We start from the raw sequence: 72,089 nt of genomic DNA, 5'->3' as shown, positions 1-72,089 counted from the left end.
TGAGTTTTGGACCTCTGCCTGTGGGACTGGCCAGTCATTCCTGTCACCAGCCAGTAGTACTGTTCCCTTGAGCTTTTCATGTCTATGGCTCCAGCTTCTGGTGCTACTGATGCTTTTGAGTGTCTGACAGATTTCTTGGTTTTAGGGCTGTTCTTCAAACTGGAGCACAGAAACGGGAGTTCTGCAGTTCCAGGCTGAAGAACAGACTGGAGCTTTCTCTCTTGAAGGCTTCTCTGCTCTGAGTTTGGTTTGTAGTGGGTTTGGCCAGTGAGGGGTAATTGTTGGGCAGTGAGCTGCTGACTCCTTCCCTCCTGCTTGCTTATTTTTTGAAGTTGTTTTCTGTTATCAGTGCATGCACCCCCATGTTCCAAACAGAAGTAAATGCATTTTGAAAGGTGTGTTCTGAGAAGGACCTTTGTGTTGCTTTCAGGTTCTCAAGGCTTTAACTCGAAAAGTGCATGAAGACATTTCTTCCTCCTTCCCTTTCTTTAGGGCACCTATTGCTGTTGCAGGTGATTGTTAATTTTGGGGGGTTTTTTGTTGTTTTTCCTGTTTATGTGTGACTAGATAATATGATTAATTTCCAACCTTGCTGTATGACTATTTTATTTATACTTTTTTGTAGCATAATTTCCGTTTCTTTTAACAGAACAAGTTGAGTCTTTGTGGAAGGTTCCTGGAAAGATTTCTAAACTGCAGGGTAAAAACAAGCAAGAACAGATACTGAGGACTTCTTGGCTAAATCCATAGGATAGCTGAAAGTTTTAATGAGAAATTTTTGTGCTGTACCTCCAGTAATCATGGTTGCTGATGGTGCAAAATTTCTACTTAAGAAATTGCCATTAGTGTCTTTGACTCAGTGGCTGAAACCTCATCATATTTGTTGTCTCATTGCTTGGTATGGTGCTACAGTAGGAAACAACAACTGCTACCGCTGTTCTGAAAGTGTTAATTGACTCCATAAATATACATTGAATTCAGTTAAGTTTAATTGGCAACATTATTGAGTTTTATGTGGACTTTTTCCAGTGAGAAATTTCAGTGTTTGATATTTTAATTTTTTATTTAGCTTTTGCTGTATTAGCTGTATTGTTTGATTCACAGAATTACAGAGTTGTTACAGTTGAAGGGACCTTTGGAGATCATCCAGTCCAACCCAAAAGTGCTTAAAAGCTCACTGATGAAGCGTATCTGTAAAAGTTATGCTACGCAAAAATTGGTAATGAAGAATCTCAAGCAGACCACGATTGTGAGAATTAAAAGAACACTTAAGACTGAAGGAACATTACTAATAGTCTCTCCATATAGAAGTTTGTTAATGGCAAATAAAATCCTCTTCAGCAGAACTATGGAGATTTTGTTTGCTCCTAGTTTATTAGCATAGGGGGCAGCAGGTTGGTTTGAGACTAAGCAGGGAAGCAGAGTTGGGAACATTACTTGAACTGCTCCTTCCCAGTCCCTGAACAGAAACAAATTTTTCATAAGGGTAGAATATTTTCTTTTGCCAAGTGATATTTGCATCTAATTGCAGAAGATTGAGTAAAGTGTTTCCTTGTTTGTTGCTGCTTTGCTACTTGGCCTGTGACCTCCTAAGCCTCAGAATGGCAGCAAGTAGCAGTTTAAAAATTGTTAATAGCAAGTTTTAAGTCAGTTTCATTTGTGAAGCATTACTGAACTTTTGAATGTGGTTTATGGTCATGTAAAAAGAATTTCAGAATTGTTTCTGCTTGACACTTGGATAATAAATTTGCTTTCTTCTTTGAGTTTCATTGCCTTTGAACATGACATAGCTATGCTGAATTTTTTTGTGAACTGTACTGACTAGAGAGCCACTAGATTCTGTTTAGAGCAGAGGTGAGGTTGACAATGAAGAAAGCATGGATTTGGAAAAAAATGTGACCTTTCTGTTTTGTGAAGTAGCTGTGTCACTGATATGGTTTAGATGATACTGAAAACAAAGAAATGAAAAGAAGGCTTTCCCGTTTTCTGGAGTATACTGGTGTATATTTGCTGTGATAGTGACCACATCTTTCCATGTTAGAGGTGGTAGTGGCTTGTGTGACATCCTGCTGAGCATAAGTCAAAGCTGAATAGAGAAGTACTGGTCTGGCTGATACAAAATCCCATTTTTGTAATCCTCTCTCAGCTCCCTGTGTTGCATAAAGGCTCTATTTTCTGACCAAGCTCTTTTTATTTTTTAGGAGGATAGCCTTGTGTTTAAAATGGAAGTTGACATAAATGGAGAGTCCAGAACTGCCCTGTCCACTCTCCCTGTGCCTCTTGCAGAGGTGGGCTCTGCAGGCAGGACGGAAGCTGAAAAGCCCCGCTGTTCCAGTACCCCCTGCTCGCCCATGCGGCGGACAGTTGCAGGATACCAGATTCTCCACATGAATTCTAACTACCTGGTGGGCTTCACAACTGGAGAGGAGCTGCTGAAATTAGCCCAGAAATGTACAGGAGCTGAAGAGAACAAAGGAGAATCGGAGCCAAACTTGCACTCCAAGCAGCTGGATCCAGGACTTGCACGCTCCTCCCGTTTGTACAAAACGAGAAGTAGGTACTACCAGCCATATGAGATCCCAGCAGTAAATGGGAGGAGGAGGAGGCGGATGCCCAGCTCAGGGGATAAATGCAATAAAACTTTACCATATGAACCTTACAAGGCACTTCATGGTCCCCTGCCTCTCTGCCTTTTGAAAGGTAAAAGGGTTCATTCAAAATCCCTGGACTACCTCAATTTAGACAAAATGAGCACTAAGGAACCTGCTGACACAGAAGTGCTACAATACCAGCTCCAACACCTCACCCTTAGAGGGGACCGTATGTTTGCAAGGAATAGCACATGAGCTGTCATCTTGAACTTAGAAATGATTTCTCATCCTTTCTCTGTTGCTGCAAAAATCCACTGTTGTACTGTGTACATGACTGTCCACATTGTAGGTGGTTGTATCAGCTAAATATTACCAGAAAGTAATTTATTTGAATAGAGTCTTGGCAATGCAATGTGTTACAAATACTTGGAGGGAGAAATCTTTCCTGAGCAAGAAGCTTCTGATGCAAATTTGACTGCAATCAGTGGATATTTCTTTGGACACGTTTAAAAAAAAAAAAAAAAGCTTTTGATTTTTGGGTTTGTTTTTTTTTGTACAGCTAGATCTACTATTTACAGTAATTTAACACTGAAAAATTGGTGATGTCTGCTTGGTTGTTGCTAATTTTGGCTTGACCTTAGAAACTGCTCTTGGATAAGTATTCAAATTTAGGAGGTTCTTTGGTTTTACTTTTTGTTTCTGTATTCTATAGGAAAATGAATGGGTTTTGACAGCATGGAAAGTGACTGAATAAATCACTTTCTATTTAAACAATCTAGTTCAAACATTTTTAGACTGTGCTTGTGCTGGTGATGAGGGTGAGATTTGCTCATAAAGCAAACCTTTGCTACTTGAATCCTCTTCAGTTATTTTTTTTTTAATCTCTGCATGGAAGCAATTGCTTTGCCTTTCCTATAAAACATGTTCAGAATGAGTATTTGGGTTCTTTAAAGCAAATCTTTTGAGGAGTGAAGATTTTTTTGTTATTCTTGATTTTAATTTTTACATTGTCTTGAGAGACAAACTGGAATGTTTGCACTGGTATGTCAGTAATGTTTTTGGTTTTAATTTATGATTTCTCTACCATGTATAGTAGCAGAAGGTGTCAAATAACTTCAGCATAGATTTGGAAATTCTGTTGACTTGAAGCACTGAACACTTGAGATCTGGAGGGCTGATTTTATTTGACAGGGTGCAAGTGAAGTATTTCTGTATCAACATTGAGGAGATAATCCTGGATTATTCAACAGAGTAGATTGAATACACCAGTTTACTTTTGTTACTTAATGAATTTTTATCCAAACATGACATCTAACACAGGTTTTGACAGCTGTATTCCTAGATGTATTTGAAACATTTTAATAACTTATGTTTAAAAACGAAAACTAGTTTTCATACTTTTTTTTTAGATACAGTCTGTGGAGTGTTGCACTCTGAAGGAGTGTGCAACTTGATTTTGGCTGATGACCTCTGCAGAAGTTAAAAGTAATGTCATGCTGGTTTTAAATGTAAATTGTTTGATCAGTTGTTTCTGATAGAATTAAGATTTGTTTTGTTTGTTTGCTTATCACTCAGAATGAATGGAAAGCACTAGTTAGTGCATGTGCTATGGAAAATGAAAAGTTCTAATTCTGTCACTTACTCTACAGTTTTAAATGAAGGCAGCCCAGTAGTGAGCATTTTGTGGTTGGGTTATCTTTTGTTTAGGTTTGTTAGAAACATTACAAAAAAAGTGTATTTTTGAAAGTTAACTACACCTGTGTAAATTTAATGTATCAAACAATGACCTTGAAAGTAAAGTCTTCCTATATAGTCTTTAGTTTGAAAAACAGAGTACGGTCAGATGCCAAAGAGATGGGGGGTTTGTTTAAGGAATAAAGACCATTGTTTATTGAAATACCCAAGGAAAATGTATTTCTGGCTGAAAAATAAAAAAGGTGGTATAAACAGCTATTGTTGTGGAGTTTTTTGCTATGCAGGAGAAAGTGGACGTTTAAAAAAATACAGCTTCAGACGAAGGAATATTTAAAAACAACCTGAAAGGAAGGATCCTGAACTTCTGTGAAATAGATGCTTAGGTTTGTTACTTTGTTTCAGGAAACGTGCCTCGCATTTACTAGTGTTTTGTGCTTGTTTCTGATGTCCAGTGCTGTAGTTGTATGGCTACGCTGAGGGAGAGGTTGATGGCTTTCTAGCTGAGTTCAAACGTAAAAAATGTGTTAGTATTTTATCTGTTTTGGTGATTTGCTAATGAATGTGCTCAGACATGGTTATGTTTGCTTAACTCATATGCACTTGCAGCTCTCATAATGTGGGAAATACTACCGATACAACCTGTAGTAGAGACTAAGTAGAGAATTGTTAGTGGATAGCTTAATTGTTTTTTCTAACGTTCAATGGTACCAAAGAATCAGAAGCAATTATCCAACATAATCAATTTTTAAATGTTTTATAGCGTGGTCTGGGTGGAGTCAGTTAACTTCTCCTTAAGGTGTGCTAAAGCAAAACTAGAAGAAAATAATCTTCAGTGAGAATATAGGCAGTAAAAACTAGAAAAAATGCTTTGAAGATTTATAGTGGAGCTATATAACAGCTACATAACAGCTTGGAAATACAAGTTGTTATAAACTGCTGTAAGAAAAATGCAGATCCAAAACTGAAAAATGTAGATTTATTACAATGCTAATAACTTTAAAGACAATGTCAAGCTTGGCAACCAGCAGTAAAAGAGCACATTTCTTTGCTTGTTGTCTGAGCATTTGGCAAGTACAGTTTTATTGATGTTTCTTTCCGGGGACTGACTTTTTGCATGATAGTTTTCTGTGATTTGATCTGTTAACTAATCTGTTAGTTTCCATGATGTGTGATTACACTGAACACTGTAAGAGTGGCACAAAAGTGTCTGTTAGACAGACCCTCAGAAGAACACAATTATTTTTGGATTATTGATTTTTTTCTTCCTCCCCTCTCCCTCCCCCCCCACCCCACCCCGTGTCGTAGTACAATTTTTTTAGCCAGAGGTTAATGTGAACTTTCCAAGTCCTTGAAAACCTTAAGACAGATTACATGGAGAGGGACTTCCCTAGATATTTTGCTAGTGAAATTCTTTATTACATCACCAAGGCACTCAGGGAAGGTCAAACTATCTTCAGGTCTACAGAATATGGAAAACTTCCCTTCTTGGAACGAACAAGGGGGATCTGTAGTGGTCTGCAGTACTTCTGATCTTGTAAAAGCTGGGTATCATTGTCAAATATATGATTTTTAAACACAGAACTTACATGAACTGTAAGGTGCTTCTTAGGTGTTTTCTTCTGGCTCTTAAGCACATGTGCAACTTGAAAGAGTGTAGGTTGTTACAAGATGCTGGTAACTGACCTACAAAGTATCACAGGCTTGTTAAAAAAAAAGGAAATCAACAAGATAAGAGTCTCTCTCGCATCTCAGGAATCATTATTGAGCAGTTTTTCTGCCTTTTTTCCTTGTATCACATCATGATGAACCATCAACCAACAACCATTTCAGCACAAGAATCATTCATAGTGTCACTGCTCCTGGTTGCTGCATTTGGCTGCTCCTGGATGGCAACAGTTCAAATTCAGTGCTGCTGCTCCTGGGGTGTAAGTGCCAAAGATAATTCTGTGCATTTTTGTGGGATGGCTCAAGGGAGGGAGCATTACCCTACTGCTTGAATACCCAGTCCGTCTTACATCCTCCTTAACTTACTCTTAGCTTTAGTGGTTTGTTGGTAGAGGATGATATTGGGTCAAACCTACAGAGGAACTATCTAGGCCACATTAGAAGAGCTGAGGAAAGAAGGCTTGTTTTTCTGTGGGGAAAAACCCAGAATCAGTTGGATTGCACTGAAAGCAAAAGAGAAAGTGAGGATATTAACTGACTGCATTCCATCCATTTTTAGGAGACAAGTTCTCTCACCCTGCATATTCTTGATCTTGCCTATCAAAGAATTGGTCTGCAGTAAGAAGAGGGAGAGGACAAGGAAGGAGAACTTTGCACTGTGCTTTTTTTTCTGTGAAGCATGGAAGGGCAGAAGGAATTCATAAAATATCAGGGGAAAGTCTGGAGAAATAAATGGAAAACCTCAGAGGGACAGTGCTGCAAGAGTAGGAATAGTGAAATAGTTGTGACTTCAGTGTCAAAATAGGCAAAGACATGGAAGAAAATGATGTACTGGTCTCAGATCTCTCTGGAAAGCAATTGACTGGTTTTGTGCCTGATTAAGTAGGGTGATAGGAGGTTTTAGCAAAATGCAGAGATACCAGCTGGGCTGCAGTGAAGATAGGAAGCCAGAGCTTGAGGATGTGTGTGTACACTTTCATACTAACAAGCTTAAATGAAATTTAGGTGAGAGTTCTGAAGGAATAAAATAATTTTATTCCATTTGAGTATGGTCTAAGTCCAAATCCTGTGATTTTTCTATGATATTGAGCAGCTCTACGCAGTGACTAGAGGTAGATGGTGCAATGTCATAGTCTGAAAAGCTTCCTGAAAAGGAGGAAAACTTTTGTCTGATAAGTTCCTTTATTATTAATTTCAGTTTAAAAAGAAGAAAAACTTTCAAGCCTCTCTATGTATTCTGGTATAAATACCAACTATGATGTCTGGTAGGATTATTGTTCCATTTCATTTTGTGAGACTCTCACCTGCTGGAGCTCCTGGTGACCTATTCTTTCTGTGGTGGTGAAGGAGACGCAAGTGCTAAAATATGCAGGAACTTTGAGAACAGTATTGACAGCTTGAACCTATGAAAAAATGGAGCAAGCCATGATTTGCTGCAGTGCTTTACATTAAACTATTTCTCAGAAACTCAAAAAGCGTTCAAAAAAAGTGTTAGGTAGTGGGATGCCTTTCAAAATCTATTTCAGGCCAGAAATGTTGCAGCCTGTGGTGGGGAAAAAAAAGTGGTTTTCCCCTGGAGTCAAAAAAATGGTAACCCCCGAGGGGGTGGTGTCAGAAGATGTTGACCCAATCAGTGCCTCTGCAAAATTTAAACATATCACACCAGACCGGAAAAGAAGGATGACAATGTAGTTGGAGAAGAAGTGGCCGTGTTCTGAGACCATGAGGGGAGAAGGGGCAGGAGCCCCGCTGGGGGCCACGGCCGCTGGGGTCTAGAAACTCGGAAACAGTGTTAAACTGGACCGGGTCCTGTGACTGAAGAGCTGGGGGAGTCTTTCTCCACTGTGAGTGGGCAGCAGGAGCGGCAGCAGAGGCAGCACTGAGTGGAAGGCTATGACCGAAAGCCAAGAAGATAAAAACCAAGCAGCAAAGACGGCATGCAGCAACACAGAGAGATGTCCTGCAAGGAGGGAGAGAGAGCCGGCAACAGAGCTGAGAAAGCTCAACAGAGACAGTTTTGGGGTAAGAACTGAATCAAAACTCCCCCAAAACCCCTTTGAGACCTCTCCTAGGAGGAGGGGGCGGACTCCTACTTGAGGGGAGTCTTGGAATACAGCAGCACCGGAGAGAGGAGCTGAAAAGCTCGAGACGTCCTGGAAGCCTGGAGTCTTGTGTTGTGTCTGGAAAACCCATCTCACACTGGGGTAAGGTGTGGTGGGGGAGGCTTGGACTCAGGAATTGGATTTTTGGGGGTCTCAAACCACCACACAGCCACAGAGCTCCATGGTATGAACTGTAGTCTGCAAATGGAGAAAAGTAGAAAGGGAGAGATGATGTCGTTGTGCACTGGAATATCAGGTGGCAGAACACCAGCCTTTTAAAATAGGATACAGAGTGGAAAGAAGAATGCATTAAATGCCAATTCATTTGTTTCTGCTTTAGCTCAGGGATTTAAAGTTTTGAATGTTAATTGGGGCAAACATTTTCCAATTTTAATGAAGAAAAATTGAAAGATATCCAGAATAGCTACAACTCCGAGCAACTTCATTTCTGTCTCTTATTCTGTGGCATTCTTATTGATTACTTTAGAATTTCAATCAGAAGGTAAGACATTTTTGGAATGAAGAGATTGTCTCAAGTGGGCAATTTTCAAGGGAAAAAAGTCTGTCTTGGTTTATGTGTTTGAAAAATATTCTCAGTTGAGACTTGCCTATCTCAGGGGAAATAGTTTGGGGGGGGACTATATTTTTATTTTTATTTGACATTGAGTTGAAGAAAGAAGGCAGAAGCATTAGTCTGACAGTGGCCAATGCCTAATTTATAAAGATCCTGAAAGAAAAAAACCCTATACAGTAGTTGTATATGAGGAGAGATGGCAGTGGCTTCAGACAGTGATTGGAACTACCCAAGGTATTTTTTAAAGACAACTTAGGAAAACAAACCCAAAAACATAGGTATCTGCAGTATTCTACTTGCACAAATGAGAAGTTTTCTCATATCTTTGCTCTGGGAAGTCCATATTTAGTCCCAGTGGTAGTAATCCTGACTGACCAATTGACAGAAGCTTGAATTTCCTGCAGAGGGAAGGTCAGCAATGCTGTTTGCTGGGATAATTTCAACACAGCAAGCAATCATTCTGATTAAAGCTCCCTTTGAGACTGAATGTTTTTCCTGACTGGAAAACTAAATCTGTCTTTAATCATCCATATAAGATGATATCATCAGGATGCTATAAACTGTCTGAAAGATTAAATGCCCACTATCAAATGCAAACTTAATCCTGAAGCAGGAAAACTAAAAGGCTGCCTTTTGATCAGCATTGGTTGACGTGAAATGTAACTAAATGCTATAGCTGAAGAAAAAGATCTGTAGTTGAATGTTTGGTAAATATAGTGAGAATCTTTTTCCTTTTTTTTTTTCCCCCTTTTTTTAACTTGGTAGGTAACTGCTTTCTTGAAGAATTATTCTTGGATGATTTATGGACAGATACTTTTCTGCACTTTGTCCCAGGCAACCCTGAAAACTTAACTCAAGATGGGATACTTCTGTAGTAACATTCACAATACAGTTAGTTTTATAACTGTAATAGGAATGAGAAACTCAGGTATATCACAGATACAGAATTTATCCACAGAAATACAGCATGTGTTTTTATTATGTAAAAATGAGGCAGTCCAAAAAGCAAGAAGCCTGCAAAAAAGCCATCCAATAAAACTGTGACTCAGCAGAAGATTTTGTGTGGCTATCACAGGCTGAGGTTAAGAACTTAAAAGCCTACTTAAATGCACAGGACAAGGCAGACAATATATGATGGATGGGTCAATTAAAACAAGAATGTAAAGTGGTTTGAAAATTCACTTTTCTAAGAAAACAAAAAGTGGCAGTGGAAAGTTCTCTAAATGCATGGAAAGCAGAAAGACATCAAGGGAACCAGTGAGGAGATGACAGAAGAAGGTGTTGAAGAGTTGCTTGAATGATGAGACTGTGACAGAGAGACTCAGTGAATTCCTTCTGTAATTTTTTATTGCTGATGGTGTTGGGGAAAGTCTCATGCACACAAGAAATTATTCATACGAGAGGGATTCAGAAAACAGGTTATCAAAACAATGAAGAATGATTTATTTATAATTAATTGAAAATAGAAGGTATTTCAAAGGCTCTTCAATTTAAAAATGGGAGGAAAAAAACTGCATAAAGCTCAGCCCAAGGAAATTGGATTTATTTTATTTTATTAAATCACTAAATTAATCAATTGGTGTCAAAATGAGATTATTAAGGGAGTTGTCCCATTTTCAGATAAGGGTAAAATCCCTTCTGAAAATAATGAGGTCCAGCCACACACAAGTTACTGTGCTCAGAGCAGGGGTACATGGTTTGCTGACCATCAAAGCTGAGGTGATGCCAGGATAGGTTGTCTTGCGTTGTTCCTTTGACTTCTTCATTAGGAACGTATTTAAGAAGTCTGCAGATGGAGGAACAGCTGTTAAAACACATCTGGACGGTGCAGAAATACCTGTCTGCAGCCAACACACTTGAAAGTTAAGTCTGTATTATACACCACGTTCTGACTGTCGCTTGACAAAGTCTTATCCAGCATCCTCCTGCTAAGAGAGGACAAAGGAGCAGAGGAGCCAGCTTGATTTGAAGGGAATGAATGGTGTTGAACCACATGGAAATACAGTACAAATAAGCTGCCTGGTCAGGGTGGCTTTCACCTGAGGGACCTGAACACACAGGTAAGCGTGGACTGTTGGGACTTCAGTATTGTGTGCTTTTTGGATTATCCCCATATGTAATGAATAACTAAAACCTATAAATCTGTTGAATGACACTAAAAAGAGAAGTGAGAAATGACTGAAGTCTTGTATTGCAGTACTCTGAGAAAGTCTGGAATGTACACTTATAAGAACATATTTGCCATTTCCCAGTTCTCAGGCTGAAAGAGTTTAGACTGTGAGACACCATCATAGTGTCCAGCCTGGTCTTAATCTAACATCCAGTATATCTGTGTGAGGTCCATAATTTCTGATTGAACTACATATTCAACTGAACTACATCTTTAGATATTGTGCCATTGTGCCTTCTCTTATTTCATTTTACTGTCACTAGGCATATTAAAACACAGATTTTGAAATGCTTTTTGTTTCCAATTGAAAACTCTGTTTTCACTTAAAACAGGATTTTGCTTTCTATAATAAAGAAATTAAAATTCACAGTTGCCAGGCCTTCCCTCGACATCAGTGCAGAGTATTTAGAGTTCAGATTTTCCTGAGCAAGACATTGGCCTGCATTAAAAGCTTCCTATCTTTTCAAGTCCTAAGCTGCAGCCATAGTCTGAACAGGGGACTGCACATGGTCTGGCTTACTTAAAAAGTTTTCTTTGAGTCATTGTGTTGATGTTTACATAGAGCAGAACATAGCCAAGAGTTTGCTACAGGGTACTGCAGTCTGCATACTAAATGGATGGAAGCAGGTTTTTGTATCCCACACATTCAAATACTCCCTGTTCCTATTATATGAAAAGTACTGCTACAGCATGGAAGACATAGTTCTGGCTAATTCTCATATAATAATTACTTCCAGGGTCACATTTTCCCAGCTATATTTTAAAGAACATTTCTTGTGTGAAATATTGTTTCCTAGGCTCTTCTGTACTAATTCAAATTTGGACTGAATAACTATTGATGAAAACCAGCATTTAATTTGTAATAATTCTAAAAGGTCGTTTTTGTCTAAACATACATCTGCTTTAAAAAAATTAAAAGTTGTTAGAACGTAAAAGTCATGATGTTCTATGCTGCCAAAACCATGAAAATTGAGAGTTTTGCTGTTTATTTTGGCTTAGTATGCCTCCTGAATTAAGATTCTAACTCACTGCCTGTTCCATTATATTCCCACTCCTCGCTTTGTGTCAGCTGTCACAATGCTTCACCCTCTATGAGCTGCTTTATCTTGCTAGAATGACACAAAATAAATAAATTCTTTTGGAACAAGTGGCACACTCATGTACTTGTGCTCTGCAATAACCCTGTTAATATTATTCCCATAGTTTATTTTGAATTCTTACTTTTCTGCTATCCTAATGGTCTCAGTTGGTGCTATTTTTCTCTGTACCAACACAAAGCTAACTTCATCTCAAATTCAGAGTAAAAAAAAACAAATTATGCAATCAGCCCTCAAATGGAATTTCAAAACAAAGTAGTAAAATTAGAAAGCATATGAGGCATTACTCAGAAATATAAATGCATATAAATACAAATATAAATACTTGAGTACTAATCCTCTGGAGTGCAAGTGTGTCTGTGTTGTGTGAACATAAACTATTTCTCAAGATCAAAAGCCAGTAAGTTTCTGTAATACGCAGTAGAGCCTGGGGGCAAACTGAATCCCATGTGATGTGGCAGTTGCTAGGGTAACTACCATTATTTGTGACTGCTGAGTATAAGAACTCTTTATCGGGGGCTTTTTCCTTCCTTCTTCCTCTCTTTATTCTCTCTTTTTCTTGGCTAACAAAGAGATGGTAAGTGGCATCCATTTGGAGCAACACAGGATGGGTTTTTGACCCCCACTTTAACAAACAGAGAGAGGGTTTCACAGATTTAGCCTCATTTCTCTATGCAAGATATGTGGAATTTTAGAAACACATATTTGACTTTTCTAAGCTTTTCTGTGGCAGTAAATTTTGCTCCTGCTGACAGCACAAATGCTTTAAGCAGAATAAAATTAGCTGGGAAATGTTGAGCTCTGTCATCTTGTTTCTTATTGTAATTCAGTCTAATTTCACAGGAATCCAAAGCAAAAATAGGACAATATTTCTAAATACTAAAAGAGAATAAAACATAAACATTTCATAGATTTTTACACTAGCAGCTATGGAAAGAATACAGTGTTTTGCCTATTCATATCAAAAAGTAAGAGAAGACTACAAGCAATGCAATGAGTTTTCTTTTAATTTTTTTCTTCCATTTGACGTCTTGTTCCTATTAATTTTAAAACACATTTGCAAATGTATTCTGCTTAAAAATGGAATATCTATTTCCAGTCATTTTTGTAAAAACTGTGCTCAGTTTTTTTGCAAAAAAACCAAACAACTGTATTTCAACCTGCTTGGTTTCAGAAGATATTGCAATTTGTTCTACTTACATGAAAATTAAATGTCACAACAGTTTCTTTAAATAATTAGAGAAATAACTGTTTTGCTTTCAGTTATTTTCCCTGTATCCTATGAAAAACAAAGCTCTTTAAAATTAAGCTCCAGCGCTTAAAACCTATGTCAATGTAACCATTACTCTTGAATGTGAATGATCTTTTATTAAAGATACGAATGCCCGCTGCTCTTACTGAAGCTAGCATGTTCAAATACAAAACATGGGTGCAAATTAGGGTATTTTAGCTGTTCTTGTCTGAAAACTGTACTTGATTTAAGCTGAAAAACTTTAGACAACTCCAAAACCACTCACTGGAGGTATTCTTTCTTTTGCTTCTAGGCATGATAGCTGATGTTTATTAAAACATAAGAAAAAAATCCAGTCTGAACAAAAGTGGTAATTTCCTTTACCTATTCTCCAAACTATTTGTGAACTCATTCTGAATTTTTCAAACAGTTTTTAATGAATAATAGAATCATAGCATATCCTGAGTTGGAAAGGATCCACTAGTCCCATCAAAGGCCAACTCCTGGCCCTGCACAAGACCATCCCCAAGAATGACACCATGTGACTGACAATGTTGTCCAAACTCTTCTTGAACTCTGTCAGGCTTGGTGCTATGAGCGCTTCCCTGGGGAGCCTGTTCAAGTGCCCAGCTGCCCTCTGGGGGAAGAACCTTTTCCTAATATCCAAAGTAAACCTCCCCTAACACAACTTCAGGCCATTCTCTTGGGTCCTGTCACTGGGTCACCATGAAGACATTGCTGAAAGTGGTCTCTGACAAAAATGAAATTATAAGTACTCTGTTTTCACCTACTAACAAATTCCTAAGGAGTGGCAGGGTTTGCATGCACAGATTATCTTCCAAGATCAGAGCCTGAATGTCAAACTCTTCATGACTGAACTTGATTCTCAGTGTTATATTTAAATGGCACTGGCAATTCTATAAAATAAATTAAAAAGAACTGGTGTCATAACACCCAGCAGAACTAGAGCTTAATTAGTATAAAAAGCACCTTGGGCTCTTTTTCACTGATAGAGTTTATGAGAAGGCACAGAGTTACTATGACATTTCCTATTTTAGATTGTGTATTCAGTTGCACCAATAAATTTGTAATTTGATATTGTAGTGGGGGGAAACAGTTTTCCCCCTGCAGTTATAAAATGGTAAAACCCCAGGGGGTGGTGATCCTGGAAGTTTTGAAGTTTTAACCAATGAGTGCTTCTGTGAAATATAAACATATCACAAGCAAATGGAAGAGAAGCTTGGTTGTAGTTTGGTGGAAGAAGTGGTGGCCATGTTGTGAAAGCCACGAGCAGAAGGGGCAGGAGCCCCCTGGGGGGGGTTCTGGCCCCCCCAGCCCCCAGCTGGGGGCTACAGAGACGTGGAACAATGTTAAGCTGGACTATGTATCTGTAGCTGTGAACTGGGGGATGTTTCTCCACTGTGAACCGCAGCAAGAGATACTGAAAAAGCGGCGGCAGAACTGCACTGACCGAAGAAACGGTGGCAGGGAGCCAGGAGAGATAAGACCGAGCAGCAGAAACAACAGACATGCAGCACACAGAGAGAACTCCTGGAAGGAGAGAGAGAACCAAGAGAGAGAGAGAGAGAGCAGCAGAGAGAGCAAACAGAGTTTTGGGGTAAGAACTGAAACCAAAAGACCCCAAACTCCTTGGAGACCCCTCCTAGGAAAGGAGGAGGAGATGGACTCTTACCTAAAAGAGTCTTGAAGTGCTACAGCACTACAGAGAGAAGCTGAGAAGCTCAAAGTGTCCTGGAAAGCTGGACCGGGACGGAGAAAGAATGCAGAGGGGGTGACCTTGGCCCCCCTTTGCCGGTGCTGCCAAGCTCTCAGCCTGAGACAGAGCACAGGAGCTCTGGTAGAACTCTTGAGGCAAAGGCTTTCAACTGAAAGCTGCCCAAGATGTTCTGACTCAGGGGTGAACCCCCTGAGGAAGGGACTTTCACGAAGATGCCCCTGCACTTCGTGATATGCCTGTGGTGAAGCGAGTTTTGTCCCTGCTACGCAGCCCACGGAGGAAGACCCTCGTTTGAAGACAGGTGACCGAGGGGCTTGGATACCCCACGTGTGTGCTGGCAGAGATCCAGCTGCTGCATGAGAAGAAGAGCGAAACAGATAAACCTGCTGCCTTAGAGACATTGCTGCTCTGAAGAAGGGATCTTTCCTTCTTCCTTCCTGGACTTTTATTTGGAGGGGAGAAGAGATTTGATCCATTGTAAATACTTATGTCATGGTAGAGATAGTTGAGATTGTGTGTATAATGTATTATAATATTTATTTGTACAGTCATTGTAATATATTCCCTTTCCCCCAATTTGAATCTCATGTGGTTGTCTGGAAAACCCATCTCGCATTGGGTTGAGATGTGAGAGGGGGCTTAGACTAGGGAATTAGATTTTTGTGGCTCTCTGAAACCATGACAGATATTAAGAGTAACTAATGCCTAGAGATAGCTACAAAAAACGTAAGCCAATGCAGGCATGATTTTTGTTAATTCGAATTTTGCTGGATAATTTCCCTGCTTTGATAATATGAATCTTGTCTCTCTGACAGATGCTATCATCCCTCCCTGTCATTTGCAATAACACAGGCTAAAACATACCTTGCCGTGAAAGTTCCTTTTGCTGTGTGAAGATACTTGTTAGGCTTATTAAATAAGGCACACAAAACAGTGTTACTTTCAGCTGATGTTTCCATATGTATCCCAAATCAGTGAGAAGGAGCTGAGCAATTTTTAAAATGATACTTAGACAGATTCGCTGTCTGCACAACAAATAGAGGCTCGCAATGAAGAAAGGTATTCATAAGTTTTCTTTGGTACTTCCCCAAAAATGTGGTCTGAGCATGAATGGGACTGTTTGGATTTCTAGAAATAACTAGGAATTATTTTAGGAAGCATACTGCAGAGCTACATTCTTTTTCTACCTCTGACCCTGTCTCCTGTAGTGTTGTAGTTCAGTATTGGAAATCTAGTCCATGCAAGGCTGGGCAGAGCCAATTCACTTGTCATCTACCAGCATAATCCCTGGCTTTGTTACTTTACTTTTTGTTCTTTTTCACTTAAGTTATAACATTTGTTTTGGTTAAAGGGTTTATCTCTTTTGATATCTTTTTGCAGCATCTCTTCTGTTACAGGCTTCTGGGTATTGTGACCCTAATAATAGTATTAAGGTAATAACAGTATTTAGAAACATAAAATGGTATAGGTTGGAAAGGATCTTAAAGATCATGTAGTTCCAACCCCCCCTGTCGTGGGCAGGACACCTCTCACCAGACCAGGTGGCTCAAAGCCCCATCCAACCTGGCCTTGAACACTTCCAGGGATGAGGCAGCCACAGCCTCTCTGGGTAACCTGTTCCAGTGCCTCATCACCCTCACAGTAAAGGATTTCTTCCTAACATCTGATCTAAACCTACTTTCTGTTAGTTTGAAGCCATTCCCCCTTTTCCTGTCATTGGTGGGCAGTGAGAAATTGCATTTTGCATCGCTTGTTTTGTATATTCTAATTCTATTTTTGTTGTTATTATTATTTTCCATCCCATTTCAGTCCTGTTAAACTGTCTTTATCTCAACCCATGAATTTTACTTTTTTTCTCACAGTTCTCTGCCTCATCCCACTGCAGGCTGGGGAAGGAGTGAGCTGCTCTGTGATGTTTAGCTGACACATCAGAATTCTAAGGAAAAAAATATTGTTGAATTGTTGAACTTGTGAAGAAAGATTGTAAGGGCAAGGTATGTTTAGTTTAGCTTAAGAATGACTGAAGAGGAACAGCATATTCCTGATGCATTTCTATGGCTTCAGAGTGCTGTGGTAATATATACAATACTGTATAATAAATGCCTGGTATCAAGCTGTTGCATGTGTTAAAGAACAGCATGTCGTGGCAGTGGTACAAGAACCTGTGACGTAGGGAATCAAGAGATTATAATGCCAACTAAGACCAATATAATAACAGTGAGTATTATGGTTTTCTTTTGTCAGTTCAGTAGAAAGAAATAAACTGATACAAGTTGTCATTTGCCTCATCAAAATAAGCAAGATGGTTTTGTAAGGATGCTACTTGGAAATGAGTCTATGAGGTAGATGAGTTATTCCATGTGGTCCGTGCATTAGCATAAAGTATATGCTGAATATTGTGGATTGATTAGTAAGAGGAGAAAACTGATAAAAGCAAGAGGAAGGGAAGTGATGCAGCGGTATGCATTAATTTTTAATAATCAAATGACTTTTCTGTGGCTGGCCTGTATTTTCACATGTATAGCCAATTAATGTCAAGATTTTAAAATAACTGGAATAAACGGAGCTGGTAAAAGAGGAATATTTCTGTAATCGGTTGGGGTTTTTCTTTGGCTGTGTTTGGGACGAAGCTGAAGTATATTTTTACAGAGTAGAAGCTTTAAGGCCCTCTCAGGAAATGAATTCAAATACTCCAGTCTGACACTTTCCATTTTCACTTTCAGAGTCTAAACACACTCTCTGGCGGTGTTGCACGGTGTGAAGCCAAGCTGTTATTGGTTGAGGTGCACAATTTCTATGTGTGTGCACACAGCCGAGCAGTTCAGTGCCCTGTAACATTTGTGCTGCATTGTAATCCAGTCCAAGGCAGATTGAGTTGGTTACATGTTAAGGTAAAGGTTTGTGCCTATGTTACCCCAGCAGGACACACATGGCAGAATGAAGTTATTCCTTTCTCTTCTTTAGACATTGCTGACAGTTAAGATAAGGCAATTTAAAATCTTATTACTTCTGACTTGAGAATACCTAAAATGCAGGTGTGAAGGGATTGTTAGCCAAGAGCTGGAATGTTTTTCCTGGAGCTGAATAGGGCATATTTAGAGAAGGCTTGACAGCTCCTGATACAAAGGTGTTTCTTTTCTTAAAACTATGGAGGGGTGGGAAACCCAGATGCCATGGGCTGCCTGGGCAGAAGGACAGGACTTTCCTGACATCTCACATATCAGAGATGAATGCTCACCTTACTCTTCCACCTATTAAAAATAAATAAAATAAGTTAAAATAAAAATTAAATAAGTTAAAAATAGCCAAAAGGATTTATTTCAACTTATAATAGATGTCACTCTTTCTCCCACATCAGTCTGAGTTTTTAGGTTATTTCCCTGGTCAATTATTGTTTACTGTTGTGTAATTATTCACTCACAGTGTTATAGTGCCTTTAAAGGTATGTTGCATAAAACAGTATACTCAAACTTACTCCTTCTTTCAGATCTAATCATCTGCAAGACCAGCACTTATTTGTCTGCTTCAAATTAAAATTTGTTCCAACCTAAATATCACCATTATTTTTAGGCCAATTATGTCTCCAAAGCTAGATTTCTCTGTAAAAATTAAAACTTGAATTTCCTGTTAAATTATTAATAATTGCATCTTTCCTGGTGTGGTGGTGGGAAACAGTTTTCCCCCTGCAGTTATAAAATGGTAAAACCCCAGGGGGTGGTGACCCTTGAAGTTTTGAGGTTTTACCCAATGAGCGCTTCTGCAAAATATAAACGTATCACAAGCAGAACAGAAGAGAAAGTAGTTGTTGAGAGAGGTGACCATGTTCTGAGGCCACGAGGAAGGGACTTGGAGCTCCTTGGGGCCTCTGGGCCCCCCCCCAGCTCCTGGCAGGAGGGCTACAGAGACTTAGAACAGTGTTAAACTAGACCAAGTATCTGTAGCTACAAAGCTGGGAGTTTTTCTCCACTGTGAGTGAGCAGCAGAAGCAGCGGCAGAACAACACTGGACGGAGCAGTGGCAGAGAGCCAGAAGAGATAAGACCAAGCAGCAACAACAGGCAGGCAGCAACACAGAGAGAACTCCTGGAAGGAGGGAGAGAAAGAGAAAGAGAGCCAGCAGCAGAGAGAGCAGAGTTAAGCTCTACACAGAGAAAGTTTGGGTAAGAACTGAACCAAAAACCCCAAACTCCTTTTGTGACCTTTCCTAAGTGGAAAGGATGGACTCCTACTGAATGGAAGTCCTAAAACTGCAGCAGCACTCCAGAAAAGAGCTGAAAAGCTCAGGCGTCCTAGAAAGCTGGACCAGGACGATTAAAGGGATGCAGAGGGGGTGACCTTGGCCTCCCCTCACTGCTGCTGCCAAGCTGGCAGCCTGAAACAGAGCACAGGAGCTCTGGTAGAACTCTTAAGGCAAAGGCCTTCAACTGAAAGCCGCCCGAGATGTTCTGACTCAGGGGTGAATCCCCTGAGGAAGGGACCTTCATGGGCGTCTTACACTCCATGATATGACCGTGGTGAAGTGAGTTTTGTCCCTGCTACACAGTCCACGGAAGATAAGACCCTCGCTTGAAGATGACGGGCCAAGGGGCTTGGATACCCCTCGTGAGTACTGGCAGAGATCCAGCCACAGCTGCTGCATGAGAAGAGGATAGATGCCTGCTGCCTTAGAGACATTGCTGCTCTCAAAGTGGAAAGGGATCTTTCCTTCTTCCCTCCTGGACTTTTATTTGGAGGGGAGAAGAGATTTGATCCATTGTAAATACCTATGTCATGGTAGAGATAGTTGTGATCGTGTGTATAATGTGTTATAATATTTATTTGTACAGTCATTGTAATATATTCCCTTTCCCCCCATTTTGAGTCTTGTGTGGTGTCTGGAAACCATCTCACACTGGGTTGAGATGTGGGAGGGGGCTAGGACTAGGGAATTGGATTTTTGGGGCTCTCAAACCATGACACCTGGATAGTAAACACCTCTGGATTAAGTCTGAAAGTTGGGTTTTGTTTTTTTGTTTTTTTGATTGGGATGTAGTTGTTCCTGATAACCAGGAAACAGATCACATTGAAAAATTGGTTTACTGTGCAGGCCCTTGTCATAAAACAAAAGCACCTTATTATTCAGTGGCGATCTTTGAATTACTTCCCTTACGTTTGCATAAAATACTAGCTGCCACATTTTGGTTTGTGGTCAAAGGGTGAAGACCTACAGCACAGTCAGTCTGTCTGTTGGCTGCTTATGAGTTGTGCCAGGTGGCAGCAGACTGGATGACTCTGTTGATTTTGGCAGGAATCAGAAAACAGAGCAGGTGACACCGTGCCTGATAGACATCACATGTGCCCCATTCCCATTTTCCTCTGTGGTGAAGAGTCTTGAGACTGTGCTGAAATGTTGGTGCCATGACAGGCTTTGTTGATTTCAGCCAGGTAGAAAGATAAAATATCAAAAAGGAAGGGGGAAGAGGGAAGGAAGTGTGTTGTCCTGGGATCAGGGAGTCCTCACTCAAGTAGGAGCCAAAATGATGGCAGGAGCAAGAGGGGAGCATAGGGATGGAAGAGGGGAGCAGTTTTGGGATGGAACCAAACATATAGGGCAAGCACATAGAGAACATACATGTGAACAACATATGGGACTATTAGTAAGAGGGTGACAAATACAGTCATGGCAACAGGAGGAGGGCAGAACTAAGTAATGCTTAAAAGAACGAGGAAGCATATATAGAGTCCATGGCATGGGAGTGAGTGTGAGTGGAGGACAGTATTTTCTGGAAGTGGGACAACAGAACAGTTTCAATTCCACCTTTGAACCGTGACAGTGGGTTCATCATTTGGGAACTGCAGCAGATTTCTAAAAAACAGAAAGAAGTGTTCAGAGGATTTATAGGACATGTGAAAGAGAGGAAGGAAACAGAAAAGCAAAGGCCTCTTTGAGATATTCAGTGAACCTGAGTTTGAGGTGGGCACAGATTACCAAGTTCACATCACCACTGAAGAGGTAAGGCATGAAACTGTGGTTCTGCAGACAGAACCAGAGCAAGATAAATAATGAGGAATGCCATCTGTATAGATGGCTCTGACATGTAGTGGCTTCAGGCAGAAAGCCAGGAACTGTTCAAAATCATATCTCCAGAAATTTTAAGTAGTTGTATCAAAAAATCTAGAACATACATTATGATTTGGAGTAAGGAGTTAAATCAAAACAAAACCTCTTACTAGGAGCTCTTCAGTGACTGTAAATTTTTAGGTAGGGATTGTCTGCTTCCATTAGGATTCAAAGAACAGAGGTTTTTCTATCTGATTTAAATCAAAGTCCAGTGGAGCAGTTAATGTGATGAAGAGTTAAATTATAATCTAAAGGGCATATTCTCAGATTTTAATGAACAGAAAGCTGTGAGATTTATAGAATACTGAATGCTCTGGAAATAAATCACTTCCTCTAGCTTTCAATTAGAGGGGTGATCTTTGTTTGCCATTCACAGACCAGACCAAAAAAAAATTTGATTTAATTAAATGTTAGCCTTGGATAATTTTGCTTAATTTTTTAAATAACATTTAAATGTTTTATAAATTAATACCCAATTTCCAAACTGAAAAATTAAAATATAAGGACTTTTTTTTCAAAGTAATTTTTTAATTGAAGCAACTAAAATGCAAATGAATTTTTGAAGTATTTTTTAAAGGGAAGTCCACATATTTTGGAATTTAGAAGTTTGGTTGAAAAATCTTTCAGCAGATCAGCTGCAAAAAATCCTATACAGTAGAATTCTCTTCTCTAATCTGTTAATAAACTGACCTCTGGTCATGCCATACATCTTTCTGTGTTCAGCTTATTGCTGTTTCCTGTGTTCTTTCCGTTATATGCATGAAAAATAGATAAAAAATAATGAAAAGTCCTAATAGTCAACTAAATATGTTTGCTTTTCCTGTTGATGCAGATGTGTACTTAAACCCTCTCAACCATGGTTGAAATGATTGCAGTATATCTATATGAGGAGGCTAGAAAATTGTGGAGCCCACAGATGCTTGTATCCATCTTGTTACTGCTTTTATGCACACACAGCGTGTTTGAAGACTCTCCTCCAACAACAACTACATCATACTTCTTTTCTGGTCTGGTTGTGATATGTTTAAATTTTGCATGAGCACTGATTGCATCAAACCCAAGGGACACCACCCCCTCGGGGTTACCATTTTTTTTAACTCCAGGGGAAAAACACCTTTTTTTCCCCACCACGTTAGGGCTGTTGTCTCATGCCCAGCATTTAGAATCATGGAATAACAGAATTGTTTAGGTTGGGGAAGACCCTTAAGAACATCGAGTCCAACCTCTAAACTAACTCTGCCAAGTCTGCCACTGAAGCGTGTGATTATTATTAGGTAATATTATCAGGAAAAAGACATGAACAGTTAGTATAAAGCATAGCATGGAAAGACCCAAAATAGAGATAAAGATTTAAGTGGCTCTGGGAGAATAAAGCTCTTCTGCATATTGTTGAGGCTTAAACTATATGTAGGAGATCTGCACTACTGAGGCTGTATCTGTTTTGAGACAATATGGAGAAATGTCTGGCTAGTGTCTTCAGTATGTGTAAACATAATCACCATAGAAATAATATATTTAAGGTTAAGAGAGTAAATGTAAAGGATTAAAGTGCTCAAAAGGACAAAATGCTTCAAAGCATCTTATCTGAGAAAGACTAGCATCATGATAAAAAGAGGTGGTTTTCTGTAATTTAAATTCACACAGGAACATCTTATAAAACTGAACAAATACTATATTAATAAATAAAGATACTGTTCATATTTTGCAAGAATGAAGACTTTTGCAAGGATATGTGATAGAAAAGAAATTGTTTGTAAATCATCCTGGGAAACTATTGGTTGTAGGACCACTCGAAAGTGCATCTCCCTCATTATATTGAAATACATAGTTTTGGTTTGATATTAAATTGGTTTAGATAAGGTTTTTAATCAGCATTGAGATAAGAAGTAAGAAATAACTCATGTTGCTCCTAGATTTCTCTGTCAGACAAATAAACTGCTTTACATGTTGCATATATTGATATGAATGTTCATGAAAGTATTTTCTTGATGTAGAAATTTAGTGGTATTGAACTGACAAAACAAATAGGATACATGTAATTTTAAAATGGTGTCTCTATATTTGTAAGACTTGTCTTGATAATGCTTTTAAAATTATTTTTTAAATAATATTTGTCTTTATTTAATTTTCAACTGAAGTAAGACTTAATGAGCCAGTGCCTGGCAGTTGATTTCTGCTTTTTAGCTGAGGTGTGCTACCTTGTTGTTAGCAGTTTGCTAGTTGGTGCTTCTAAGTAATTTTTTATTAATTTCACTATTAGGTGAAAGAGTACAGAGAGTAAGGGGATAAAAAGACATTAGCCCTTCTATATTGTATTTGTATATATAAAAATATTAAATACCATTATAAAATTTCATCAGTGGGTCTGGAATGGTAATCTTCCAGTGTTTATGAATGTCCATATATACCTATTCTGTATGTTGTTTGTGATTTTGCTGGCCAGTATCTCTGCTAATTATAATAAGTAAATGTTTAAAATGTCAGGACAATTGTTTTACTTTTACAAAGTATAAAATGTTGAAATTTACTTGGAGGCAGTGCTCTTCTGATCTCTTTTTCCAGAGCTACTCTATTGGGCATAGCTTGCCACTGTTGCAAACCACAGAACATCTGACTCTAAGGCTGTTGCATTCATTTCACTCTTAGAAAATATGTTACTGATTCAGGTCATGCAGCAGAGTGATTCTTTTGTAATTCTATACTATGAAGAAAAAAATCTGATAGCAGACTGAATTTTTATTACTGGTTATTGTATGGTATTTTTGAGGTTATAAAAAGTTAAAATAAACCTTGCTGAACAAAGTTGTCAAAGAAAAGATGAGTAAGTCTTACTGGGTCCATCTGGACCAGCACTCCATTTCTGGAGATGTTAGGATGTGTTTTAGAGTGAGTGAGTGCAGGCCTGATCACTATCTGCAGTGCATGCACCTTGTGTTTTTCCAACATTCATAGTTACCATATTAAGGATATTAGGACATACATTTCTTTCTCTTCCACTTTAATGGACCTGTGGCCCAAAAACTTGCCTTGTCCCTCTTTGAGCTGCCTGACACTGTCCACCTCCCTGACCATCTGGAAGTTCCAAGTAATCACTACCCTGCTTAAAAAAAAAAAATCTACTTTCTTACCTGTGTTTTAAACTGTTCTTCCGGTTTCACTGGTGTCCCCTATTTGGGGTTTGGGAGATTTGATTACAGTTTTGCACCCACCTTATCTGCTGCCTTTATGATTTTGGAAATGTTGATCATAACCCTCCCCCACTTTCTTGCCTGAGAAAGCAACTGCTCCTGGAGGGAGGATTTGCTTCATTTATTTGACGTCTGTAGTCACCATTCTCAGCACCTTCTATCTGACTCTTCTACAACCTTATTAATTTGCAGAGGACAACTCAAAATGTGACTGTGACAAGTTTTTGGATAGCAGCTAGATGGGTAGAATGAAGTCTCTCTTTGCTCAGTGCTCTTTGTAATGATGGTCAACATTTTCTTGGGTTTCTTTACTACCACTGGTTATAGAGGCAAAGCTTTCAGAGACCCTACAGGGATGACTCCAAGGTCTTGTTCCTGCATTGTAACCAAAACTGAGTCCAGCATTTTGCAGCAAGATCTAGATTATTTTTCCCTATTGACATTATCTTAAATTTGTCTTTGCTGAAGCTCTCCTGTCCCCTTTTTGCTCACTCATCTGTTAAATTTCTTCTGGACCCTGTTGCCATTAGCATGGCATTTTACTAAGAGAATTCAGTATCATCCACAGACTGTATTCCCACAGACTGGGGTCCTCCTGTTGTTCACCTCAGTCTCCAGGAAAACTATTTAAAAGGAAATAATTCTTCAATCAGTTTTCATAATCTATTTTTTTGTTGAAGTGGACTATGTTGCAATCAGGTCACTTTTCCAAGTACCGTCTCAATTTTTGCAACTCTTCAGTTTGTGGTATTTCATCCTAAGAAGTGGAGCAAGGCAAGGATCGAATGCATTGCTTTATTGATGGTCTCAACAGAGCACAATAAAAAGGGAGAAGACTTTGTGTTTCTTACTGTGTACTATCCAACAGTGTACTACCCAAATTTTCTTTTTCTTCTTTTTTTTCTCTCAGTTTTTCACGTGAGAGTGTCTGCAGTTTTTTTCCACTGTGATGGTGGTGTCATTGTCACCCTTCTGGTTTGTCCTAGATTTGGCTCTACTGAAGTTCTCTTTGTGTACACTGGTGGTGGTTTGGTCTTGGCTTGGCACCAGGTGCCCACCAAAGCCACAGTCACTCCCCTCCTGAACTTGACAGGAGAGAGAAAATGTAATGAAAAGGGGTCTACAGGGAACCCAGAGAGGGAATCTTCATCAGGAACTATAGTAACAGGACAAGAAATAATGGGATCAAGTTGAAATAGGAGAAATTCAGGTTACATATTAGGAAGAAATTCTTCACTGTGAGGGTGTGAGACACTGGGAGAGACTGCCTGGGGAGGCTGTGCATGCCTCAACCCTGGCAGTGTTCAAAACTGAGTTGGATAAGGCCTTGAGCAATTTGGTCTAGTGGGAGGTGTCCTTGCCCATGGCAAAGGTCACTGTCTGGGTCTAATACCCAACAGTAGCCTGCCTGGAAAGGACGCTTACAACCTTTCCAGAGTTGAATATTTTCATTAAGTATTTGGGAATTAAATGTGAAAACACTGTGAATGATATATTTTAAATGCGTTCCAAAAATAAGAGCTACAAAGCTGAAGGATATATCTATATGAAACATTGATTTCCTCAGAACATAATCCCTTCACCCCTAGTTCAATTCCTCTCTATTCTGCAAGTGCTCATTGACCCTGCCTACAGCTATTCAAGCAATTAATAAGATAGATTTTATGCAAACATATCCTCTTGCACATATCAGGATTTTTTTCTCCCTTCATCATTACAATAAACAGAAAAAGGAGAAAATAAAAGTTCTGCAGAGAGGAATGGAAGGCTTTATCCAGCCTACAGTACACAACTCTGGTCTCATAGTACCTGACAGATAGGTAAATGTCAGGGCTACTGGGTGTATGGTTGTCTTCGTAACTGAAATCTTTTCCCTGTTGGTCAAAAGTAGAAGTAGTATTAACCACTGAATTTAAAATCTTGTTCCACCTTCCGAATCTTGGCTTCAGGGGTGCTCCTTATTTTTTGCAGAAGCAGCTGATACTCATCTTGTGCAATGAGAAGGTCACATTGTATTTTAATATTTCTGATTCCTCAGTCATGAGTGAGTCAGCACTTGGATGCTTTTGTTCATGACATTTTTACTGATATCTCTCCACACAAAGCAATATTTCACAATTGTAAGTGCTCTGTAAAACAGGATATATTGACTAACAGTAGCACATCTCAAGTCACTATTCAGAATTCAAGCTTACAGGGATAAGCACTGTACTTTGAATAGAGCTAGTTTAGGATCTATGTTTAAGTTCTATCAGTTTCCTATATTTCCTGAGAGTAAATAAAGCTCTGAGTACATAATTATTAAGCTTTTCATGAGGCCTATTTATACTCCAGCAAGGGTTGCTAATGTTTATGGTCCTTTTCCATTATTTTGTGTATGTATTAAATATATATACAAACATACTTTATGCATATATGTTCTCTATATTACCTGCAGCAACTTCAGCTTCTTGGAAAACAAATATGTCATGCCAAAACAGAAAATAACACACAGTACAAAATGTCACTGACAATGTAGGTAGAAATTGTGACCTATTTTAACTTGTTAGGGTACTACTGTGAGAAAATTGCTGAAGTTTATAGGTCTGATTTTAAGAGAGGCTGAGTGCCTTCAGATCCTGTTGATTCCTGTTGGGGTGGATATTCAGCACTCCTGTTAACCTGACTCTTAAGTGTTTGCCACAGACATCTTGAAAAAAGCCATTGCTTATTTGGCAAAAATATGAATATGGTCATCAGCTCAGTAGATTCCAGAAGCAAACAATCTGTTATGTATTTTCCTCCTATCATTCTCCAGGAAATGTTAATGAACAAACATGAGTCCTTCCAAACCTCTGCTCTTATCACTGATGATGCTGTTGCACAAGTGTGTTTTGGTGTGATAAGAGGCTATGTAAACCAAAGATTTTTTTTTAAACAGGAAGTGTTTAATGTCTCCCAGTCTCAATTTTGTTTGTTTCCATACTGCTTGCCTCATGCATTTAAAAAAAAAATAAGGTAAGCTCATTTAAATTATGTGTGCATTGCAAGGAAGGCAAAGTTCAAAAGGAATACTGTCTGAAACTTTTAATCAGGATGTATTAAAAGTATGTCAATGTAAGTATATATTGTATCTGATTTGAAGAACAAAAAATCTATCACATATTTCTGGGTGATGTATACAAAGTATATTGCCTTGAACTAGATTATGTTATCAATAACATAAAGGAAAGGAAATTTTTGATTTTGTATCAGAATATTGACAGGGGAAAACTTCTAGTCTATACTAATGGCTACAAATCCAAATCTATGGTGAGACATTTCAGCTGAGCTAGGCATAACTCATTATATTTGCAGGTAAAGAGGGTGACATTTGAACAGGACATGTACAACAGGCATGATTTCAATACACTGTGGAAGAGGCTCATTGTTTTGCACATTTGGGCTGTGATTACAGAGGGGGTTTCTCCCATGTTTCCTGTCATTCACTTCTGTGACTGCCAAAATGGTAAGTGAAGTCGACACTCAAGCTTTCCTCTGGAAAGTGTACGAGGTCAATTGGATGGATCACAAATCTCAAGAAACTTTCAGTAGCTGGGAAATACTGTGTGCATGTTGAACTGTGCACAGATGATCAGTGGTGTTGGCCTAGTTTTACTTTCACCTCTCCTGACCCTGATGTTTCTCCTGCAGGACACCAACAAAGTCTCTGTGCTTTGACATTTGGGATTTTAGTACTGATTTGTTTTGAAGAAGGTTGACTTAGGACTGTTCCCTCATTCCAATCTAGTTTTAATGTCTGCAAGGTGGAAAGTGACATCTTGCCTATCACCAGAGTGCATAGCATGGCTTTCTTGTCAAAGTCTGCTTGGGTTTTGTCTCCAAGGTGAAGTTCAGATCTGCTGTTTTCTGCTGCCTTTAAGAATAGGTGTCTACCTACACAGATATCTATAAAGCTGTATAGGTAGATGAATAGATACAGCAACTGCATTGGCTCTTCTGTGAAATGCATGTGGTGTAAAATTCTATGTAGAGCAAGAAAAACTTTCTGTTGTTGACGTGACAGATATTGAAACCCTTTTCACACCCCTTTCTCTTTACTTCGTTAAAGGGGATTAATCTTATGTTTAACCCTCAAGGAGAGAGACACACAACAGGAAAACATAATACAAACCGGTGTGAGAGGGACCTCAGGGGAATGAGAAGCATCACAGATAACCTGTAGATCTGAGATATCACAGTGAAGGATTTGCTGATGATCACTGTGGGTGATGAAGGTAAATGTGTTGAGTGTACACAGACATGATTTAAACATATGAATGACTGGGAATAATCTGCTCTGCAGAGCAGGTCATATGATTTTACCAGGCTTGTTGACAACAGCTTGTTGCAACAAATGGTTCCCTCTGTAGTTTATACCCTGCTGTCATCTTCATGTATTCACACTGACACTCCAGGTCATATGGAAGATGAAACAAGAATTCAAACATTTATTGTGTGAGGCACTATTTAAGCAAGCTGACCTATTTAGGCTAAATGGGTTACAATTTTAAAGGCTATCTTTCCAGACTTGCTGTACAGAGGAAGATTTGAAGAGACCGCCTAAGTTACCAGTTTTTTAGGTTTTAGTGGTATCCATTGTTACACAAAGATGACAGTATGTCTCAAGCAAGAAGAGTCTGTCAAAACACAATGTTTCCCTCCCCCATCACTGCCCAAAACATTTAAAGATGTCTTTGCTGTGTATACAGTAGTTATAATGTAAATTTGCTCACTTTGCATTTCTGTCAGCCTTGTTCCCTCAGTCCACGTGAAGTAGCAGCTTTGCTAAAGAACTGAGATACTGCAGCTTAACCTATACCACTACCTTCTTGTATATCTTTACTGGCATTGTACTTCACGAGTACTATGTTTTACTGTACTCCCAAAATACCCTTCTGTTTTGCTTCTCTTCCCTGGTCTGTTTCTGCTCCTGATGCTCATTCCATTTTATCTCTCATCTTTGTATCCTTATAGTCTCTGGCTGGTACTTTTTCTAATGCAATCCTTTTGCCCTGTATCTGCCACATCCTAATCTTCACTGAAACCCTGAAAATTAATTTTCTTCAAGTAGGTGGTCTGGTTTACCTGTAGTCTCACTTCCTTGGTTTGTCTGAGTGTCTGTCCTCCTCCTTTTCTACTTGGTTTTATATGCTGGGGCAACACGAGGTACAGAAAACACATTAATCTGGGTTTGTGAATCATATGCGGTTACTGAAGGCCAGAGCAGTGTTACAGTGCCTTTTCTATCCTTGATCTAACAAGAATACAAAGCTATTAAGGCTCCAGTCCTTATTTCATGCTTTCAGTTTTGACAGTTCCATCAGTGGGACAACACAGTCACATAAATATTTGCAGCACTCCTTTCATTGTCACCAGTGGCTATTTGATTAAAAAGTGCTCAGGGAGGAACATGGTGGTCTAAGCCTGGTTCTAATGAAGTTGTTACATAAAGTCCACCAATGACTGCTTCCTCCTCACTCTTTCTTGCTTGCTCTTTCAGGGCCAGACCGGTTTGTTGGTCCCACACTGAGACATTGAGGAGACGGTGGAGGAAGATGCTGCTGGGGTCAGAAGGCTGAGAATTTGAAGCTGACTTGCTGAAAGAGAGCTTACTGCATCTGAAAGATATCACTGCTTCTTTGCATAACCCCTAGCAAATCCTTTGTGCTCTTTGAAGCTAACAGACCGTTTGCCTTAATGGTGATAAAAGCCTATGTTTAGGTTTCACTCTCAAAGCTGAGTGTGAGATTCTATGCACACAGTATGTGTACAAACAGTACATAATCCCTTTGAGATTCTGGCATCCTAGAAATGTTTCATTTGAGAATACCATCATGCTCTTTGTTTTAACTGAGTTTAGTTGCTTCTGCTGTATGAAGTTATTTGTTCCTGTCTTACAGTCTGAATGCATTTACATTAGTAACACATAAGCATTTCCATGAATGGCTTGCTCCATTTTACATGCTCCACACATAAGCATTTCCATGAATGGCTTGCTCCATTTTACATGCACCACATTTGACTTGAAAGCTTCTTCATCTCTGACGCAAATCCTTTTCCTGAATGCTTAAGGGAAGAATGCTAATTGGCTGCTGCTTAGAACTTCTGGGGGAAAAATCCCATAGAGATTATTATGAATGCTTTTATTTGTATACGAATAAATGAATTTACAGTGTGATTTCGTGCGTAATGCTTTCTAGTTTTCTCTTATAGAAGAAAAAGCAATAGAAAGAAAAGTCATGTGGAGCGGAAAAAATCAGCAAAAGTTGAGGGTCTCTTTGCACAGTTAAAACAAAAAAAACTATCCCAGATAGTAGTGTAGACAGGAAGTGTGAGTTTGGTGAATATCATGGGATCAGATACTGTCTGACCACTATCATGAATATTGACCCTGAGAAAAAATACCCTGTAGGCATGGGATTTTCGTAAGATTGTTTCACAACTGATAAGTAAAATCACACCATGTTCTCCCACTCTACATTTCCTTAGCATGAAAGACTTTTGAAAGCATTAAAATCTTAAATAAATGACTAAATTATTAAAATTCTGTTGATCGGGAATAGCATCAGTAAATCAGTTTAGGAAAGAAACTGCTCCTCCTATTTAGCCTGTAAGTGCAGTTTGAGAGCCCCTTTAAAGTTTTAGGACACCTTTTAAAATTTGGTGAGGTGACCACTAGCATATATGAAAAAGTTGCAGCACCTCCAACAGATCATGATATGAAATGCTTTAAAATTTCTCTTCCTTTGATCTTCGTTAATTACACTACATTACTGAGTACTCCCTCAGTGACCAACCTTGATGCCCCCTTATTTTACCTCCTACAATGTGAGAACTTTACTTTTCATCTCAGTGTCATTTACAAGATGTTGAGGCCAAGCAGTGGATATGTGTGGATGTTTCTGCTGAGTCTTTGTTCTTCAACTGATACAGCAACTAGACTGAAGCTGCAAAGGGACAAGAGAAGAAAAACTTCTCTTCCCTCAATCCAGCACACCTCTCTGAACCAAAATTTCTAGGGTTCACTACTTTCATAAAAATGCTGTTTGGCACTCTAAGCAAATGAATGAGAAGGTAAACTGAAACAAAAAAAAATTCACGCTTTCAATTGAGAGGTCTAGTGTTGTATTATTCTAATTTTTTATCCTCTAAGCAGCTAGTATGGAGATCTTTAAACTCTTCCCTCAAGGGTTTCTTGGTAAAGAGTTTCCATTCTGTCCATTCTTTCTAGGCAGCTATCTCCAGGGATGATTGTGTCTTAGCTACTAGACCGTAAACAACAGTGCAGTCCCATGGGGTCCAGTGTGACCTGAATAAGGTTAAAACTAAAGGTAGTGGCAGCAGTACAATCCTTCCAGAGTGCCTGTGCACATGTGCATGTATAATGTTGACTATGAATATTTTATACAGCCTTGGTCCCATCTCAATCAAAACAACTTACAAGACATTCTGAAATAAAGGATGTTTTTGATAAGAGTTTCTTTTTATCTGCAAATATAGATAAACTGGGGCACAAATACATCAGGCTATGTCTTTATCAGTCCTTCCAAGATTTGAAACCATTTACTCTTTTCACATGTTCCTTCCTTGTCTTTAGATGCTCCATACCATTGTCACAATGAATGTGACAGGATAACTGACTTTATATACAAAGTCTACATTTACTTACACTTACTTCCTGTTGCTCTTACTTCCTCCTGAGAAGCCAAATAATGGGACAGTTATGCCTATACTATATTAACATCTACAGCTCAAGCAAATCTTCTTCTTACTTTTTCTCACTGGTCTTGTGCCAATGTACCTTGACTGCTGAACAAGTTGTTTTTCCTAACAAGTTTTATTTTTATTGTCTGTTGATGCTGCAATGCTCTACAGCAGGTTTACTAATTGTGCTGTGTTTAATTTTTCTTCTGAATTTTTTTTTTTTTAATTTCTAGATGCAGCTTCTCAAACTTGTTTTAAAGGAAACCACTGTTCTTTCTGTCAACAGTAAATATGTTTAGCATCTGTTTATGGTGAGCCATAACCCACTGCACAGGGAAAATACAGTTTGCAAACTTTCATTTTATGTCAACGGTCTTGGATGATCCAGACCATTAAGCCTCAGCAGGCTTGGTACAAAAACCTGCATGTGCAACACAACACCATTGAGATACACCTGAGTGAGCTTGTCACCAGTAGCTCAACCACACCACTGCACAAACCTGGGTATGCTGCCTTGGGTATCTGAGCCAGCTTGTCTGGAGCACCCTCAGGAGTCAGCATGGCAGTGTAGTGTGGAACTACAGGTTCTGTTGCATATTTAGATGGATTTTACCACTTGAACTGAGAAATCACGCACTCTTTGGAGCTGTTACCTGGCTACTCTTCATGGATCACAGTCAGTTTATCTCTTTGGAGGCAACTCTGTGTAGCAATTATAGGCTATTGTACTGCTGGTAAAGAATTTGCATATTGTGGTTAGTAGTATGATATATATAATTGTATATAATGAAAAAAACCCTTTCACAACTCAAGACTATGGCAGATAAAAAAAGAAAAATATTTTATGTCATTGCTATGTGAACCTGAAAATAACATTGTTCTGGAAAATACTCTTTCTCCAATAGAATATGTGCTTCGTTCTACCAACTGAATGGTTCTTGAAAAACAAGAACTGAAGAGAAAGGCTAAAAAAGTGGAAGCATGACTTTTAATTCTATTTTTTATCCTTTACCTTTGATCTGAAGCCTCTGAAGCTGGAGCTGTGCTCCTGGCACATCCCAGTAGCTGATAACAAGGGCTGAAATTTCATGTTCAAACCTGACGTCAAAGTAAGTTTCCTATGAAATTTGCACAGCATCCTATTTACAAAGGATATACAGCCGCTATTCATCTGTACAATGCTGTTACCTGAATGTCTGAATAGGCTTTAAAAAATCTTCCAGAGTAGACTTTTCTTCTCATTGATCCCAGCAACCGGTTATCACCTCAGCAAATCAGCGCTTGGAGCTCTCTGTAAGGTTTCTTCCTGCAGTGACCCCTCTGGTGGTCCTGTATATTTGTTTGTGTTTCTGTGTGAAGAGGAGAGTCTCTTGCTGATTCCTCTCTGTCCACTCGGTGAGGATCCTTGATTCAAATCAAAATCCTTGATCTGACAGATTTTCCTGCTTGACAGAGGGAGAGATGACTGTTCTTACTCTTCTTTTGCATGGAATTTATTCTGTGCGATTACTTTGCTTGCACTGCCATACTGTGGGTGGAACTCCTACAAATCCACCCATTGCCATCAGCTCAAAGCAACAGTGTTTCTTCACTGTCCTGTTACAGCCTACATTTCTTCCCACAGGTGGCCTTTAGAAGGATTTTAAAAACATCTGGCCATATTTCTCCACTCTGTTGTTACTGCCTATTGGTACTGTTTGGATTATGCTGTACTTGTCTTGCAATTCAGATAAAATTGGCAATAACCTATTGATTGAACAGAGTAATTGCAAATGAGCAGCCTTTGCAGCAGTGAATACACCCTGAATGCATGGCACAGGCTGACTGTTGCATACATATGTAAACCTTTGTTTTGCTAGCACAAAATCAATATTACAATCATGAAGGCATAGCAGGCTAGAATTCAGTTTTACAGGGATTATATGTATTTGTTCTGTTTTCCAACCAGTGCTAGCTTGTCTTATGTCTGGTAATATATGAAATTAGGATTAGATTTCCCTGCCCCTGCTGTATCCACTGCGATTCCCAGTGAGAATCCTCCTTTCTCATTGGATGTTTGTGCATCAGTCACTGTGTACACTGCTGCTCTTTATTTAGTTACTGGTGACTACCTATGTTAATTTTTTTCTTCTACCTTTGCACTGCAGCTTTTAACCAGAGTTTTTTCATTCTAGCTTTCATGCTGTCTCCTTGACAGCAGATTATAATGAATGTAGTTTTGGCTGCAGCTGCTTCTTGGGTACTTCCAGGCTGAGCTTGAAAATTTGTCTTCTGGTGTCTCTTACTGCTTCAATCTTTTCCTGCATCAGATTACTTTATTATTTTTCTAGACAGAGGTCTGTTTCATTGCTAAAAATCTAGACTTTTTTCACACTTGCTTGTGAATCATAAGTTGTGGTCTCTCTGTCTTACACAGAAACACAAAGTATGAGGTGGTGTGCTGGGTCTTTCACATGGTGCTGTACGAGGGCACACTGGACCTTGTTCCAGTACTTAAAAAACCTTGCAATGGCTGTGTTGCTACTTTCAGCAGCGAGTCATTGCCAGTTCAGGTGCCTGCTCCCTTGTGTCCTAGAGGCATGCACTTACAGGCATACCCTTTCAGATCCCTACTTTTCGCTTCATGAACATACTACGTCATCTCCAATTAGTGGTTCCCCTTTGTGTTTCAAAACTATTTTTGCAATAACAATGGCAGTTGCTTATTTGGAGAAGCATTTTCCGGACATTTACTCAATTCAGGTTTAGCTGTTTTATGAACTTTTTTTTACCTCAGTTCAGTGGGCCACCAGAAAGTGGTCTTTTCACTCTGAGTGTTTTGACCAACATATGCGTGATGCTGAATTTCCTTACAGAAAAATAATTAGCTGTACTTGCTGGTTGAGGTAAATAAACTTTCAGTGTAAAATGTGGCTGTATAAAAGCACCAAGGACCTGGCTTGGTATGTGTCCTAAACCAAAATGCCCAGAGCCTCAGTGGTTATAATTTGCTCCCACTGAAAGGAATTATTTTGTTTCCCAGCAGTGGATAGTCCAGAGCAAGTTGAGCAAGCTGTTTTCCCTATTATATGGAGTGTTGACTCACCTGACTTTCTAGCCTGGTGAGGAGTTTGAGGAAGACGATGCCAAAAGGTCTGCAGAAAGGGAAATCCTTCTACACTTACAGGGAGGTGGAACCAGGTGGAAGCAGTTGCCTGTGGGATCTTTAATGCCTGCCCTGAGAAATTGTATTTCTTTCCAATAGCTAATTTTCTTGTTTCTCCCCATGTGGAGAAATCATTTTAATTGTAAGAACAACCCCATAGCATGTAAAGTAGTAAAATAAGTGGTTAAGAGTGGGTCTGAATAACATCATCTGTTACCATATTATTTTAGAATACCCACTGCTATGGCAACTGGAGATCAGTGAACAGTTGTGTCTTGTGTCAGGAAAACATACTTTTTTATTTGTGAAAATGAAGATCAAAAGAGTGAATTGAATTTATTAAATCTGCATAGTACACCCTGCTAAAGTCCTGAGGGCAGCTACAAGTTCAGCATTAAAATTACTGTGGAATTACAATGGTTTATCATGTTTTTCACTTTGAAGTTAGCTTTTAAAGAAAGAATATTTAGCTAAAGACTTCATAGTGCTGCTAAAAAAAAGATGCATGTCTTCCTATTTGAGAATGTGGAACAATTTACAGAAAAATCCAAGCCTAAATCCAACGGAAGATTAAAAAAAACAGCAACTGATTGTATATTATTTAAAGGAGATATATATATATTGTATATATATATATCCTTTAGTAATGACTCTATTTTAATAATATTCATGGAAATCAAAAAATATTCACAGAATATTTTCAGTTGAAAGGGACCCACAAGTATCACTGAATCCAGCTCATAAATTTACTTTTCAGTGGTCACATTTCAATTATTTTTTTCATTCCCAGATGGGACAAGAGCAAGTATGTTTGAAATTGCTTGCAGAATGTGTTTTTATCCAAATTTTTTCACTTAGAAATGTAGAAATTAATTTGTATTTAAATATTTTATTATTTCTAAGTGTAAAAACTATTACCATTTATTTTTAAATGAACTATATCTTCTAATTCAGTTTTTCAAATATTCTTCTTAATCACAGTGGCTGCAGTTTGTTGTGATGAAAAAAATGCTTTTCATCTGATGATAAATGACAGCTGCTCTCAGCAATCTAAAGTTAAGAAAGTACTAGTTATAAATTATAAATATAGGTATGATATTCATTGCTACAACTGATATAACATAACGTAACATGACAAACCTAACATAACATATAATATGCAAATGAAAACCCCATCAAATATAATTATCAAAAAACCTTTAGCTGTTCTGGAGTATTAAGAAGCCTCTTTAAGTCTTTTTTTCTTGTGTATTTTCATTAACAGAAGACTTTCTCCTAAAAGATGAAGCCTATAGGTGAAAAGTATAGTTATTTTCCCAGAAAAATGAATGTATTTCCTGTTTCTGTCAGCATGAGTTTTTTTTTTTTTTGTTAATAAGAATCTGGTTTGGTTGGCATAAATTGCTCTTGAGAAGATCATCTTGAATAACGTATGTCAAATTCTGTCTACTGCTGGAATCATTCCCCTTCACTCAGACAAAAATAGCATGTTATCTTATGAATGGTCACAATTCCAATGGAGGGGATGGGATGTGTTTGTGAGTCAGCAAAGTCTGGGTACTAGGCAGTCAGATTTCTGTCCCAGAGTGCTGCAGTGTTTCAGCTTTTGCTAGTGTATATCTCATCATTGTTGCATTTGACAGGTGGATCAACTGTGAAAAAATTTAAAATTATTTTCCACTAAAATGACTTTCAGCTTCTGTTAATCAGATTCCAGGGTCTGGGACAAAGAATGTAAAACACCTAACCCCCAACACCTTTATCCTTCAGAAACCTGCTAAAAAAAAGGGAGTTATGCACTTCACAAAATTTTTTTTGTAGCCTCAAACTCTTTTCAGCCCTTTGAAGAAAATGCCATGGTGACCTTCTGTGGCTTTCCCACTGTAGAACCTTGTACATATTTTCTGCTGATCAAGGCAGAAAACGAGCTCAATTTGGAGGGCAGAAAGCCACCTGAATAAATCATGCTTCAAGTACACGACCCAATTTCTCGGTGCAATGTCATACTCTCCTAATGAAAGTGTTCTGGTTTCAGCACAGTTATCTTTTCCCTGGCAGTGAAAGAAAAACCTTGAAAGCAGATGTATTTAGCAATAATTATAAATTCTTCTTTGCAAACAAATGAGCCATGGTGGGATGCTGATAATACAGTGATTGCGCAGCTCTGCTGAGCCCTTGCTGCCATGAGACAGTAATGACGTAGCTTATCCCAGTTTCACCTTCCATGTTTTCTTTTGAAGGAATTGCAACAAAAGCTAATATTACTTAGATTCCAAAGGGAAACTTTAAGTAAAGTTTTAAATCTAAACTCCCTCAACCTTTGGAGAAATCTGGATTTGGACTGACTATTGGTGGCTAACAACATTCTGTTGAGTACTGTTTCACAGCAAAATATATACCTCTGGTGGGGTTTTAATGTGGATTATTTTTGTTTGGTTTGGATTGGGTTTTTCTGTTGATTTTCTTTTGTTTCTTAAGTTACATTATCTAATGTGTGTCTGATTTCTGGGGGCTTTCTTTTCAAGACCTCAAAGATACTTCAACTCTTGAGTTTCCATTGGAAGCAATGTAAGTATAAAGACAATAGCAATCTGTTAATGCTACTGAAATAACTTGAAGACTGGAAAAAGTAGTGTTCTACTTCATGTTCTTTTAAACAAAAGTGTATTTCTTTTTCAGTCCAATGGGAAGGCCAGGAAAGACTTCTGTTTCTGGGAAGGAGGTAGAGTTTTCACTGTGATCATATTTTTCTCACTGTTCTTCAACATTTTTTCTTTAAAGGTAAAGCTGTCAATAGTCATTTAAATTCTGCCAACTGACTTTACATTAGAGAAAATGAGGAATTATTTCACAGTTCTTATGGCTCATAAAATGTGTAATTTTAGTATATGTCTGTCCCTCAAGTGAGGACAGCAACAAGCACTTGGGAGTAAAAAAAAGCTAAGCAGTTTTTGCCATTTATTCCTGCAACTAGGCAGAGGATGCATAAACAACAAACTATGACATTTAGATGCAAGGCCAGTATGTCCTTGGACATTTTTGTTTAACAAACTTAATATTGATGCTTTTTAAGTTCACAAGTTCACATGTTTTCTGTTTGTGCTCTGGGTATTACCAGAAGTGTTTCAGGTTTTTTGTTGTTGTTGTTGTTGTTTTTTAAACAGCCAAGAACTTTTCTTTATGCTTTTAGTGTTATGGAGATGCTATAAGATTTATTACAGGATAACTGTCATATATATATGAGAAAACTGAGAACTTTGATACTGAAAAATTACTAAATATGAGATTTGCTTAAAATACCTTTTATAAACTACAAACAAAATAATATTAAGAAAATTGTTTCATTAGTTTGCATCCAACCTATTTCTAACCCATTTTTAACCCACAAATTTTTACTTTTTGTTTCAACTCACAATTAATTGTGCTCTAGCCTAGTTTAACAGGAAGGATCTTGCTTTATGGCTCAAAGTCACAAATGTAATCAATGGGATGTACACTGTTGTTGCAGATATGAGTCTTTAAAGTGCTAAGCACCACAGGCATGATCCTAATTTGTAATCATATGTTTAAACAGAGAAAAGAATGAGACGATCTATTTGACTGGTGGGATTGGATTTTGAGTATGCTGCAGACTTCACATCTCAGCCCTCAGACTGTGCGCATTATGTTCTGAAAACTAGAGGAAAAGTAGTCTTTTGGTAAGATGCTGGCATTCCAGTGTGCTTTTTGCTATGGTGCAGTTACCCAGGAAGAGAACAATGTGGTAATTCTGCTTGTGGCTTTACCCTGTCTTGTCAAGGAAGGCATGTTCTTTATTTATTTGGCCTTAAAACTTTCCACTATAAAGATCTCAAATAAATAAACATAGACTGTATAGTACTGAAACACAAAATAAAGACAGTAACAAAGAAGGCAACCTTGCTTTGCGTTTATTTACTAATGCTTACAAAAGTTATGAATGTATACCAATGCTAATGATTAGCTGCTGCTACAGCATCTTTTGAGATGAATCAGAAGACATAGCATGAAATTTAAAATGCAAAACATAACTGGGGAAAAACTGAGCCACCTTCTCACATCCTTGTCTCCTCCAGTGGTCTGTTCATGAAATCTTGGATTGCCTGGTGTAGGGGTAACCATTTATTAATTGAAGCTTTCAAGGCTGTAATCCACCTAGAAGAAATGAAAGACCAACAATTGTCCCTGATCAAGTCTTATGCATGCATTTCTATGTTCTTTGAAACAAACTTTTAATAAATGGTGTTTGTACAGCTGTGTTACAATGTGCTAATAGTCAGGGCATTGGAGAGATACAGAAGATGGAGGAGTTGGCTATTAGCAACAACATATCAACACCAATTTTCCAACATACTGAAAAGCTCTGTCATTGTTCATTAAATTAAAACCCAAGTAATGTAATTAGTAGGCTTTAGGCAAGAACTCCTGCTGACAGATGTGGAATTTGACTGGATTATGATGAGGGAATTTACCTTCAGAGTGTGATTTCATTGGCCAATTTTCTTAAATTAATTAAATTCTAATGGTCATTGATGGAAGTAAATAATTCTTGGGAATGAGGAGCACACAAATTCCATTCTCTCTAATGAGAGGTTGTCATAGCTTTTATGTTTAGTATAATCCCCAAACATAACTGTGAAAGGCACCTTATCCAGGTTTTTTCCGAACCTCTGCCAGCCAGCCTTGCTGTGGTTCCAGCATGGACAAGAACAGAGCTGGTGACTCACATGTGCAAGTAAATGCTGTACAGCAGTTTGACTAAAGCTACTGCTAAAGGGAAATCTGGGGGAATAAGGGAAAACAGACTGAAATGTTGTCATTAGATCTTCCCAGGAACCACAGAGCTCCTTCTTTCCTGAAGCTTGGCAAATAAAATTGGATAAAAACCAGTTTGGTTTACCTTTTGTTTTCATTTACATTCTCTGCACATAAGTAAAAGGTTTTAAATTCTTCAGATGGAGGTTTGAGTTCAATTACAGATCTCTTGGAGCCCAGAGACTGTTCACTCACAATATACCCTTGTAGGTAAAGGCCACCTGGATAGAATAAAATAGCATGCATGATGTATATTACAGATACCATTTACAGAATTACTACCAATTACAAGCATACCAACAAATCTGGAGAACTGGATTTTCAGATGCCTTCTGTTGGGTGTATGGACAGACTTTTACAGAATTTACATTTAAAAATGTGAAAATTGAGTTTGTTTTTTTCTTCTGAAAATTGATTTCAAAGTAGTGTAAAACAGTCTTCCTGTCTAGCAAATGATTAGCAACAGAGTTTTATTTAGCAAAATATTTTTCCTAGTTTTTGACTTCTATCCATAAGGCTGCCTCAAGCCCTGTAAAGTTCTTTGGAAGGGTGGATCTTGTTGCTGATACTTTCTTTTTCTTTCCTTTAAAAATTAAAGGGATATGGATTTCCACATGAAAAAAATATGCTAGGTCAGCATTGGTTCATCTTGCTGCCATTAGTAACTGATACATCATTGTGAAGCCACAACTAGCCAGCTGTGAAGGAGAGGCATTAGACAGAATTTTGCCTTCCGGACATTTTAATTTTACCTGTTTTTTTTTTATTTTTTCCCCCCAGATCTTATCTCAGTGCAACAAGGTGTCATCATGGCTGGGCTTCGCAAACGAAGATTTGGGAAGGCTCTATCCACATTTGTTACAGGCACGCTGGTGGCTTATGAGGCCAATATGTGACAGACATATCCGATTGCAAAAGGCACAGCCGAAAGACTCCTTAGGTGATATATTCTGCAAGACACGGTTCTTTCTGCGTTGCCTTTTTTCCTCGAGGGTGATCCTGCGTGTGTTCTCGAAGGAGACAGCAGCGTTATAGATGGTGTGTCTCCAGGCCTCCCGATTGGAGGCCAGAGTAGACCAGTTATGGTGATCAGTATGGCCAAGGCTGAGATGTTGTTTCAGGGAGTCCTTGTATCTTTTCTTTGGGGCTCCTCTCATGCAGCAGCCAGTGGCAAGTTCACCATAGAGCAGGATCTTAGGGAGGCGGTGGTCCTTCATCGCAACAAGGTGTATGTCCACTTTATATATACATGGCAAATAGTCAAAAAGACCTGCAGAACTGATTAATGGCAGCTGAATGTTCCTGTTACTGTCTTCAGGGTCTATATTTTTTTGGCATCTCACATGTAGTCACGACAGCATCAAATTAATGCTCTAGCATTGAGAATGATATGAGAGAATAAGAATCTATACTGAAATTGGAAAAAAATGTAATAACAAGAGAGAAAACACTACCATGTACAAGAATTTGTATGTAGTAGGATATTTAAGCACCAAAACAAAATATTTGGCAGTAGGAGCATAGGCTTCAGTGTCATAAATGCATAATACTTAATTTTTGCCTTTCTGCTAATTTGGTGCTTTTCTCTGGGCAAGTCTTCAGTTTCATGTGGAGAGGAAATCCCTGGTCACTTCATAAGTATGGCCTTTGGCAGATGAAAAAAAGTGCTATGCAAGTGGTATAAGTGGAGCACTTCTTGCCTGATCATGTGGCAAACAGCATAAATGCTAAGAAAAGTTTTTCCCCTTTGATCTGAAAACTGACTGCCAAGCAAAAATACAATAGTATTTCTGACTGCAGGCTTCCTTAGCACAGGGAGGAAGCATTTACAGGTCCTGAGCCATCGCTGGGGCAACTTTTTTTTTTTTAAATACTGACTTTCGCAGAGCTGCTCTTGTAGGCTTTTAGTGTCTGAAGTGAGCTCTGCTTGCAATTGACCCTAGTAGCCTCATGCTGCTGCCATGCAAAATTTGACAGCTTTCAGGAGACTGCCATGAGTCAAACTGCCTCCAGCCACCATAAAGTGCTTTGGAAGAGTGGATCTTGTTTCTGATACTTCTCCTGAGGTAATATGCACATATTCTGACTAGCTCCATTTCAGAAACAAAAATTCAGACTGTGGGAGAAAAAGAAGACTGAGGTGGGGAATGAGAGAGACTGAAATGAAATGAAAAAGAGACTGAGTCTTCACTCACCTACATGGAAAACCATCAATTTACTGATAAGAAACTCTCATTAATGGTAAAGGTTCTATTGGATGGAAACTGCAGTGAAACATTTTTGCCTCAATGATCAATGAAAATTTAGCAGCCATCCCTACCTTGGGCAGGTGTAGACCGGAGAGTGGCATAAAAGTACAAACAGCCATCCTTCAGAATGCAGTAGTGCTGAATCCAGACATCTTTGCTCCTGTCCAGCTGGTGGAGAAGACCCAGGCACTCGGGATTTTTGATAGCCAAGGGTGGGAGTGTAGTGTTATGTAGTGTGACATCTACCCACACATGGTTCTGCAAAGAAAGCACGTAATGAAAAGTTCTAGTAAAAACTTAAGGAGGAACTGCTAGCATGAAAGGACACAAGCTCTAGTCCTTTGCTAGGAAATTAGCTTTTGTTGTGAAAATAGTTTGAAAAGTTGTGCTGGTTTTGGCTGGAATAGGGTTAATGTTCTTCACGGTAGTACAGGGCTGTGTTTTGGTTTTGTGCTGAAAACAGTGTTGATAGCACAGGATGTTTTCTTTATTGCTGAGCAGGGCTTACACAGAGCCAAGGCCTTTTCTGCCCCTCACCCCACCAGTGGCAGACTGGAGGTGCAGAAGGAGTTGGGAGGGGACACAGCCAAGACAGGTGACCAAAGGGATATCCCAGACCATAGGGTGTCATGCTCAGCATACAAAGCTCAGGGAAGACGAAAGATGGGGGAAAATTGGAGTGATGTGTTTGTCTTCCCAAGTCACCATTACATGTGAGGGAGCCCTGCTCTCCTGGAGATGGGTGAACATCTGCCTGCCCACGACATATAGTGAATGAATCCCTTGTTTTGTGTTACATATTAAAATATTTTTATCTCAATCCACAAGTTGTCTTGCTGAGCTGCCTTCTGGGGTTAAGCCACAACAGAAGTCAGTGCTGAAAATGAAATTAGAAAATCCTATACAGGATGGCAAACACTGTCCAACTTCTACTTTCTTCTTACAATGATAACTTCTATTTTCTACATCTGTTTTATTTTCAGTACTACCTGTGTTGCTGGTACAAGCAGGATTATTTCAAAGTTTTATGAAGAAGGTTTTTTTTTTTAAAATTGTGTTGTTGATTGTTGGACTTCAGTAGTCTTTACTGTGTGTAATCTGGCAAGACAAGATTCACCATCTTCCCTCTGGGTTCCAGAGAAAATGTGTGGGGTATGAGGCCAGAATACAGCACTCAGGCTTGGATGGAAGCACTACCACGCACAAAATGTTTACAGATACCTTCCCATCCCTTTATGGAAAGGAGAACCTTTTCCATTACCAAAATTACTTGTCATTTACAAGTGAAGAAAAAGCTCAACGCATGAAACACTGCCAATGTATACGCTATTTGTATGATAAAATAATAAAAAAAAAATCAGGAAAAAATAATCTCTTGTGTTATTAGATCAAGTTGTTTAATGTGAGATGAAAGCATTTCTTCTTCTCCTGTAAATCAGGGAGGTGTTAGAATCTCAGCCTCTCCTAGTGTGTTTTGCCATCTGGAATACATATTTAGAATTCTACATATACCAGTGTCATTGTCATTTGAAATCCATGGGGACAATGTGTGCAATACCAATATCTTCCTGTTTGTTTCCACAGGGACTTTCTTTTGCTTTTATTTATGATATTTTTTCAGTATCCTTGACAAGGCAAAGACTGAAAAAAGACCTAGCACAATATAGCTGACTGTATTCTTTGTTACAAATGGGAAACCTGCTGAGACTTACTGCAGCAAAGTGCATAAGAGGATTTCAGTAACACTAGTTATTAAAGCAGTTATTCATTAAGAGGACATAGTGTCAATATAATGGTCTACTAAATCACTGTGTTGTAAACTCTACTGTAAAACACTAGCTGTTGCAAAAAGTCAGTAAAAAAGTATAGCAAATGAAAAAGAAGGAAAATATAAGATTTTTCTATTCAACTTAATGGAAAGTCTAGTTAGAAGGAAGGTTAGGAAATGAAAGTGACATATTAAATCAAACATTTATTTCAAAAAAGGATATTGTTCACTCAAAGACAAAACCCAAAAAAAGATAGTGCAGTCAGAAATGTTTCATGGTTGGGCTTCGCGAACGAAGATTTGGGAAGGGCTCTACCCACGTTTGCTACAAGTGCGCTGGTGGCTAAAAAGGCCAATACGAGATAAACAAGTCCAGTTGCAAAAGGCACAGCAGAAGGACTCCTTAGGTGGTATATTCTGCAAGACACGATTCTTTCTGTGTTGTTTTTTCTCCTCAAGGGTGATCCTGCGTGCTTTCTCAAAAGCATCAGCAGAGTTATAGATGGCGTGTCTCCAGGCCTCCCGATTGGAGGCCAGAGTAGACCAGTTATGGTGATCAATATGGCCAAGGCTGAGATGTTGTTTCAGGGAGTCCTTGTATCTTCTCTTTGGAGCTCCTCTCTTAACGGCAGCCGGTGGCAAGTTCACCATAAAGCAGGATCTTAGGGAGGCGGTGGTCCTTCATCCTTGAGATGTGCCCTGCCCAGCACAGCTGTGTTCTCAGCAACATGGCCTCTATACTTGTGACTGCTGCCTGTTCTAGAATAGATGTATTGGTCACATAATCTGACCAGTGGATGTTTAGGATTGTACGGAGGCAGTGTTGATGGAAACGTTCTAGGAGATGCAGGTGGTGGTGGTAGATGACCCATGATTCAGATCTGTATAAGAGAGTAGACAGCACTATGGCTCTGTAAACACTGATCTTGGTACTTTTCTTCAGGTGTTTATTTTGCCAAATTCTTTTATGAAGCTTTCCGAAAGCACTATATGCCTTTGTTAACCTGTTGTCTATCTCTCCGTCTATCTTACCATCCGAGGAGATGAGGCTACCTAGGTAATTAAACTGCTCGACTGATTTGAGTTCTGATTGGCCAATGGTGATGTGGGGATGATGGAAGACTTCCTGAGGTGCAGGTTGACAGAGAACTCCTGTCTTCTTCAAGCTGACTTCCAGCCCAAAGAGCTCAGCAGCATCTGCAAAGCAGGATGTTAAACGCTGCAGAGCTGCTTCTGTGTGGGCAACAAGGGCGGCGTCATCAGCGTAGAGTAGCTCCTGGACAAGATGGTTTAAGGTCTTAGTGTGGGCCTTCAGTCACCTTAGGTTGAATAGGCTTCCATCAGAACAGTGGTCAGAAATGTAGTGGCACAGAAAGAAGCTAACTTAATGTGCTGCTAATGGATGAATGCATGAGTGATCCTTCTGTAAATATAATGTTGGAACTTTTTATACAACAATTTATATATGCATGCTACACTAAAGAATGACCCTTTGATGTCTTTTATGTATGTGAACCTCTACTATCCTTTTTGGCCAAGTTCGTCTGCCACTGGTGGGGTGAGGGGTAGAAAAGGCCTTGGCTCTGTGTAAGCCCTGCTCAGCAATAAAGAAAACATCCTGTGCTACCAACACTGTTTTCAGCACAAAACCAAAACACAGCCCTGTACTACCTACTGTGAAGAACATTAACCCTATTCCAGCCAAAACCAGCACAACTTTTCAAATTATTTGGTTAGGGTACACACTTTAAATTGTTTTATTTATTTTTGCTCTTTCAAATACATTTATTACTTCATATTTTTTTGAGAAACACTGACAGGTAAAATATACTTGGAAGCAAGTTTGGTTTTGCAATTACAACCTACCTGAAAGCTAAAGGCAAAAGAAATATATATTTGATCAATTTTACTTCAGTGGAAAAGGAATTAAAGGAAATAAATACCTTTCACTGTTTGGAAACCATCATTAAACACTGCTGAAGAAATAACTTACACCCCCTTGTTTTTTTTCACTTCATGAATGCAGGTTATAGTTTGTACCTTGCAATTGTCATATTTTTTTAGTTGATGATTTTATTTCATTTGCAAAAAAGGTAGACCTTGATACTTATTCTGCATTTGAACCCCACATTCTTCCTGTTAAAAACAATGTGGCTCCGTAGCTAAAGCTCTTCAAAAAACTTTACAAATCAAATGCCTATTTTCACACAAGTGGTCGTCTATAGAAGGAAATTATAAGAATCATTAGGCCAGGAAAGGGCAGACTAAAATGTCTTTGACCCCTATACTTCCAATTCTGGAAATACTAAAATTAGATTTGCAATTCCCAGTTCAAAGGTCAGCCAGGGACTATTGATACTGAGTTATGTTGGGCTGAGCAAGGTCTCTCAGTAGCAGCTCAAGATCAGTTATGGCTGTATTTTTTCCAGCCACAGGGGCCAGCAGAGTGCACAGCTGTGTAAAGGGATAGGTAAAACAAAGTTTATTAGCTCACCTGTCTTTCTTCATCCCTGGAAACACAGAAAATAAGAACTCAGCAATCATGCCTCCCCCCACCCAATATTCTCTTGGAAAAAGCAGATTGCCTGCAACCAAGGGAGTCTTGTGGGTAATACTTATGAAGATATGACCCTTCTCTCCTTCTACTCCAATTTGTATTACCTCAGGCATAATACATGATTGTGAGTCACCTCTACCCTTTCTTTCTGCCTGATACACTAATTTTGGGTTATGTTTCTGAATCAGCTTAAAGTTGAGGGAGCATTTTGACTCGTTCTACCATATGGCAGCAAAACACGTAAGCTGAGTCTTAATTCTCTACATGGCTTTTAGATTGCAGATGACTCACAACCCAACAGCCCAGAACAAAAGTATGGAACTTCCATGTTGCTGTCTGCACCTGACCATGTACAGCTCCTGTCTCTCAGCCTTCTGCACAATCTGCTATACAAATGGTTCTCATCTAAATAAAGCATTACCTGATGGACAGGATGCACTGCTTTATCCATAGCCTCCAGCCACCTATAACATGACAAAAAGTGAGAGTAGCTTAGATTGGTAGAGCAGAAAAACATGCTTCACTGCCTCTTTTAATTCTTGCTGACATATGCAGTATCTAAAGCATCTAAATTTTCAGGACACACAAGGCTTTAAGATAGAAAAGCAGTGGATTAAATCTAAATAAACATTGCTAACTCTAAAAGAAAAGTCTCAAAGCTTACTGTGTAAGAACACGTTATAATAAATAAAGGCAATATTGCAGACAAGAGAATCTACAGATTTTGAATATAGTTTAACATGTCAGGCTAAATGATCACTCTTCTTGTCTTTGTCGTAATGCAGATAAGGAATTCGTAGGAGACACAAAGAATCCTGGAATTGGAAACTACAGAATAAAGCAATAACTTTGTTGGCAAAGTTATTCTGTTGCACTATGTATGGTATAAAATTTGGAAATGGAAAATGATATTACAATGGTGGATTATGTTAAGCAGTGAGATGATATAAAAAATGGGTGGATGAATACCAATATCAATTTACTTCATAGTTTTATATTTTTGACAATTCACAATAAAACAAAGACTACAATAAGTTTAGATTTCAGTACTTTTGGAAAGGGAGGACTTTTGGGTGAATTTAGGCTCTTTGTTTTGTCAGCTGTTGTCTTTAGGAAATGCAAAAGAGTATTTTTAAAGTCTAACTCTGCATCAAACCCAAAGTCACTGTCCCAGAACCAATATGCTTTTGGGGTATGTTTGCATTTTAAAATATTAAAATGAAAATGTGACAGAATGACAGAAAAGAAAATGGAAGATGGGAGTGTATTTATTACTAGCACTGTCCTTGTTTGGCAGAAGAGAGATCATTTATATGAAATTACTAATAAGAAAGTTTACATCCACGGGAAGATTTACACTTCTGTTTGATATAACAGTGGGACAGAAGGCATGAGAACATGGATTAAATTTTTTTCTCATGCTAAATCAAGAATTCAGGGGGATAGGAAAACATGAATGTTAAAGATTTTATTAAAAACAATTAAAAAACCTGTGAAACTGAAAAATAATTTTTGAAGCTTCTACAACTGAAAATTAGAAATATTATCTTTCAATAAGTAGCTGATAGATTTTTAATTTTTTCCTCTACTGATCAAGGCAGCTATTGTGAACATCCTCCAAAAATTCAGACTCCACGCTGGATTAACAAAACTGACGCTGTTAAAATGAAAGATCACTTACCTCTTCATTTCTTGGTTGGAAGTTGCACAGAAGTAGAAAATCCTGTTTCCAGTTTGAGGTATACATTTAAAAACAAATGGTTTCCCCAGACTGGTGTCAACACCAATTTCTGCTCCTTCCAGCTTCGTTACTTCCAGGGGTCTGCACTTCCCTTCATCCTGCAATTAGAAAGAGTGCCCAAAGTTCAGAACTATTATGAAACTGATCCCTGGGAGATGGGGATAAACTCCAGGAATATTCAAAGTTATAAAGCTCTTACACTTTTGAACCATCATATGGTTTAATGATCAGCAGTCCCAGCAATTACAGTGCAATCACAGAAGACAAGCTAGTCTAACACCCTCTAAATTTGCATCTGTGATTTTGCTCTCTTAATTGTTTTTGGTTCAACAGAAGCCATATCTGTAGCAAAAACACCTTTTTAGGTATGTGTAGGCATGTAAATGTCCAGCTATTGAGGGTTCAGCCGAGTGGTGCAGGAATTTTCAAAGTGCACTGAAGAATTGAGAGTCACAGATCTCTTTACTAATCAGTGCTGTTTACAGTCTGCGTTTATGCTGAAAACCTCACCTTATATGTGTAGATACAGGCAACAAGGGCTTAAATTGGAGAATAGTGAGCATAATTTAAAAGGCCGAATTTGAGCTCCTTTGCAAAGTTGTGGTAAATATAGTTCTGTTCATAACCCTTCCCATACAATTCAAATAACTTTCAATGGAAAGCACTTCATAACCTTTTTGCTTGTTCCTGATTGCATTAATGCTCTTGAGACTGAAGGGCATTGCCAATGTCTTTCCCTGTGCGAGTCATAAAGAGCCATTAAGCTCCTTAATACACAAAGGTAGGTGAAACAGTTTATCCACCTTCTTATTTCCCAGCCCAGCTCCCCCCAAATACACATCTTAATTCAAAACAAAGGTGCACACATCCAGACAGTGAACTGTAGCTATGTTTTAACCAATATTGTTTGCTTTGAAGATCTGTGACTGGAACTCTAACAATTGCATCAAATTTGGTAGCAATAAAATGGGAAACATGAGTTAATGCTGAGACATAGGGAAAGCATTAGTGCTGTTTGCAAAATACACAGATGGTGGAGTCTCATAGAATAAAATTAGTTGATTATTGGACGTTAATTAAATTTTGTCAGTAGGAGATGGATTGTAAATACCCCATGTAATTTTCCCTTAGCCTAAAAATAAACGTACATAGCCTTCCATGAAAAAAATGCACCTGTGGGAATTAGATAGTTAAATACTTAATTGCATGCTCACTAGCACATGTAATTATCCCTTTGTCATACATGATTTTCCTGTAGTAACAAAATAACCCCTAATACTGACAAATGTATAAATAAACATTTATAAGTACATTTCCTACATTTTTATTCATTCTTCTCATTCCATTTTTTTTAATGCTAAAGTTTTTTAATGTAAAACTAAAGAAGATAAAGGCAGTCCTGAAAGTTGTCAGTGCTGTGTGACCTACTTTATTTATTATGCCTTCAGACACAAAACTACATTGTGAACAGCATAACCAAAATACATATTCAGGGTCCAAATCTCATTTGTACTGCAAAGCATAGCAAGTGCAAGACCCTGTCCATGGTCTGAATTCTCCTCACTGCCCTGACTTGAAGGCAAAGGTCACTAGAGATACTGATATCACAGACGACTATTATTATACCCTTATAAAGTTATTCTGTAAACTTTCTGTGCTGTCTAGAATGAATGCAGACAGAGGTTCTGTGGCATCAAGAATTATATACGTCCACTGTATTTCAAAAAAATACATCTAGGAAAGGAGTAAGATAGATTTGAGGCATTTAAAATGAGACCAAATGTTCCTCTTTGACTAATAGACAACCATCCTCCCCTAATTCTGATAATTCAGATCAGAGAATCATAGAATTGTTAAGGTTGGAAAAGACCCTCATGATTATCATGTCAAAATGTTCACCCAGCACTACCATGTTCTCTACTAAACTATGGCCCATGTGCCACATCTGTATGTTTGTAAGGGGTATTTCTTTTCACTTGTGTGGCTTTCATGAATAACACATTGAGATGATTCCTTTAGCAAATATATCTTTGCTACAAAAGGTGACTAAGATATATTTCTGGAAAAAATAATTATAAAAGTAATTTCTTACACTTGTGACTAAAGTGTAACCTGCTGATGATACTGCCTTTATGGAACCTGATATAACTATGTGATGTTACCTGAGCTGATGATATGTGTCATGCAGACTTCTACTACCTGGAACAGCTACTACTGTTCCATTCTGCGCTAAACTAAAAAAAAAATATTTTTTTTTTCCTTCAAGGTTGTGATCAGCTACTTTATGGATTCTTGGCAGTCTCCAGTATCAAACATGTAGAAATTTCTCCAGGTAGAAGGCAAAAAACAGGTGCTGTTTTGGTAAAGCTATTCTAAGAACAGTAGAAACATCTGAAGTAACCCTTCCCATGCTGCTAGTTTTCCTAAGATGACGTGAATTTTAGGACAAATGTTTCTGCAAAAATATTTTAAAATATTAAACAATGTATAATGATTAGAAACAGACAAAAGGGAGAAATAAAAATAGAAAATTAAGCATTTCCTTCCTTTATTGTATTAAATGCTCATTAAGGCAGCGCATGCAGCCCTACTTAATTTGATGTAAGTAATTCCAGAAACTGAATGCCATTCATAGGTCCAGAGTGATTCACGGTATTCAAAGGATTTTGTTTGAGCAGAGTTATATTTGCTATGGCAGTTAAGCTCCTTCATCTATTAGAAAGGAGAATCTGAAGAGATATATGAAAATTTCATGCTATTTGCACTGAAAGAAATAAAAAGTAACAACAGGAACAACTATGAAAAGAAATTAAAATTAAGCTACAAAAGAGTCTGCAAGTACTAGAAAAATGGAAAAAAAGTAACTTTACAGAAAAAAAGATAAAATCCTAGAAGAAATCTAAACATAATGTGAAAACTGAGTAGTGCTAGAAAGCAGGAATTGAAGTCTGGCTCGGTTGGGAGACTGGCAGTGGGCAGTGTAAGACAGTTGCCCCCAGGTCACTGGGTCAGATTGGTTTCAGGTCAGTAGTGGCATGACCGAATTTTTGACTGTCTTTCAAAACTGTCTTCCTGGCTGTGCCCCAGTGTTCTTAAAACAGGCATCTCTTACACAAGACAGGAAACTGAACTGTTTTTTTCCTTTTGCTTATTATTTCTCATTTGCCCAGCTCCATTGCAGCTGATGTAGCCACAACCCTCCATGGCACTCAGGCTTGCAGCATTTTCACCATCTTTTGGTTTTCCCTGACCAGCTTCTCCCTGAGGTCTGGTGCTGCTTGCTTAGCAATATCACTAAACTCTTCCCCTCCCTATGTCTTTTTTTAATAACTGTACTTTGTGATAGGCTCATTGTTTGGTTAATTAGGAAATTATAGCTAGAGCCTGTTTGCATTTATTCCTTCTTTAAGCTGGGCACATTGGTGCAAAGAAGAGACTAAGGCTTTTTATGTCTTTTTCCCTTACATCTATTTCCTTTTCCCTTGAAGAAAGGGCTTGCATATGTCAGCAAATATGGAGCTCTAGACTCTAGAACTGTTCACATGGGATTTTTTGCCAGTAGAGAGAGAAATTTATTTAGTTGTTCATTTTGTTTTGTTTTAAACAATTTGCATCTAAACTACAGAGAGTAGAAACTTACTGAAGGCAAAACAAGAGGGGAAAAAGATGTAAAAGCTCTTCTGATTTGAAAAACATAATCATCCTACACCCAATAGTATTGGCAATCAGGTGAAGTACAACCAAATGGTCTTGTGGCATATTTAATCTTCACACTCTAGTTCTTTTGTTGAGGTTGAATAATTTGCTACAGTTAATTTCACAAAAGATAATAAACAGTTTGCAGGACCAAGGCTCACAGGAAGAATTATTGATTAGGTTAAGGTTTTGAACAACTTGAATCAGATCAAATAATGTATCAGAGTATGACTCTCTAGGTTGGGGTATGCAATCTGTTAGTAGGCCAAAATTAACATGCATATCATATCAGCCAGTGTTATTTCTCATTTATCAATAGAAATAACATAGTGAATGTATTGGAGACAGTGGATTCAGAAAGTTCTTAAATATATATTGAAAAATATATTCTGGAGCCATGGGAGTCATGGAAAATGTAGAGAAGAAATCAGATTGTACACATGCTCTAAATAATGTGGCAGCTCCCAGACTATATTAAAGCTCTAAGCAAGAATGAAGAACAAATAGAAATGGTATATTTATGAGCAATGCTCAGATGTAAATCTATTTATAACTAAGCCTTTTATACAAAGTGATTAGGCTTAGCAAGAAAGCTTGTTCAAGAAAACAAAGGACTGAATGTTTGTCATAGATTGAAATGTTGTGCAGGGTCTGCATGTGGCAGAGGATTTCTTTCTTGGTGTAATAATTGGACTCTATATATATATGACAGAAATGAAAGTAATTTAAAAGCATTTTTTCTCTCTCTCTTCTGTTCCACTGGGAACGGTCTTAAGGGTGCACACAGTCAACCAGAAGCACATACTGTAGTGTCTGCGTCATAAAATTTTTGTAAATACACTCGCTGCAGTATGCCCTACTCTCATGTCCAGAGAAGACAATTGTAGAAATAAAAGGAAATATTTCATTCTGCATTTAAATTTATCTCTGCATTAGGGAAAACTTTCACTTCTTCTGAGAGGCCTGATGAAAAGTGATCTGTTTTGATGTGAGTAAAAAGAAATGGAAAACTAGTATCCAGCTGTTTACATGAGATGTGTAAATGATGATGATCATAGAATCATAGAATCAACGGGGTTGGAAAAGACCTCCAAGATCATCAAGTCCAACCCTTGATCCAACACTGACGTGGTTACTAGACCATGGCACTAAGTGCCACATCCAGTTTCATCTTAAAAACCTCCAGGGACGGAGAATCCATGACCTCCTGGGCAGCCCATTCCACTGTCTGATTACTTTGTCTGTAAAAAATTTTCCCCTAATATCCAGCCTAAACCTCATCTTATTTGAAATATAAAGAACAAGTAAATTGTAATGTAGTTTCCAGGTGTTCTGAATATGATTCCTAATAGAAACATATCCTACTAGAGGCATCTAAGGAACACCAATTTCACAGGGACAGTACTAATTAAAGAAAGTTCAATGAGGAAAGCATTCTGCTGCTGAGACAAAGTGAAGGTTATGGGTTTCTTTGAATGCAAATAACACTGTATAATTAGCATCTGTGCTAATACTTAATTGCCAGTGTGTTGGTTATGTTAAAGCAACAGAGAAGGCAGAATTATGCTGAACTGCTGAAATGGACTGGGTTCATAATAGAAACAATAATATGACCTAACATCTGATCATTTAGGTGATCATCAGCTAACAGCTGTTTACCAGTTTGGGGTCTAACTGCTTTTGGTTGTTAAGAAATGCATATTTTTGTTCTCACTGCCCTTTCAGCTTTGAGATACTTTGTCTTAGTCACTCACACGATGCCCAAGGGCTTCCTAGAGGCATTAAACTTATGAGTCTAAGAAATGCAAATCAAAATTCTTTTTAAAACTGACATCATTATATAAAATCACAATGAAGACCGTCCTTCACTGCTGCCACAGTGAGAGTGCTTCTCAGGAGTATGTGTCGCAGTTTTCTTACAACATGAACTATCATGAAGGCTATTTCTCTGAGACTTGGAGCTACATGTGAAAGTGCATTCGCTCTGTATTCATACTTCAGTCTCTCACTAAAGCTGAATCTCTAAAGCATGCTCTTTTCTACCGTCCAGACAACAGTTTTCAACTTAACTGTTCCTTCCTACTTAACTGCTCCTACTTCCTTCCTATTACATCTTCTTTTGACTTTCCTGTTTGAAGTCCATACAAAATGCTGTCAGCAAACTCATACTCTTTAGACATTTATTCTTAATTACTATTGTTCCACATCATTCTTAGCTCATGGAATTGGAGAGTGAAATGAACTAAATGACAAATGTAATATAAGGACCTGATAGAGCTGGTTCAACTAGAATTCATCAGCCTCTGACTTCTGGAAAGGAAGTCTCCAAGGGAGATACACTGACAACAGTTTCCTGCTTTGAGACAGATAGGCCTCTTTGGAGTTTCTCCTAGATCATAACCATAATGATACTTATTTCTTCATTTCCTTTTCAGGTGCTAGATTGATTATCTGTCCCGCTATCCTCTCTATCAGGGTCCTCTTATGTCAAAGAGACTGGAAATCTTTCCTAGACACACAGCAAGACAAGAATGAGAGGGCATTGATACAAAAATGATATTTCATTAATTCTTTTAATTTTATCAACTCCACCTTTTTTGTCCCTTTTTTTGACCTACAAAATCACTTTTTATACGTATTTTTTATATATATCCAGTCTTACATAGTAAGAAAGCAATGATTAATTGAAACTAGGATATTTTGGTTTTCGCTGGTACTTTTAGCATTTTTGTAAATTCTGCTATTTAATTAGTTGAACTCCTTACATGATGGATATTTGTAATGAGGAATTTTGGGAAACGTTTTTGACTATAATGCTGTTTTCTTTATCCTTGTGTTTTCCTACTGAGCCTAGAACAATATTAGCTCTCTAGCAGGTATGTCCTCACGACAGAGGAGTGCATGCTCCACTGTCTTTAAACCCGTCAATGGCCCATTTATTCCCAAGCCCCAGAAATTATATTCCTTCTCATTAATGAATCTTCAAGACCATCATTTTTTATCCTGAAGACTGAAGCATATTTTAGGATTTTCAAGTTAGCTGTCATGTTCTAAAAGAGACTTGCTGCTGACAGCTCAGAGAATTAACATACTGAAATGATGCTCTGTTGCTGTGGGCAAATTGCTTTTGCTATATTACTGGTCTCATGTAAAAGGTTTCTCTGTCCTATACTGAAGACTTCCCACAGGCATTTTCTGGTGACTTTGCAGCCCCTTTACTGTGCTGAGCAGTGAATGGTACTTTAAGAGGAACAGATGATGATATCTGCAAAGAAAGGCCATGCCGATGTGCTTTCAGCTTTCCCTGAAAAAATGTGTTAAGCTGAAGCACAAGAAGCTTGATTGTCTTAGGGTAAGATTTAAGTGTACATTCCTTGTCTGTTTCCTCATAATTTCCAGATATCTTTCCTTTAGAAGAAAAGCTGTGTCTGTTGACAAAGAAGGAAATAATATGTTTGAGAAGATCCAATGATCTGGACAATAGATCAGAACTGTAGAGTAGATACTGGAACTTCACAGTTGCTAAGTGTAGGCAAAAATAACAGGAAGCATTATATCTCTGCTGATCTCAGGAATTTACAGAAAACAAAGTTCTAACCCAATGTGTCAAATATCTCTGCTCTGAGGTGGAAACATAGCCACATCTACTGAGGTGAAAAAGATTACTTATATGGATTGTGGAGTCAAGGACAGTGGAAGCATCTGCTTGAGTGAAAACAAAATGACCACACATGAAATGACTGAATGTCTTGCAACAGCTATCACTTCACCCGTGTGTGACTGGCTAGAGATGATTCTGAAACTGCAGCAAATACATGGGTGAGTCAAATGTAAAAAGCTCTAGAAACATTAATATCCTTTTTAATGTAGGTGGGAAAAGCAAAATTCAGGGTTGATAATTTATAGTTACGAATAGCAATGATGAGGAAATCTAACTCTCTGTGTTTGTTGATATGGACTAGAGCAGAGATGAAACATCCTCTCCTTTCTTAACTACAAAACATTATACATAACATTTCAGGCATATATAAAAGGCCTAGTTGTCTTCTTACACAAGTGGAAATCTTTGACCAGTGACCTTGTTGGCATCACTGGAAATACACTAATAGAAGTTATTTTTCTTGTACTGATAGGCACCTTATCCTGAACTTTTTTTGTCTCCCTGAATTTCTCTTGACTTCAATTAACTGTTTCAAAGAATATTTTAGATTAGATAAGTGGACAAATCTTTTCTCCTGAGTGAGTCAAGGCCTGTAACACAACGTTTCCAAATTAATCATGCAGTTAAATCAGCATGCTACATAAAGGCTGTGTTAAACTACAAACATTATTTGTAATTCCCTTAGAAGAAGAAGTGGGATGAGAAGTCTTCTTTTCATACCCTGATAGAAATCATACCAAAAGAAAAAAGTGTCAAAGAGTCCAGTTGAGCTTCCTCTTACTTCATTTGGGCATTGGATCTCACAATAGTAAATAACTGTATTTGTATTTAAGTATCTTTCTGTCTCTCTTACTAAAGGATTCTACAGAGTACCCCGTAAGCACATGAGGCAGGGAAGAAAGTCCTTGTGTTTTTTGTTGTTAAAATAGTAACACAATATTTCAGTGTATTATTTGGAGACCAGGAACAGAGAGAGAGCAGCTGGCAAAAAAATGGTATGAAATAATTTAAAAAGTGGTTGAATGGCACTAGGCTTGGATAATGCAAGAAAACAAGCAGTAGTTAGTTATTACTATGAAATATTTATGCAGTGCTTTAAATTTATTTACTCTTTTAAGAAAAAGCAAACGCATGCTTTCAGTGGCTAAAGAGCCATCTTATCAAAACATAAAGTTAGCATGATTTAAATATTTATTTTCTCAATGTAGTAAATAAGCTAGTTGAGGAACAAATTAATTAAAAGAACACCACTAGTGAAAATAAATAAATAAAAATTTAATTAAATATTAGTGAATGTAAGATTATGGGGTACCTTCTAATTCTCAATTCAATTTATCTAACACTCTGTCTTCAAATAGACTTAATTGAAGAGTGTTTAAAAGGCGTAACTAGATATTTTTTTTACATTTCAGGAGTCTGATGATGGACCTGACTAGGATAAAATCAAATCTTCTCTCCAAAAGAATGTTCCTACATGTTTATATGCTGAGTTGATCAAAGGTATTGTGACCATGTTAGCAAAGATAAAGACTACTTACAGGCCAAGGACTTGGTGTTATGCTCATGTGTTATGCTCATATTCTCATGTAGTTTGTGATTATGGACATGGCTTTATTTTACTAGTATGTTTTCAAACTGTATGTTGGAGACAAAACCATTTCTATCCAGCTATTTCCACTGATGCTACTTCCATTATAGCTAGGAGATTCCCTGAAAGCTACATGTGCTTCATCCAGTAATAAATCCCTCACAGGCAATTTTTCTCAGCTTCACTAATTCTTCTTGAAATCAGGTTAAAATGAATGCTAGGTGGATGACCTTGAATCTTTTTTGCAAGCTGTAAAATGTTTTACCACAAAAAGCTCTGAACAGATGACAGTCTTTGAAATCAATCTGTTTGATTTTACAGGAGTAACTTTCTTGGTGAATAACTTCATCATGAAAACACACAGGGGAAGGGATTAATTTGTAACTACATGCAGCACCTGTTGAGCCATCTCACAGATTACAGTAAAATGCTACTGTAGGGCAGGCAAATTCACTGTGAGCCCAGTGCCTACATCCCCCACTCCTGGAGCTAACTGTGTCAAGAGAAAGCTCTATTTTTTTTTTTTTTTTAGTGAAATGTCTTTATTTATTCATTTATTTAGAGGCAAATAACTTTATAGAATACTCAAATATCTGTAGGTGAAACAACCAAGAAGTCACTGATTTAGGGCCATAAAGACTCATTATACAACTAGAGGGTTGTAAATTATGCTGTGTTGAAATGGAGCCTCAGGATAAAGCCAAGTGAAATATTTCCCTTCATGAAGCACCTGTCGTATTCATTTTTTGGATGTCTTATTGTTAGATTAAGTTAAAGTCTTACATAGAATTATTAAGCACTATACAGGTCCCCGCTCCCATGACAGAATGAAATACTGAGCATTGCTTCTCTGAAGAAGCTAAGCCTTCCCAGCGTGCAGGTCCATAACTTATTCATTGACACAAAGAAATCACATAGTCACACCTGTTTAAGAAAATACATACAACGCCAGATGGAACATAGAGCCCTTACACATCTGAAGCTACTTCATCTCATCCCAAGCCCTCTACAGGCTTTTTGAAGATCAGAACAAAGAGATTAAATGCAGAATCCATAAAAGCCATACAGTGCCTATGTCTGTGACTAGGCTTAGGAAAGCAGAACTACCCAACAAGCCTCCTTTATACACCTCATACAAAACCCTGTAGCGATGACATTATCTTTTAAATAGCACAAGTCAAGATGGTGCTTGAGTACAAAGCTGCTGCACTTCATAGTTCAAGACACAGCCTGATTCCTCACTAGCCACTCTCCTTACCTTCTTGTGTTTGTAATAGTGCAGGTAGCCATTGTGTTTCAGCACAAACCACCTCTTTCTCCAGCCCTTCAGAATTGCTGACTGTGTTCGTTTATGCAGATATCCTCGGCAGGTAGGTCTGGGGGTGTTGGGGTAACGGCTGATGTCTGATCCCACAATCATAGTCAGGATATCAGGACCTAAAATATTACATGAAGAGTGCAAAAACATAGGCCAAAACCAGTCTGTCAATATCTTTTAACATCCATGTAGTATATGGAGCAGGAAGGCAGTATTCTACCCCATGCCCTTGTCCTCCCAGTGTAGCTTCTGGAAGCAGCAAAGAGCAGAGAAGCCTAGAAAATAAATCAAATCAAGCAATATTTGGCCTTCTTTTAACATGAATTCAGGAATGAAACTAATTTTGTGTTGAGGGTTACTAATGGAGCCAGCTATCTGAAGACTCCTCTTAAAAAAAATTTTGTGACCTCCCTTTGCAAGCAGCATTTTGGGTGCTTGTGTATTTTATCAGTTAAGAGAAGGGATTGAATCTCATTGCTCCAATGGGTGCACATAAATTGAGGTTTATGCAAAAATTGCTGAGAATGCTCTTAGGGGCACCTTCAGGCTCCGCCATCTTACATATGCTCTTTAGAATTCTTTATTTTCCGTGCCTTGGAGTTTTCTAACCTTCCTGTGCCCCTCATCGAGGGGGCTGGCAGTTGGAGGCTAATCTGTCCTAAAGCTTCTACTTACCAATTGCAAAAGGTAAACATACAGAAGATATGATAGGTTGCAAGATTTTCCAAAACTATGTTACCATCAGTGAGATACAAAATCATAATATTTGGTGAAGCTATCAATAGATCTATGATTTTGACCTGAAGGCCTGAGATTCTGACTATATCGACACTACTTCAGAGCAGGTAGCAATGCCTGAAGGAGAATTGAGAAATGTGACTATGACATATTTTTATCAGCAAAGTGTTCGCTGGATCTCTTTTTTCGGGTCATGTGACTTTGGGAATGCTGTCTGTGTGCCAAGATTTAGTCCAGAGGGTGTTCTCTGAGGAGTTAAAGTACCAAGTAATCAGAGATTTATCTGCTAAAAGACTCAACATACTCTTAAATATAGTAGTGTGAATGACACCTCTATAATTAAAGAATATGGAACGTGTCAAGTTAAATTTGTCACTGTCTTGTAAAAGCACTGTATTGAATTTCCTGTGAGCCTTTGTCAAAACCTTATCTGGGACAAATAAGGGAATGGCAGATTAACTTTCAGCATGCAAACATGGGTATCTTTGGGTTTTAATCATCACAATTCTAGGAAGAATATACTTGATTAATATTGCTGACTGTTTCTGTGCCGGTGTAAAAGGATGCGTCGTGAAATGACCTCTCTGCTCTCCTGACTAGACTTCAGGTCTTGGCGACACAGAAATAACTACTGGGTGCACTGAAGGAAGATATGAAGTCTCTCCCTGAGGAAGTATAAGGCATAAATAAGGTATTTGTGTCTCTGCAGTCACATGTGCTCTTTGGGAAATAATTTTACATGTCTAGAAGACAAGATCTAGATAAAAAGGTGATTTAGGCAATACTACTGTATTAAATATGAATGCATTATACTGGTAATTAATATTTCTGTTGCATACATCACCCAGATTTTCTGGTTGTATTTGGAGCATTGAACAGGAAACCCGACCCATTCATGTAATTTATTGTGATCTCAAAATTACCTTTCCTTGCCAGATTGGCAGCTTCTGAATGTGGCATGCTGGTGACATCAGTTCCATTGACTGCTATTAGAATATCCCCAACCTGAAGCCCAGCTTCTTCAGCTGCACTATCTGGAATTAAAGAAAAAACCAAAAAACCCTATCAAAAACTCCATTTTATTTAGAGTTAGGATATCAAGCATGGCTGTACAGAGAAGCTTTTCTAGCAAAACGTGTATCTGTTCAACCAGATTATGCTTTAGGGTCTTCATGATTTCAACTTCAAGGTCAAACAAGTTTTACTGAGTAACGTTAGTCATCTGTAAATGAATATTCAGGATTTGGATTGTGGGGCAACACTAGATAATCACTGGCAGTTGAGAAATTTAATTAAAAATTCCATTAGGATTTAAAGATGCAAATAATAATTTCAGTGTCTGAGGGTTTTGGCCTAAAGTGCAAACTAAGATCTGGTGCAATGTTCAATAAAACCAGTAGAAAAAAAAAAAATCTATTATTCTGATGAGCTTTGGATGTAACTCCAAAAGAATACTTTCTGTGCTGATGTTTGTCTTTGCTGGTTAACTGAATTTGGCCAGAGAATTTTGAGGGGTTTTGTCTTTAGGAGGAAATAATATAGTAAGTTAAAAAAGTGTCAGTGAAGGAGGGACTGAATCAGATCATTAATGCATGACCTTTCATTTATTTGCTAACCATTGCAAATCACATGCACTCCAAAACAGTGCTCAGACACATGCCAGTCAGGAATGGAAGCAAATTAGGGAAGTGATAAATATGCTCCATTCACCAACACATAGTTACTTAAATCTCAGTTACAAATTTATCAGACACAGTTTTTGTTTTCTAATTTACAATGAAGCATTCCTAATGTACTGTGGCAAAATGTTTCTGGAAAATATTATTCCACGTTCTCACTATTTAATGTATTATTTTAGAGATTTTGTACCCTATGATGCAGTAAATGGGATGCTTCAGTGTATTTCTGAGGATGCTTAGACATTGTAGGGAAGAGATTAGTAAAAGCTTAATAATAAACAGGCGCAATAAAGCCATGGTCCACACTCAAAGGTATTACAAATCATTTGCAAATTCTCAAATGTCAGCACATTTTGGTTTGTGCTGGCTTTGAGGATCCCATACCAGATTTTATGATCATAAGGGGTCTTTAAAATATTATTAAAATAATTATTATAGAATCATAGGATGGTTTGGGCTGGAATGGCCCATAAAGGTCATCTGGTTACATCCCCCTACCACGGGCAGAGGAACATTTTGCTAGGCCAGGTGGCTCAAAGCCCCAACTAGCTTGGCCTTGAACCTGTGCAGGGATGGGGAATCCACAGCTGCTCTAGGCAACCTGTTCCTGTGCCTCACCATCCTCACAGTAAAGAATTTCTTTCTAATATCTATTCTGTTTAAATGAAATGAGTCATATGTTGAGAAAACACAATTTTTCTAGATGTTTGCCTGAAAAAAACCCCAACCTTTTTTTTTTTCCCCACAGGTTTAAAGCAACTACACTTGAAAACAACATATAAAAAATAATGTGAGTAGCTAGACTTAATTTTCATTAGTAGATTAGCAGGGATAAATTGCTAAGTTTCAAGGCTATTGTTGTATTCATTACCTGTGATTGTATTTGGGTAAGGAACTAATGAGTTCACAGGCCTCTGAATTCACAGGCTTTCCTGATATTGTCAGGAAGATGGACAATGTAATACATAAGGTTGGTAATAGTGATAAATCTATTCTTAGATGCCTTGCTGGAAGGCAAGCATTCTTCCTGTGGGATGACATTTAGCACTATATCTGCTTTCTGTAATAAGAATCTATCACAGTCTCCTGTACCTTCTGCTCCTTTTCTAATTCTACCATACTCATCCTGAGATGCAGAGAGCAAAAACTACTCTAGATATGGGTGAACCAAGCTTTTAGATGATAGCAGTAAAATGACTCTGACTGCTTGTGTCTCATTCTCACTGCTGTTACTGATACAGTAAGCTTTTAGCCAGATTTCTAAGCTGACAGTATACACAGAGCCAATGATTTCAGAGACCTTTCAGTGATGACTCCCATGGTCTAATTCCTGAGTGAAACTGGCAACACCGTTATGAAGACATGCCATCATTGCTCTCTAGAGGCATCATCTTATACTTCTTGTACTTTTTCTACACTCTTTGTTGACACTTTTTTGTTTACTCAGTTAGGTTTTGGAGTTTCTTTTGGGGTTTCTCACAATCATCATACTACCCTGAAGAAGTTAACAGCACACCTGTTATGGCTTACAGACGGCTCAATGGAAACCCATCCAAGCAGAAGTGTCCCCAGTCAGTAAGACTTTTGAAAATGTTAGAAGGATCTCTGCATGCCCTATTTAATTCTTAAAATCATGTTGTCATTCATGGATGTCAGTCCACAACAGTTTTAGACTCTACATCTGGATGGAGGCTGAATACAGGCACTTGCACAACGTATCAATTGACATGGAAGGAGACAGAGCAGTGGAGTCTGTTTTATCCCCAGGGATACTAGGGTTCTGAAGAAGTTTCTCCTGAGCAGTTCAAGGGTATGCTATTAAACACCTTGCACCCACTAATTATGGAAATTATTAATGTACATCTATATTAGATATTAATACAAAACAGATGCTCTATACTATGTAGATCATATTATATCATGTAGATATATGATTATATCAGTATATATAATATACTAAATATTATGTATTTTTTTTAATACTTTGTCATAGGAGAAATAAACTGGTACAAACACAAGACAAATTAACCAATACAAACGCAACTTACTTGTGTCAACTTCAGTCACAAGGATAGGCTTTGAGAACTGGATCCTGAAACCCCAAGGATAATTACCAGTTCCTTTAGCAATCTTCACTGTTCTTTCTCGAACTGCAAAATTGGAAAAAAGAGATATCCTTTTTCTCTACAAGCTGAATTTAACAAGCAGCAGGCTGTTCTCAAAACTTTTTGTAGGCACTGGCAGTTACTGTTTCTACAAATTGTTGGGGTGCTTTCAGTACCTAGCTGTTTAGTGCTGGTCCTCGGACAGTGCCACCCCTCACACTGTGACTGATCAAATATTCTGAATGATTTATGAATTCCAACAAAGAACAATCTCCTGGAAAGCTACAGGAGTGTTCAGTTTGTCTTAGATCTTTGAGCTGTGTTACTTTTCAGTAACTTAACATCTGAAAAGTCAAGGAAAAGCTCTGATCTCCCTTAAAGAGTTGTTCACAATATCTTTTTGCACAACAGGGTCTAAGCTACAAATAGAATAACCTTCATAGCAAATGATTCTTTCCTTTCTGGATTTACTGTGCTTAAAATTTTGATGTGGAAGAGATTTTATGGTCATTATAATAATTTATGACCATCAGTATCTCTCTATGATTTTGCCAGGCTTGAAGAAGTTATGAAATTACCCTGTCTTTACCATTATCTCTTGAGGCTTAATTATGACCTTTTACCAGTTTCAATTTTGTCAAGTAATTATGACATTTTGCAAGATGTTAGGTAAATGAGAACTACTTATTTACTTCAATAATCTTTTAGAGTTTTGCATTCATCTTTTTCCTGTCTTCAGCATAAGCATCCAGTATCTTCTGCCGCATGTTGATCTCCAGAAAACCTCAGAGTGCAGAAAATAAATAAATTTCTATGACATTTATTATCTGTTGCTCTAGCCAACTTACTTGCTACTGGTCTAGGTCTTTTGCTGAGACATCTAGGACTGTTATCTGGAGAGACATCATCTCCTCTGAAAACCCAGGAAGCAGAATGAAAGTTTTCTGTATAAAAACCTCTGTCTTCATTTTCAGCATATAGTCCCAAATCTACTGATCGAGCATCCTCTGAATTTACTGCCATGATGATAAAACAAGTAAAAGTTACGTCAGTAGAGAAAATGCATAAAGAGTAACAGACAGTTATTCTTACCCAGTCAGCATGGAAGAAGTGCCACAAGATTTTAATGAACTGTTTGTAATGTCTGTACGGAGTTCCTCAATTTTTTTTAGTGTTAAAGGGACAGTGTGCGAAGATTTCCAAATATAAGACCACAATACTGGATGTTATTGCATATTGAACTTGAATAAGAAGTCTTAATGCAAATGGTCAAAACAGGAGCTACACCTCTTTAAGAGAAGTCTGGCTTTAGCTGATTCTTAAGCTTTCCTATGTGGCCCATTTGATCAGGAAACCAAACAAGTCTAGAAATTTAGTATAAGTTCAGTGCATATGGGAAGACAAAAGACAAGTAGAAAAGTATCTGACATGACTTGGGTAGTGATGACCATATTTTCTGTTTTCTTAATCTTAGCTCTTCCAGATGTGTAGTTTTGTTAAAAGTGGGGTGAGGAAATAATAGTTGTTGGTGTTTTTTTTTTCTTTTAACATAGAACTTTTGGCTTGTCCTAGGCTGTTGGATATTTCACAGCATTTCACAGAATATTCTAAGTTGGAAGGGACTCACAAGGATCGTCAAATCCAACTCTTAAGGGAATGGCTAATACAGGGATCGACCCCACAACCTTGGAGTTATTAGCACCATGCTCTAAACAACTGAACTGATCTCAGGGCGTGATGCTACATGTGTTATCCCAAGGATTTTCACGTTCATATTTTATATTAATTTACATTCAAAATGTCTTGCACTGAGTCCCCATGGAGATGGAGCTCTAGTTCTCTGCTGAGAGTAAAACCAGAAATGTTCAGGCTCAAAAGGCAAGAGGATGGCAGGCAGCTGTCTGTGTGAGAGGTTATAAACAGCAGTTTGACTATGAAGGAAAAGGCTGTGCATGACAACATCCCAAGCAGATCAGAAGCTGGAACTTCAAAGTTAAAACTGGATGTTGAAAGTCACGTAAAAATATACATCATCAGACACTATGCTAACAGATAGATTGAAAATATAAATTGTCTGAGAGGAAAAAAACCGTCATGTTCCTTTCAGTACTAAATGCCTGGTAAATTGCAGCTAGATTTAATGTAGCTGGAGATAGGATTTACTTGCTTTGTTTACCTTTATTAGAAGTCACAATTATGTAGAATGATTTCCAGTTTCAAACCAGAAAAGATAAAAATTAACCTCTATTTTGTTTTGTTTGGGAAGTTTCTTCGTGAATATATCTAAGCGGCCTTGTAACAGACAGTTTGCTCAACTGTATCTATGTAGACAAATACTTCACACCCACTGTTTTTTCCCTAATTATGCATGAGATGGCATGATTAACTGTATAAAAAGCTTCTAGCAAATAAAAAAAACCAAAAACCAAATAAATAAACATTACTATGCTGATATGTTTGAAGCACATTTTAGCTTGCTAGCCTGAATGCATAAATTAATAAAACCTAGACTAGCACCAAGTAATTCAGTATAGCACACTATTTTGCCAGCTTAATCTGATTTTTTTAATTGTAGTAAAGCTTAAAATGTGACAAATATGCAAAACTACAGAAACACATACTGCCACACTGGCAGCACGGAGTTATGCCAAGACATTTCTTCTCTCCTCTCCTTGAGTTTTCAGAACAGATATCAATCTGAGTGTCACAAACAAGAACAATTCAATTCTTCCCAGCTGCTGGAAGCAAGCATGAAAGAACCTGCTGCTTCTAAATATCAGTCAGGGTTGTCTGAACTCTGCAAACACGAGGGAACAGCCTAACTACCAAAGCAAAAGGAACAGAAGTGTCAGGCCTGTAGCATACCACCCAAAATGATTACATATAAGAATTTGTGGAAGAATTGTCTGTTCTGGAGATCATTTTGGGTTCACACCATGTGCTACCGAAAGCTTTATCTCAAGGAAAGCAATTCTAGCTCTTGCAACTTGTTCTTTTCTATATATATATACTTTTTCTATAAAACCAATACGTGCTTGAGCTAGTAAAATCTATGGTTCAGCTTTATATTCAAGAGACATTAATGTTGAAATCAATGAACAGTTTATCTTGGTATGAGTATCTCATGATAGGTTTCTTGAGCTCAGGTGGTTTGACATAGAAACTTTCTAAACTCATTACCATGGTTTTTAATCTCTTTTAGGGGCAAAGAATGAAAACTGCTACCAGTAAAGAGCTTTTTTTTATTTCCATGTGAAATGTCAGTCATTTCTGCTACTTCGTTAACAGGCACTAAAAACTTAGGGATTGGCTCAGTTACCCGAACACAGGTACCACATTAGATGCCTTAGGGTATCTTGCTTGCCATCCAAGTCTGTGGTGAGGTGACAGATTTCTTAATGAGACAGTTATGGGTCTAACTGTTTCAGTCAGTAGAGGCACACTGAAGGACAACATAGGCAACAAGCCCAAGACAAAAGCTGAAGCAGGTGGTTTCCTTAGGGAGGAGAGCACACTCCCACCTCAGCATTGCTTTGACATAAGTAGGCATAAGGATTATGATTTTTGCTATAACCTCAAACCTGCTGCCACCTGTGTGTGCCTAGAGTTTGTCTTAATTGTATATGAACATGTATGGTTTAATCAACTTTTTTTCAGTTATATTGTTTGCTTATCCAAGGAGAAAGGATACTAACTACCTATAAGGAATAGTTCAATTTAATAAAATATGCTTGGTCAAGATTATGACTAAGATAGACACTCAGGTTGTGAACTGAAGATCAATTTCCTCAGCTGAAAACCCAGTCAGAGTGCCAATCACACAAAGGGGAAAGATCACAATTGTACGACTGGAGTACTCACTTGATCCCTCAGTGATTGTGCTGTTTATGGAGCTTCCTCCAGTTGAACTGCACTTTTTGCTGTCTTTGAACTGTTTCCGTCTTCTGGCCCACTGGTCTATTGCATCCTCCTGGGAACTGTCACTTGCTCTGGTGTCCTTCTTCAAAGGTAGCTTTCTGGTTTTATTCATTTCTGATTTTAAGTCTAAATTATAACCAGATATAGTTTGTGAGAAATGTGTGAGACAACTTCTACAAGTAATTATAGTGTTTAATATTTCCACATTCTAAATCCAAGAGTAATCTAACCAAACATACAAATGAAAATATCAAAAAATACTGAAAATATTCATAAAGTATATATTTTAGACTAACTGAGACCTTCATGCAGAGAAAAGTAAAGTCATCTGTAGTTAAATACCTACACAGCCATTTGTGTGTCACCATTTTAACGCAAAAATGTGTAAACTGCCCATGGATTTTATTTAAAGTGCTCATGCATTTTTAAATGGTCAGTATGTAGAGAGATATACATATACTCCTATTTGAACACTAATAATCTTGAAAGACAAACATGAAGATAAGAGGAGGATATACCTTTCTATTTTAGGTTTCTTTCTAGGTAAAACAGAATAAATTTATTTTTGTATTACTATTTCACCTAAAAAAGTATTTGGAAAACAGACTTTGTGTTATATTCTCTTCTGAAAATGCAACTGTAGTCACGGGCAAGGGCAGACAGGGAGAAAGCAAGCCCAGCCTTAACAGGCTCCCTGAAGGATTGTGTCCATGCTCTCATGTCTCTATAGCCTCTGTCTGGCTTCACTAGATCTCCCTCAGAGGTCCAAGAACAGAACCAGGGCATTCCAGGGCACTATTTCCAGACCATTGCTGAAAGTCAGGAAGCCTATCTCTTGTAGTGCCCTTTGCAGGAGGGGCATGTTATCCCCTCCGATAACAGTGAAGTCCTCACAACACCAGCAGACTTCTAGATTGCCAGGGCTCCTCTCCTCCGTTCTGTTTACCACAGTTGCATCTGTTTTTCTCCTCTGTTCTAGGTATCACTCTTTGATGAAAAACACCACATTTCCTTTCCTGTGTCACTAGATTACTAAGCTCAGGAAGTCCCACATTGCCCTTTGTTCCCCTTGTCTTGACAAAGTAGGCTGGTAATCCTAAACTACAAGTGGATTTGGATTTTGATTCCTATTAAAGAGTTTTAAAACTTTAAATGCTTATACTGCCTACAGGATGTACACGTTTATTTATTTGACGTAAGACCTCCACAGCATTGCTAGGAATAACACAGAAGGAAAATTAAAATACAACCCTAGACCAAAAGAGGGCCAAAGTTACAGACCAGGTACAAGTAGATAATTCTTAGTAAGGGTCAAAAGTGGAAGAGGAGAGAATAAAATAAAAATGCAAGAAATAGCTACACCTCACTTCTGTGCTATGTGTTCAACTGTTTAGGTCTAATGTATAATGTCAAGGTTTTTGACATGTATATTTCCTTTGGTATCTTCATTCTGTACTTTGTTCTATAGAGATTTCCATTTAATAAATGATTTATTTTATATATTGATACTGAGATATTGATCTATATAGCAATATGTACCTACATACCATATCTATATAGTTTATATAGACTTCAGATATTTTTTAAATTTCCATTATCAATGCCAAACAAGACAACCATGGAGGTCATACCAGTATTTTTTGCAGATATTGTGAACTAAAAAGATTTTTAAAAAGTTTCTGATGCTTTTAACTAAGGTTCTTTAAGACATTTTCCCATAATGAGAAAATACATATTTTTCAACAGTATAAACCTCTTAACCTCCAAATCTGCTGGAAACATTCTCTTCTGGACAGGACAACTAGAGGTATATTTGCATATAACCTGATTAATATTAAAGGTTAAAACTAAAGTGGTTGGAGTGATATTTCAAAAAGAGATACACATATATTTGTTGTACATATTCATAATGTAAAAAGCCCCTAATGTAGTGTGCAAGGTCCCTGTATGGCTTAACAGTTTTATGATACAAAACACTAACTTTAAATGACCAGTTATGGGTATGGGTAGATGGGTTATAGAAGGGAAGACAAGAAATTTTGTAAAATATTAGCTATTGAAAATAAGTCTTTTTTGTAGGCAGATTTTTTAAGTATATAAAGAGAGGAGAAAAGAAGGTTAAAGGATCCCCTCTGGTCATTTCAAAGCATTTAAAGGTTCATCCAGAGTGAAGAATGAGATGTACTTAGAACTCAATATTTGTTTAGATCACATGTATTGAAAAACCAGATTTATGTGATTTTAAACACTGACTAGAGCTTTGCGTTCATGCCACATGGCAACTGCTTTTACTATTCCTGTAGTGGTGTTTGCTTCTCTCAATACATGTATAGGATGAGTGGAATGTTTGATGTAGGAAACCTGCTCCTTGATCAAAGCTGCATTAAACTTTTAATTTTTTTTTTTTTTATTTAGGGTACTTGGCTCTACAAGATGGCTTCTAGGATCCTTAACACATTAACTGCATATTACAACCACATGGCCAAGCATATCATATCATAATGATATCATTGTAAACTTCAAATAGACACATATTTTCCAAAAAACCACAGATGTCACAAAAGCTCTTAGGCAAAAGGTATGTAAATGATATTAACTTCAAAAGTCTCGTAATACCTACCTTTCTGACTAATCTGTTTTACTGATGATAGGGTGATATCTGCACTGTCATAATAATTTTCTTTAATTTCAAAACCTTTCTCAATTTCTTCAGAGTTGGATTTGGGTAAGTGAGGTTGTTGATGTGCTCCAGGCTCTCTCCTTAAGGTATCATCAGTTGACTGTTTACTGCAAAAGTTCTCTGACCTTTCCTTAACATTTGAATGTTCTGTGATATTCTCTTTCTTTTCTGTACATGCAGAAGATGTAGATAATACAGAAGCGTCTGCTGAATCATGGCAATCAGATTCAACAAGGATATACCCACATAGGTCTTGTATCTCAGAAAAGTTTTCTGATTCTTTATTTATGTCTTGCTCCTTGGGATCTAACCACAAGGATGACAGCAAAGATTTTTCTGGTGTACTGCAGAATAAGTTAGACTCTTTTCTTACTGCAGAGCCAAAACATTCGGATGTCAATGTAGTATCATCTTGGATCAATCTTCCATCTAGTTTTCCCTTTATCACTGCAGAGTCAGTTGGTACTGATCCTCTCCGTTTATTTGTTACCTCAGACTCTGCAGAGGGTGGGTGAACATTTAGCTCTAAGGCTGAAAGTTGTTTTGGGATGTTTTCTGTAGATGCATAATTAGCACTCTCCTTGTCATTAATGAATTCACCTGCAGGGCTTCTAGAATGTGGAGTGACCTGTACCAGCTGAGCTTTGTTTTGCCATTCCACATGCTTTTCTATATAGTTGTACTCTGGTGTCCCTTTATCTAAAGCTTCTTCAGTGGACTCAGAGTCTTCCTTCCACATGGCCAGATTTCTCAGAGGCTCTTCACACCCATTTTCCTTTTTGTCATTTATAGTACCACTGGAATGAAGACTCTCCAATAATGTTTCTTCTGTTTCTTCACCTTGCCCTGCACAGTCTGCATAGTCATTCAGCAAATAAGTGCCATCTAAACTTTCTTCAGGCTCAGATGGATAAATGGTAACATTATGATCAAATGATGTGAAAGCATACTGATATGAAGACTTAAGACTTCTCAAATTTTTCAGTGGAGAAGTCAAGTCAGGGCACTTGCAAAGCTCTGTTAGTGAGGAGGTCAAGTCAGGACATTTAGAAAGTTCTGTATATTTTGTATGAATATGTGAGTTCCTGTTATAGACATCCCCTGCTTTGGTCTCCTTATGCAATACTTTTAAGGATGGCAATGAATAAAAGCCAGAATCCCTTCTAGGGTAAATTGGTGATGGTACGTTGAGAGTAGTATCTGGGAAAGACTTACTTCTTGCTGTTTTTTGTCCTGTGTCTCTTCGTTTGTCACAGTTATTTCTTCCTTGACCTAATACATTGTTCTTACTGATGCACTCCTTCCCATTGTTTGGGTTATGCAAAACATTAATAGCTACAAGACAATTTGTATTATTTATTTTTGACAAAATTATTTTGTCTTTTGAAAAATCTTCCTTTTCATTGGTGTGGTCTTCATAGTCCTCTTTGTTAAGTTTATAGAAAAAATTTTCTTTCCCCCAAATACTCAAGGCTGTAGAGAGGCTGTCAGAGTCCTTTCTGCTATTAACAGGGTACAAAGACACCCCCTCTGCAATTGTATCCAGATGCATTTTGTCACAGTCAGCAAATTCTTTAGGTGGAGGGAGAAGTGTACATCCATCTGGAAATGTATAATCTACTTTTTCATGAAAGCTAAAAGATGACTCACAATCTGTATTACATGGTGCCTCTGTTACAGAATAATCTGTTTCACTCCAATACGTATCTTCACGTTCCTTGTTGAATGCTTTGCTCTGTGCCTGCTCACCAGCTTTGATGTTAACCTTCAGATTTTTCTTTCCACTGGTATATTGCACTTGAATTTCTTTTGCTTCAATGTTCATTTCCAAGGAGGCACTTCCGTTGATGGCAGTTTGAATTCTATGTTTAGAGGATCCCCTGTATTTCCCATTGTCTTCTGCTGAATGGTAAGTTGAAGGACACTGGTACTTTGAACATTTTGAACCTTGACTTTTCTGGTATTGTCTTTCATGACAACGTTTTTTGTTCTTAGAACTTTTCTTTTTTTCAGCCACAATGTTTGTTCCAGAATCAGGTAAAGAAACATTCTTAATTTCTACTTTCAAATTAAAAGAACCATATTTTACTTCTGCAGAAATTTTTCCAGTGGTCAAGGTAATGGACTCTGAAGAGTCTGGCTTGCCCCACAGTGTAATTTTTCCTTTGGATGAGCCCTCTGATTCACCAAAAGTTACCGTAGCTAGGATTTCATCTTGCTGAGGAGAAAACATTTTAGGAGGGCAGTTCTTTTTCTTCTTTCCTTCTTTTTCACTGTCTGATATGTTATCAAGATCTCTATCTTCAGAAGCTTCTGAGCTACTCTGATTCTTGTTTTCATGATCTTTGCCATCTTCACCAGTACTCTTTATATCCGGTGGCTCTGCAAAGTGAGCAAGAGCCTCATCTGCTTTATTTTCAAGGCTTCCTACACTTTGCTGGCATTTACAAATGGATGATAACTGTTCATCTAATTTAAAGCAAAAGAAAAGAAAAAACAATTTTTCCATGATTTGGTCAGCAGTATCATAAATGTGTG

The 72,089-nt window shown here is 38.0% G+C and overlaps 2 protein-coding genes across 5 annotated transcripts in view; one reads left to right on the top strand and one right to left on the bottom strand.

The window, feature by feature from the left end:
- MACIR (macrophage immunometabolism regulator) overlaps positions 1-4,544 on the top strand; it is a 10,397-nt gene extending 5,853 nt beyond the window's left edge. For 3 of the 4 annotated variants that reach the window (XM_027731937.2, XM_027731940.2, XM_027731939.2), the window contains exon 2: positions 2,202-4,544. In XM_027731937.2, the coding sequence (XP_027587738.1) occupies positions 2,223-2,846 (624 nt within the window). In that variant the 5' untranslated portion in view covers positions 2,202-2,222 and the 3' untranslated portion in view covers positions 2,847-4,544. Of the gene's footprint in view, positions 1-493; positions 513-2,201 lie in introns of those variants that run through there. The other variant, XM_027731938.2, reaches the window with a different exon arrangement.
- A 34,388-nt stretch (positions 4,545-38,932) lies between these two features.
- Positions 38,933-71,784, bottom strand: LOC113993598. The gene is made up of 12 exons (XM_039383677.1): positions 71,019-71,784; positions 69,492-70,886; positions 66,815-66,997; positions 63,802-63,969; positions 62,897-62,998; positions 60,093-60,203; positions 58,372-58,550; positions 48,109-48,266; positions 46,849-46,891; positions 42,174-42,360; positions 39,939-40,074; positions 38,933-39,193 (listed from the first exon to the last, which is right to left on the bottom strand). The coding sequence occupies exons 1-12, from the start codon at positions 71,782-71,784 to the stop codon at positions 39,094-39,096; spliced, it is 3,528 nt and encodes a 1,175-aa protein (XP_039239611.1). The 3' UTR covers positions 38,933-39,093.
- Between the last annotated feature and the right edge of the window lie 305 nt (positions 71,785-72,089).

This window comes from Pipra filicauda, unplaced genomic scaffold (genome assembly GCF_003945595.2).
Source record: "Pipra filicauda isolate LSUMZ 115617 unplaced genomic scaffold, ASM394559v2 scaffold31_size4109673_pilon, whole genome shotgun sequence".
Lineage (NCBI taxonomy): Eukaryota > Metazoa > Chordata > Aves > Passeriformes > Pipridae > Pipra > Pipra filicauda.
The sequence above is the reverse complement of the archived record's forward strand: the minus strand, read 5'-3'. Positions and strand labels throughout refer to the sequence as shown.

Bases quoted from the DNA above. Each gene is read 5' to 3' on its own strand.
- LOC113993598 (XM_039383677.1), bottom strand. From the start codon at position 71,784: ATGTTTTCTCCTCAGCAAGATGAAATCCTAGCTACGGTAACTTTTGGT. The intron at 60,204-62,896 runs GTAAGTTGCGTT...CTTTAATTCCAG, and splicing joins TGTGACTGAAGTTGACACAA to ATAGTGCAGCTGAAGAAGCT. The intron at 42,361-46,848 runs GTAATGCTTTAT...CTTTCTTTGCAG, and splicing joins CAGTGCATCCTGTCCATCAG to AACCATGTGTGGGTAGATGT.